Consider the following 72,089-nt stretch of genomic DNA (forward strand, 5'->3'; position numbering starts at 1 on the left):
TTCGTCAGAGTCATACCCGGCCATATATTCGGTCCCACCACCAAGCAACCTAGTTGTATCCTTTGACTGGAACCAACTAGGCAGACCCCGTTTGCCAGCTAGCATACCATTCAGAATTATCGTCCAAATATACAGAATGGTAATGGCTGGCACCATCATTGATGAGGGGGCATCTGTGAGTATCCTTTCCTCTATTGCTTGGAAAGCGCTTGGTTCGCCAGCGCTTTTGCCTGAAATGAGAAATCTGACAGGCTTTGATAAAGGAACCAGTCGACCTTTAAGGATCCTCCCCAATGTGCCTATCACATTGAAAGGGAAGACCGTTCAAATGAACGTGATGGTCATTCAAGGACCCTTGGATTACAACCTACTCCTTGGACGAGACTATATATATTGCATGGGAGCCATCATCTCCTCACTCTTTAGAGTAATGTGTTTTCCGCACGAAGGAAGAGTGGTCAAGCTCGTGGAACAGCTTTCATTTCCCGGATCACGCATCGCAAATAGTCATATACCATCCCTAAATGGTCTCTTCACGCAAGAAATGTCTCAACCCACGGTCCGTCCTTCCGATGAGCGCGAGTGATTCGGAAAGATATGACTGGAACCCAGGGGGCATGCGTCCTGGTCTGCTTCGGCAGGAAAACTTTGGGTATAAGGTAGGTTTCCGCGGGAGAATATGACTAGTCTGTACCCCGCCCATGCTGGAAGAGGGTTATTCTAGAATAAGATTCTTTTGTCAAAGCTACGTGTTTGGCACTGAGGTCATTCACCTTTGTCTATTTCGGTAGATATCGCCGAAGAAATGTTTTGTTTGAAAGATTAACGAGACAATCTTTGGGTAACCTGAAAGAGGTAGGCCTCTCCCGGTAAAACAAATGTTTTATTGGACTAAGAAGGGGTAACCTTGAAATCGTACTTTATGCCTGGGGGCATGCAAACCTTTTGGAGTGCAAGCAAGGGACGGCTATTTATTTTTTAAATTTTTAGGTCCTCCCTTTAAACCTGTAGGTCTAACCCTTTAAACTCGTAGGATTAGTCGTTTCCAAACTTGCATAACGAAAGGATCCGGAGCAAAGCTTTGTAAGATCTAAGCTCCATAAAAAATAGCATCTTCAATGAGACATTCTTATCATATGACTGGATTAATCGAGCAGTTTTAGCACACAGTTCATGCTCGTTAAAAAATAAACGCAAGATCGGAGCAGTTTTAGCACATAGTTCATGCTCGTTAAAAAATAAACATAAGACTGAGCAGTGTTTTTCCACGTTTAAGCTCGTTAAAAAATGAACTATCTTCCAGTAAATAACCATCGTGAATGTAACATTATCAGCCATTAAAGCCTTGGTCGTGTTTGCCCATCACCTCCACTTTTCCATTGCCCGATCGTTCACCTCCATATGATTGTTTACCCATTTTGAGGAACAGCTGCGAAGAGTGATTTCACTAGCCATCCTTGTGACACTGCCGTGATTGGAAAATTCCAACCCGTACCTGGAATCAGCTGCTAATCCATTTTATCACTCGTTCCTCAAAAGACGAGTCTTCTTTAAGCTCTTTTCATCTAACTCGTAAAATATGAAAATATTGCCGAGTTTTGGCCTTCCAGCTCGATAAAGTGACCGGAAGAGCTATCCCTCCTCTAGATTTTAATCTTTTTGGACCTGAGGGATTATTGCACAAAAAGATCGAGCGCTTGTTTTGTTCGGCTCGTTAAAACTATCGAAAACTCATCCCTTCTGTATTGTTTTATACTTTTTCGGACTTAAGGGATTAGATGACGAAAAAGGACTTTCGGAGTTGACTTTATGTACTTTTTCAGACTCTCTAAAAATGAAAAGGACCGAGTTATCTTTGTCGTTAGACTCGTTAAAAGCATTAAATAGCGACAAACTTGTCTTTAGACGAGAACGAGTTTCACTATCACTAGGCTCGTTAAAACATAGCGATGGGCTTGCCCGAAGGGCAAGTTATAGAACAAGCATATGTTATCCTCCTCAAGCTTGACAAAAATAAAGAGGTACTGGTCAGCAATGACTGGGAAAAATTGGGAGAAACTCAAGAAAACTTTGATGGTAGCAAGTTGCTCTTGAACATGACACTTCTCCTCCGTACCACAATCGGGTTGGGTTGTTTCATTCACCGGTCACATCACCATGGTCTCGCCATACCATCCATATTTGGGGTAATGCTACCGATCCATCGCATAAGTGTCGCCATATGTTCAAGAGAAGTCGTTCAGAGAAGTCAACCGTGTCCCATCCACTGCCATACATTATCCTTCATCCTTTCATGACTGCCACCCTGAATCATATGTCATCAGATCGTTTTCACCTCCATCAAAATCATTAGCTCCGTTCCGTGTCACTGATGTGGGATTCATTAAGGCCCTCCTTTGACGGATCACTTCTTGTCGACATCAGCTCATTATCCAAGAAGTTGATCTAGGAACAACCCCTTCAGTACTTTGAAGCTTGCATGCCTCAATGGCAAGTTTCTCACTTCCGGCGACAGGTATACATCAATGACCTTCGACCGAAAGATTTTGCGTGGTGTTCGACGCCAAGTCCTTTATTCACACCACGTGAATTGTACTGCAGTACCTTGAGGGTCATTATCATTATCGGTGATTCCTCTCGCGCTTGTTAACGGTTTACCTCATTGACCGGTAATCAAGCGATGTCTTTCCATGTTCGACTTCAGAACATTTCTCACATGGATCGACTTGTACTTAGAGTGAAGATCGAACGAGTTTGAAGACCCCGGATCTAGTTTCATCCATCCAGGCTGCGATATATATTTAGGAAAGATAAAGACATTGACATGTACATCATTGCAGCAAATAATCATCCTACCCAAAGGATGATAATTCCATCAAAATTATCAGTCTACCATCAGACGATTGTCTGTTCTATGTACAGAAAAATGAATTTATAAAGCTAAGCATGGGAATGCCCGCCTCAGCTAGATCATGAAAGCAGTATGAAAAATAATGTATTGTATTGTATCTTATTACAGGTCTCCTCCCAGCATTGAATGAACTTCGGATCCTCCTAATAAAGCATTTCACCTGATAAATGGCCTCATACTTTAGGGGGCAACTGTTATAGACATTTTTGTGCCTTACAGCTATAAGCATGAAATGTCCATAATCTAAGGGATCCAAAGTCCCTAAACATGTTGTTCCTACCCCTAGAGGAACAAGGCTAACAAACCACAGCAATTCACAGAAGTTCTCCACCAGAAACTGCTCAAAAACAAGTCAATTCAGGATCAATTCAGAGGCTCCACTAGCTGTCTGCGCTGAAATGCAGAGATTACACTGGCTAGGTGCACTGCAACGCAGGTAGAAGCACTACCAGGGTGCGCTGAGCGGGAAGTGACAAATGGCAAGTTCATTCAACGAGATGGAAAGACCCTAGAAGCTTCCAGAATCTTCTCCAATGACACTTGCCTCAATGAATTCGACTAGTGATGAGTAAGAGGCTCTTAGTGTCCAAGTGGAAGCAAGAACTGACAGAGGGAGAGGACACTAGTCAGATCTCAAGCTGACTCATCCTCTCTCCAAACATCTATATATGGATCTCTCCTCCATGAGATCTAGGGGCTGGAATTTTGTTATTGCAAAGAATTGTTGTTGGTTTGAGACTGGAATCATTGGGTGCTTAATGCTTTGAAGGGAGGTGAAGATAGGAATTTCATTTGCTAGGAAGGAGATGCTGGTTTGGAGCCCTCTGGGTTGTATCTCTTCCTGAACCTTGTTATTCATCAATAAAGCTATCTTGGTTTCTCCTATATACTAATGTATCTTTGATGTATGATTGCATTAGTATGTTTAGTTTATCTCTAATCCTGAACTAGTTATGAATATGAATCTATGTCTTTGTGTAGTGTTCTCTTCTTGTGATCTTGCAGGAACCTGTTGAAGCTGGGCGAGCGAGAAGGCAAGTAGCTGGGAACTCCCAAAGAGAAGAGAAACCGGATCGAGGGACAAACGGAAGACACTGGTTAGTCCATCCATCTCTCTTCATTCTTATTTCATAAAGGAAGAATACTAGAATAGCTGTTTCTGTTTGTTGCTAAGGCACTGTCACACCTTAGGTGGATAGGATCGTCCTGCATAGGCATTTTTCCCCACAACAATTATGTGATCTAATAATGGATGGGCTAGATCTCATTGCTAAGACATGTTTTATCCTTTATATGTAATGATCTGGGTATGTGTGATGTCGGGAATTGCAGCTAAGTTATAAGTAAGTATTTGCAGATCTATATGCTGGTTCGATTTGGTGAAGGTACATATACACGCTGGTTTGTCTCTTCCGAGTAACGTATGCAAAATAAAATCTTGATGTTTGGGGATGATTGATCTATTAGATTGGTGTTGCTATTTTGTTGTTGTTTTACTGTTGTTTGTCAATGATGTCTTCTTAGATTTGAAAGTAGAATTGAATGTATATGGAAATTGAGTTTGATTGATTGATGGATTGAGAAAGAAGGGTGATCCTTATTGCTATCTATTTATAACTTTGTAATATGATAATATATCTTCAGAATGTCACTAATTGGTATAGTTTGTGGTTCAGAGGTTTTATGATTTAGTATCTTTAAAGCTATACGCAGGTTGGGCTAAAGGAAGTAGTGTATACACATAGGTTGGCTTCATTGAAGGATCATATACATTCTACACATGACTTGTGAGGTTATAATTGGTTTTGGTTGTTAATGTAGTGTGCTGGATTCAAGTATGAGTACTCGTTACAATGATCTATCTGTTCCAGTTGTTTGGTTGAATTTGATTAAGTTTGAATGAATGGTTGATTTAGTTGTGTCAAAGGTTTAGTGATTGTATGATTCAGTATGTCATAGGTTTAGCAATTGTATGATTCAGTATGTCAGAGGTTTCAGTGATTATTTGACTCAGTATTTCAGAAGTTTTAGTGATTCTAGGATTCATTATGTCAAAGGTTTTAGTGATTGATTAATTCAGTTATGGTTGATTTAGAGATTGATGATTGTGTTTCAGTGATTGATTGATGCAAATGTATTTGATGGATGTATTGCAATGGTGATTGACTTTGAGCTTCATTGTTACTAATGGGTATAGTATGAAAATTTGAAGAAACGATACCTTCATGTGTATTGTTGTGTACCAAGAGCATCCAGTCTGAAAATTTATGAAACGTGGTCCCTAGAGGATACTAAGGGTTGGAGCCTTCAGTGAGGAAGTCGAAACTTCCTGCCAGTAGTGGCTAGTGATTTGATCATGGAGTTGGAGCTCCCTTCTAGAAGCAGCTGGAGAATGAGTGAAGGTTGTAGCATTATGTAGGTCAGAGCCTACATACTAGTAAACATATCAGCTAGTACAAGAACTAGGTGGTTGTAGCTCCCTTGCAGTAGAAGCTTGAGAACGAGAGAAGGTTGTAGCCTTCTGCAGGTGGGTGCCTACATAATGGTATGAGTTTGCACCCATACAAGATTTTAAAAATATTTTCTTATTATTAAAATAAGACAAAGATGACAGAAGCAAGTGATTTTCATCCACATTGGGTTTCCACCTTAAATCTTGGTGTTCATGTATGTTGCTTATGTGTGATGGTTTATTCTGCTATTACTACACATGGTTACTGTTTAATGTTTAATAAAGTGATGCAAGAGCATCCAACGCAAGAAAACTCATTGTATTCTAGTAGACATAGGAGTATTGTGTTTTCAAGGAAGTTGGGTTCCTAAGAGTGAATTAAATATAATTATTAATGTTTTGATGATTTTAATGAGAGAAGCTAGAATAGGGAATTAATTAAATATTTTGAGTCTTTATTGTAAATGTTCTCGAATGTAGGAGAACATGAGAGATTTAGGATAGTTGAGAGATAGAGGGATTGAGAATTGGTTGTAAATCCTAGATTAGGAGTCAGTTCATGATTTCAGGAACAAGAAGGAGATTTTAGGAATTTGGTTGAGGAGTATATGGATCTAAACCAGAAATTGGTTTTAGAGTCCTTATGTATAAATGTAAGCCTAAAAGGCAACCAGAGAGGTTAGAGAGCTGATATTTGGAGTGATTGTAAGCCTACGAGCAGAGTTGGAATAAAGGCCATTGATATTAGAAAATCAGGCGAAAGAGACAGAGATCTCGTTCTGTAATTAATTGTTTGTATATATATATAAAGATATTGATTAAATCTATATAAATGCATGATTGAGTGTTGAATGTTAGATTGAATGCATCAGAGAATTGCATATGTATATTTATGTAGGCGAAGTGTAGTGAATGCAGAGAGACAGAATTCAGCGAATGCACAAAGAAGAAGAGAGTAATACAGAGGGTTGAAATGGGGCATTGAACCATTCAAAGGACCAATTGGAGGCCGAAGAGGACAATGATAAAAGAAATCATGAGTTTAGAGCTTAAGCAGAAGTGAGCTGAAGGCGAAAGGAAAACCTTTAGCAAACCTGGAAACCACAGAAACTCTAAAAAAATGCGCTAAAATCTAAGTAAAGAGGAATGTGGAAGAAATGAAGTATGGGAGAATCGTAGCCATTGGATCTTTAATGATCAACAGTCAGGATTAAATTGCAACGGTGATTGGAGAAATCTCGCCATCGAACGGATATCGGGCACCAAAGTGATCGAAGTTTAATTGAGAAGTTGGACCCGAAATGTATTAGGTTGGGGTTTTATAATTCCATTGGGTCCGAAAGAGGTGTTAAATGTCAGGCTTGTTACCAACCTGAAATGGTTCTGAACCATTGGATCTGTTGAGTGCAGATCAATGGTAGATAACCATCAAAGCAGCTTTGGAGATCAGACGGGTTAATGACCGTTGGATCAAGAAAAGGATCAATGGTGGAGATGTGATCGGATCGTAATGTTTTATAGACTGTGGCTTTAAATACATGCGATACACGATTGTGCAAAGAGATGATAGGAGAAGACCCAATAAGGAGATGAAGTGCAGTTAATAATATTTCAAGTCCGAAAGGTTATATGATCACATATCGGGAAAGCGGAAGGTATATGTATTAAAAAAACCTGCGGAGGATGTGATTGCCGATAGCGATAAAGGTAAACATCGGGAGTCGTGCAAAATCCATACCAAAGGCGGAAAGGTGTGCTTTTAATGTATTTCCTTTGTAAATGGTTATAAAGGGGTTATAACACGAATATATAGTTTTATGTGTTAAATTGTATATAATCAATGCATAAGGAAGGGGGAGTTTATATATATGTGGCCAAGGGCTAATGAGGGCTTAAAAGGGTTGATTAAGTCTCGATTATAAGTGGATGAAGGTTTAGAAGGGTTATAATATCCCAATAGGAAGGAATTAAGAGAAAGACTTTAATAAAGTAATAATTGAAGGTCAAAGGGGCGATTTAAATTCCGATAAGGGGATATTGTCTAGAAGTTAGGCATTGGTGGAATTTTAAAGAATTATTTCGTAGAGTTTGAGGAAGGGGCCTTAAACCTTAGAATTGATGATTTAACTCCTTAGTGAGTTAAAATACCTGGGACAGATCAGATTGTGCATAATCCATGCATACTTTGGGTAAAGCAGGGGTTACCCTGCGTCATTTTGGTATCAGAGCATAATTGTGATTGAAACAATTGATAGTAGAATAAAATAAGGAAATTCTGTAGAAATGGACTTAGAACAGAGTTGTGTTTTAAGATGTTTATGCAGGCAAGGAAGGATTGGATTCTAATCTGATAAAAGGTAGGCATATAGAGATAAAGTGCAGTAGAACTTGTAGATGCAAGAAAAAGAGGACAATCCACTCAAAGTATAGGTAAATGTTGGAACAAGATCATGCAGAGATCTTGGAGGTGAGATGACATGTTTTGTCTAATTTGATTTGAAAATGGAAGAGTTGTGGTTTATATTGATGCACAGTTAACTGCATAAGGAGGTAAGAAGATTGCAGCAATAGCCTAAGAGCAAGGAGTGCTCAAATGATTCCAAAGGAAAGAACCAGAGAGATGCTGAAAGACTGAGCTCAGAGGAGAGAAGCTTAGTGAAGCATATGGAGCAAGGAGGAGACTTGTTACTGCAGAAGTATTGTTGCAGATCATAAAGGTAATTCCACAAAGGATGTGGGTAGAATTGCCAAGGAAATGAAGGAAGCTAGTAAGACTTTCTAATTGAAAGAAGAAGTGGTCAGAACCAAGTATTTCATAGTGATTTAAATACAAGAAGACAGTTGTGTTCTTGAGAAGGTGCAGATGAGTTGAAGCCTAAAGGAGTAGAGAAGAGTGCTCAAAGGGGGTTCCAGAGATAGAGAACCAATTGCTTACCAAAAGACTGAGTGAGGACAGCTTGGTGAGGTAAGTTGCAACAAGGAGGACTTGTTGTTGTAGAGGCTTTAGTGAAGCTCATAGTGAATGAGTGAGGAACTCATAGAAAGAGGAAGATGGCTACTGATAGTCATAGTAGAGGTTCAGAAGAAGACCATAGCAGAATGGAGGTGAAGGAAGAGGATGCCAAGGCAAATGGCAAGCAGATGAGTCAAGAGGAGTTTGACAAATAGATTGTAGAAATGAAAGAACAACTCAATGTATTGATGATGATACTTGAGGAAAACAAGAGACAAGGTTGGGTATTAAAGAAGAAGCCAGTGAAGTGGAATAAATTACAGAGAAGGCAACAGAAGAAGAGAAGTCAGTAGGTGATTATGAAATTAGTAGAAGAGCTGATGAAGCTTGAATAGGTACTGGGTGGTCAATTGAGGTCTGAAGAACTCAGAGAAGCTGAATTGGAAATGGAAGTATCCATTTGCGAACCGGAGCAGAGTGAATTTCTGGGTGAAGATGAAGACTTGAAGACTGAAACTTCAAGTGAGGGTCAAAGGTCTGAAGATTTTAAATCTGATAATTTGGGTATGTTTACAGGTGAAACATGGAGAGAAGGAAAATCTGCTGGTATTGTCATAAAGAGGGAAGAAGACAGGCAGAATCTAAATTATGTTTTAAAAGAGGAAGTAGGAAAGGATATCAAGCAATCAAGCAAAGGACTTGATGAGATTGAGGATAAGACCATTGAAATATTTCTAAGTCATATAAAGGGCTTGGAATAGTAGGAGGAATTAGTGATTGAATCATCAAATGCGGTCATGGTGTCTTGTGGTTTTACAACTGACATGTTGTGTATGAATGCAAGTATTGTAGAAGATAAACCATTTTATGGAAATGACTTGAATGAAGCTAAAAATTTCCAAGTAAAATATGATGATGACTATCTTTCAAATGAAGATCAAGTTGAGTTATTGCAGTAGAAGGAGTTCATAAATTCCATGCTTAATGGAGGAAATATCTTTAGTAGAGATGAGACAGTTATGTCCTATGATAAGAAATTTGTTATTAAAAAAGATAACGAGGAATTGATTTTCTTAAATGATCAAAGGGAGAGTGATGGACAAACATCTAAAACTATCAAAGGGATAGAGGATCAGAATTTTATTCTAACCAAGAATGAATAAATAGTGTCAATAAGTTATGCTTATGACAAAGGAGAAGATAGTGAGGATTATACAAAACTTTTGGGAGAAATTCCAAGTTAGATGGAAAATTTGTGGCAGGAGTTAAGTCTTTTGGAGAAAAGGCTAGAAGACCAAAAAGTAATTGTTCAAGTTGTAAAGACAGAGTTGAATGAGAAGGAAGGAGTTCACTACAGTGGACAAAGGCAGAAAGACATCATTAGAACAAATGGTGTGGAAGAGAGACTAGCTGACAGTCTCATGAATTCTGTTGAGAATTCAAGTCAGCATACTGATGTGCTGATAGAGGAGGAGAAAATAGAGCAGCAAACTGAATTGTTGCCAAAGGGAGATAAGGCATAGAAGCCTTATGATTTTTATTTTAACAAGTGTTTTATGAATGCAGGTTTAGTTACGGATGCTGGAGGAATTTTCACACAAATTAGTAGCCAAATAAAAATGGAAGAAGAAGATTCTATGGAAGAATTTAATCCATGGAACAGAGGTGTTCAAGTGTTGGAAGGAATGCTGGACAGTCATGATTCAATGTAGAAAGAGATAATCATGAAAGAGGGTAAGGATGTAAGGGCGACAGTAAGGAACCAGCGACTACACGGTCGAAGTAACCAACAACAGTTTGAAGAATTAGTGGACAGCAATGACAACCTGAGGCAGAAGGAAACAAATAGCAATAAGTGGCAAAGTATGAACTAGTCCAAGGATTTCCTAGATACAGAAATTGAAGAAATGTGGCAACTAATGATGAAATAGGCCATAGGGAGGAAAATGATAGCAGCTAGAAGGATGATTAATCAGATTATGAACCTGATTGACAAGGAGAGGAAGATAGATCAGAAAACGGTGGACATACAGTAGCAACAAAGGAGAAAATCATTTGGGTAGCTACAAACTAAAGTTTGGGACCCTGGAGGGTTTATATCAACATATGAAGAACATGATTAGGAGATCATGGAAATTTTCTACTTTGGGAGTCTGATGCAGGAGCATCCAGCCCAAGAAAACTCATTGTATTCTAGTAGACATAGGAGTATTGTGTTTTCAAGGAAGTTGGGTTCCTAAGAGTGAATTAAATGTAATTATTAAATGTTTTGAGTGATTTTAATGAGAGAATCTACAATAGGGAATTAAATTAATATTGTGAGGCTTTATTGTAAATGTTCTTGAATGTAGGAGAACATGAGAGATTTAGGATGGTTGAGAGATTGAGGGATTGAGAATTGGTTGTAAATCCTAGATTAGGAGTCAGTTCATGATTTTAGGAACAAGAAGAAGATTTTAGGAATCTGGTTGAGGAGTTTATGGATCTAAAGTAGAAATTGGTTTTAGAGTCCTTATGTATAAATCTAATCCTAAAAGGCAACCAGAGAGGTTAGAGAGGTGAGATATTTGGAGTGATTGTAAGCCTACGAGCAAAGTTGGAATAAAGGCCATTGATATTAGAAAATCAGGCCAGAGAGACAAAGATTTCGTTCTGTAATTAATTGTTTGTATCTATATATATACAGAGATTGATTAAATCTGTATAAATGCGTGATTGAGTGTTGAATGTTAGATTGAATGCATCAGAGAATTGAATATGTATATTTATGCAGGCGAAGTGCAGTGAACGTAGAGAGGTGGAATTCAACGAATGCACAGAGAAGAAGAGAGTAATACAGAGGGTTGAAATGGGCCATTGAACCATTCGAAGGACCAATTGGAGGCAAAAGAGGACAATGATAAAATAAATCACGAGTTTAGAGCTCAAGCGAAAGTGAACTGAAGGAAAAAGGAAAACCTTTAGAAAACCTAGAAACCATAGAAACTCTAAAGAAATGCGCTAAAATCTAAGTAAAGAGGAATGCAGAAGAAATGGAGTATGGGTGAATAGTAGCCGTTGGATCTTTAATGATCAATAGTCAAGATTAAATCGTAGCAGCGATTGGAGAAATATCTCCATCGGACGGATATCGGGTGCCAAATTGATCGAAGTTTAATTGAGAAGTTGGACCCGAAATGTATTTGGTTGGGGTTTTATAATTCCATCGGGTTCGAAAGAGGTGTTAAATGTCAGGCTTGTTACCAACCCAAAATGGTTGTGAACCGTTGGATCTTCTGAGCACAGATCAATGGTAGAGAACTATTGGAGAAGCTTCGAAGATTAGGCGCGTTAATGACCATTGGATCAAGAAAAGGATCAATGGTGAAGATGTGATTGGATCGCAATGTTTTATACACCATGGCTTTAAATACATGTGATATGCGATTGTGCAAAGAGCTGATAGGAGTGGACTTGATATGGAGATGAAGCACAGTTAATAATATTTCAAGTCCGGAAGGTTATATGATCGCATATCGGGAAAGCGGAAGGTATATGTATTAAAAAAACTCGTGGAGGATGTAATTGCTGGTAGCAATAAAAGTAAACCTTGGGAGTCGTGTAGAATCTGTACAAAAGGCAGAAAGGTGTGTTTTTAATCTATCTCCTTTGTAAATGGTTATTAAGGGTTTATAATGCGGTTATACAGTTTTATGTGTTAAATTGTATATAATCAATGCATAAGGAAGGTGGAGTTTATATATATGTGGCCAAGGGCTAATGAGGGCTTAAAAGGGTCGATTAAGTCCCGATTATATGTGGATGAAGGTTTAGAAGGGTTATAATATCCCGATAGGAAGGAACTAAGAGAAAGCCTTTAATAAAGTAATAATTGAAGGTCAAAGGGGCAATTTAAATTCCGATAATGGGATACTGTCTAGGAGTTAGGTATTGATGGAATTTTAATGAATTATTCTGTAGAGTTTGAGGAAGGGGCCTTAAACCTTAGAATTGATGATTTAACTCCTTAGTGAGTTAAAATACCTGGGACATATCAGATTTTGCATAATCCATGCATATTGTGGGTAAAGTAGGGGTTACCTTACATCATAAAGTATTGATGCATTGAATAAGGATCAACATATGATGAATTAACTTAATCATAAGTTCACTGGATATACGTTGGTTACCTTAAGAACAATTGCGTGCATATGCAAGTTCCCTTCACTAAAGTAGCGTATATAAATCTGATTATGGAAATGAAAAAGATATTGATTTTTAAATATTGATTCACCCCCCCCTCTTAGTATTATTTCCAACAATTGGTATCAGAGCAGGTCCTTTGGCAGAAGCTTGATCGCTTGAAGGAGATCCGTAGTAACAATGGGAAATGTTAGAAAATTATATATTACAGAGCAATGGAACGCATAAAATATTGCAGAAATATAAACACGTAAATGCATAAAACAAGAGAGACACAAATATACATGGTTCACCGAGTTTGGGCGACATCCACGGAGAAACAACCAATCCTTCTTTTATTATATTATCCAGCAAACTGAAGAGATACAACCTATAGTAGATCCACTATAACACCCTCTTCGCTCTCAATCTCCTCTCTCTTCCTCACTCAGAATACAGATATGCATAGACGCAATACAATTCCATCATATATAGTGAGGGGTTGCCTTCTAGGGCAAAAAAACCTAAACTAAACATAACTTCTACTGTCAATTCATCCGCCTAATGAACGGCCCAGATTGAATAGAAATTACTAGACTTTTACAAGGCAATTTTACATCTATTTTTAGCTTCGGGAGCGCTGCCCCCGAACCCTCGTTGGGGGACTGCTGGCCCTCAGACCCCCAGCTGGGGGGGATTAGCCCCCCTGCACCCCCCCCCCCCCTCCGTAGAGGGGTGTACACTCTTCCTGAGGTATACATTTGGCTGAAACCTTTGAATACAGAAGATAATTAGGCTCCACACCCAAACAGGAAAGAAGCTAAAGAAGAAAGAATTTCAAAATAAGAAGCCATCTCAAACGAACTGTGACAGTGGGAGAGACGATTGGCCTTTAAGTGGAAGCAACTCTTCAGTTTCAAAAACACCTTAGAATGAAGATGACCAAGCAAAAGAAATATCAATTACGAATTTTTTGTCCTTTGGTGATACATTTCTCTGTTCATTTGAAGATAATGAAAGTGATAACGAAGCAACAGAATTTGCTCTTATGGGTGAAAGAGAAAGAGATCAAATAGAGGAAGAATTTAAAAATCTCATAGACACAATTAGAGATCGAAAAGATCTAATTGATAAAAGGGAATGTTCCTACAAATAAGAAGTTACTAGATTAAAATCTCAGTTGGAGGAAGGAAACAAAGTAAGGAAGCAGTACAAGGAAAAGGAAGATCAATATCAAAGGCTACAGGATGAAGTGACATCATTAAGAAATGAAGTGAATGAAAAGGACACAACAACCAAGGAACTTATAGAAAGAACTAGCTACTACAAAGGTCTTGAAGTTGTGGTCGTTTCTCTAAAAGAAGATCTCAAAAATTCAAATAAGCAGAATGCAGAACTACTCCTAGCATTTTAAGAACATGAAAATGAAGTTCTCGAATTAAAGAAACAAGTGGAAGAAGGAAGAAAAGATGAAGAAATCATGAAGAAGAAGTATCTTGAAAAGGAAGAGCAATATCAGGTTGAGGTAAATATCCTAAAAGGTAAATTAGAAGAAAAGGATAAACTTTTACGATTTCAAGATAGTACTAAGATTTTGGATAATATTCTTAGTAGTCAAAGGTCTCCTATCATCAAATCTGGTCTTGGTTTTCATGAAACTGTTGAAGGTGAATCTAGTTCACAAGATGAGGTAGGGAACTCTAATGAAAAAACTGAAATTCTCATCAAGGAGATAAGAGATCAACCCCATCAACAACTAAGGAAAGAAAGACTTCAAAGAAAATCATTTACTCCTAACTATGGAAGTGATAATCAGTTCTTTCCTCTAATGAATAATGTTGAATGTTTTGTATGTCATAATTTTGGACATGTTGCAGCAAGATGCAGAAGTAGAATGGTTCAAGCTAATAACCGTCACACAAAAAGATCATCAACTTCCAAGTACTTTAAGGGATATTGTTTTTCTTGCAATATGTTTGGTCACAAACCCATTGTTTGATTGAGAAGGAATATGAAACATATAAGATGTTATGCTTGTAACAAGTTTAGGCATATAGCAAAATAATGCACGAGAAAATTTCGGTCAACATACCAAAAGGAACAAACATCATCACACTCCAAGGTAGGGAAGAAGAAGGCATTACAGACAGAGAGATGTGGCATAGCTCAGTATATAGACAGAACAGACTTAGAAGGAACTGAAAGTATGAAATTTCAATGTCCTAATTCTCATACACAGTTATCATGAAGACAAGTCACGTATATATGCAGGTTAGAAGCTACACAATCACGTATATGTTGGTTTGATGAAGAAGTAGTGGGACAGACTCAGAAAAATGATTTGATATGGTTCAGACAATTATCAATTATCTTTTCTATCTTGATGATTGATGACTACAGTATGTGGATGTTATTTAGAAGTGCTTTTGATCCTCATAAGTTGTTGATGACTTGATGTATATCTGATTCATGATGATGCCTTGATATTTCTTACTGATACATGCAATGATCAAACCTGACAGTTAACAGGTGGCACAAGTTCAGGGGAAGAATATGCTATGCTTCTAATAATGCATTGTTGGCATTATGTTTAGAATTCTTTGGTACCTAATGATTCTTATCAATGGTGATGATGCTTATGTGGCTAAAGTTTTTAAATGATACATCATGATATGTTATAGTTATGAGTTTCCCATGATGAAATCTCAGATGATACTTGTATTGCTTGGGGTTACATAGTTGTTATTCAAATCAGATTTATGGATGATTGTGGATGACTTTTTGATGATACATATAGTACATATATGTTTCTTACATGGTGATCTTCATAAGGATAAGGAAAAGTACAAATATTGAGTACACAACTTCATTATTTGATGATGAGCCACTCATTTCTTTTATGTTGGTGTCATCATGCCTTCAAAGATGCATAAAGTTCATATGGTGCAGTTATGATGAAGGATTCCTATAGTTCTTGACTCTCACATGGTTGAGGATTGTTGCTATTGATGGTATCAAGAAAACTTGATAAACGACCATGAGCTCATGGTTTTCTAGATACATAGTTGATGGATACACATTATGATGGATACATGGATGATTACTTAAGTTGCATATTGACAAATATTGTTGGTTGGCCAAGAGAATGGTGTTATTGCAGGTATCATGAAGACATAGCTATTTGAAGACATGGATATTCAGAGACATGGCTTAGTCACATAATGATGATGACTTCTTACCTTATGATGATAGGCTGATACTCGCATATGTTGATTATCGTGGTTGATGCTTATCAGATGTGAGATGTTTACTAGTGATGATACATGGTTGATATATTGAGGGTTCTTTTGGAAAGATCATGTAGTTCTTGTTGATGATGTTATAATCATAGATAATGACTATGGTGTTTTCACATACATATGATATGATGTGAATGATTTTGTGTTACTGCTTGGAGATATGACATATGCTTAGTTGATTCATGGAAGGTTATGATAAGGCTCTTTCTACTAAGGAAACAGAGCAAGTTGATCTTGATGAGGTCAAGAGGATGAGTTGATATCTATATGCAGCATGCTTTGTCACAGGTTGATGATAATTACATTATCATATCTTGGAAACTAATGATGGACATATAACGGGTGCTAGTCTGGATGTTGTTGATAGATGCTTATGGTGCAGATCATACATGGTGTATGATAGTTGTTGATGATTATCATGGTCTCGTTTAGATCTTTGGTATCTATTATAAATGTGATGTATATCATTCGATGTAAAGGTCATATAAAGACCCATGATGTAATAATATGTCTTTTTCTGTAGTAGTCTTTTAATGAGTCCTTTTTGGTCATATAATGTAATCTGTACCCCCACTATGCATGGGAAGGATATGTAATAATTGCTATATTTCAGTCATGTATAAACAATTGGTATATCCCCACTTGGTTGGGTGGATGAGTCAAATTTGGTATATCCCCACTTGGTTACGAGATTGATGTATGTATGAGTCATTGGTAATAGGAAGGTCAAACTCACATAGTTGAGTTATGGAGTCATGTTATTCTTTTGGAAAATATTTTTGCAGACTCTGCATGTGCTCAGGGGGAGCATGGACAGTTTAGTGCATCACAGCATGTACAAAGGGGGAGTTTAATCAGAGAATTCAGCATGTTCCTAGGGGGAGCATGATCAATGTTTATATTCAGTTGTTCAGATATGAAAGTCTTCATTTTGGTTAGTCCTTTGCCCTTGATATCAAAGGGGGAGAATATCTTGGTCCGCCCTTTGCCCTTGATGTCAAAGGGGGAAAGTATTTTGGTGTTGCTTGTTATCTCTAATAGTTTCTACAACTTTCAGTAATCAACACCAACATGGTTTCCATCGAGTCCAAAGGGGGAGATTGTCGGTATTATGATGCATGTGTTGTACTTGATGGCAACCCACTTATAGGAGAACAACTCACTTGTATATGGTAACTAGATGAATCTACATAACTAGATGAATCTACAGGAGAGATATCAAATGTGACAAAATGCATGGTGGTTCAAAGGAATCATTTCAGAAGTAATATGGAAAATTACAATGTAACAGGTCTATTCAGAAGTAACGGGACATTGGTATAGAAGAACAAGAATATGGAACTTGGGTCCACTAATAAGAATAAAGAAAGTAAAGGAAAAGGTTGATTTAAAGTAGTTTAAGAAGTATACACAAATCCACTTAGTCAAAAGAGCGTATACACATTGGTCCATAGAACAAAAAGAGCGTATATGTATACACACACTCCCACAGGAGGAAAAGAGCATACATGTTGGAAAACCAAGGTTTTGGTCCAAGGTATTAACACTAGGTATTTGGTCCAAGGTATTGGTCCTAAGTGGTTTTGGTCCGAGGTATTGACAAAGGATCTAAGTATATAAGGAGGAGAAGATCAAAGGGCTAATGGGACAAGTAATGAATATCTTATGAAGTGTTAGATCAAAAGAAAATATGCATGTTATGGTTTTCTGATGCTTTTCTTGATCTAGACTAAGTATGCACCTGAGTGTTTGATGATGGATGAGATCTAATGATGGATCAGGATCATAATGTCTTATCATTATGTGATCTGATAATGGATGGGCTAGATCTAATTGCTAACACATGTTTTATCCTTTATATGTTATGATCTGGGTATGTGTGAAGTCGGGAATTACAACGAAGTTAAAAGTAAGTATTTGCATATCTATATGTTGGTTTGCTTTGGTGAAGGTGCGTATACACGCTTGTTCATCTCTTCCAAGTAGCGTATGAAAAAGAAAAGTTTGATGTTCAGGCATGATTGATCTATCAGATCAGTGTTGTTATTTTGTTGTCGTTTTACTGTTGTTTGTCAATGATGTCTTGTTAGATCTGAAAGTAGAACTAAATGTATACAAAAATTGAGTCTGATTGATTGATGGATTGAGAAAGAAGGGTGATCCTTGTTGCTATCTGTTTATAACTCTGTAATATGATAGTAAATCTTCAGAATTTCACTGATTGGTACAGTTTGTGGTTCAGAGGTTTTGTGATTTAGTATCTTTAGAGGTATACGCAGGTTGGGCTAAAAGAAGTAGCATATACATGTACGTTGGCTTCATTGAACTAGCTTATGCATTTTGACACATGAATTGTGAGGTTACAGTTGGTTCTGGTTGTTAATGCAATGTTCTGGATTTAGATCTGTGTACTGGTTACAGTGATATGTTTGTTCTAGTTGTTTGGTTGAATTTGATTAAGTTTAAATGAATGGTTGATTTAGTTGTGTCAGAGGTTTAGTGATTGTACGATTCAGTATGTTAGAGGTTTAGTGATTGTATGATTCAGTATGTCAGAGGTTTCAATGATTATTTGATTCTGTATTTCAGAAGTTTCAGTGATTGTATGATTCATTATGTCAAAGGTTTCAGTGATTGATTGATTCAGTTATGGTTGATTCAGAGATTGATGATTGAGTTTCAGTGATCAGTTGATGCAAATGTATTTGATGGATGTATTGTAGTGGTGATTGAATTTGAGCTTCAATGCTACTAACAGGTCTAGTATGAAAATTTGATGAAATGAGACCTTCATGTGTATTGTTGTGTACCAGGAGCATCCAGTCTGAAAATTTATGAAACGTGGTCCCTAGAGCATACTCGGGGTTGGAGCCTTTAGTGAGGAAGTCAAAGCTTCTTGCCAGTAGTGGCTAGTGATTTGATCATGGGGTTCAATCTCCCTTCTAGTAGCAGCTAGAGAACGAGTGAAGGTGTAGCCTTCTCTAGGTTGAAGCCTATGTACTAGTAAACATATTAGCTAGTGTTATTGGGAAATCTAGTGTCTATACAGAGCTGTTAGTCCAACTAAGGTTGGTAGCTACCTTAGAAACAAACAAACTAAAACTAGTTTCATTTTCCTTTATGAGAAATAGATAAGAGGGGAATAGAGGAGACCAACCTCTGTCTTGCACTTGGTTCCTTGCTTGATTCCTCTCCCTTCTGATAGGTCTTTGCTACTCGCTTCCTTGTCTACCCAGCTTCAAAGAGCACCTGTAGAATCAAAGCAGCATAACACTATCCAAGAACATAGATCTATTATCACAAACAATATAGGACCAGATATATATTGACCACACAAATGCATATAACATCAATCATACAAGAATGTGGAGGAAAACTTGAATAGATTTATTGATAATCAAGAAATAGCAAAGAGGATTACAACCAATCGTTCTGACCCAGCATCATCCTCTCAGCAAGAAAGCCCTTCTTCACCTCATGAAAAGCTTAGATCACCCAACACTATGATATTGCACCAAGAAACCAGCAACACTTCCTTACAAGATACAAAATTCCAGCCTCTGGATCTCTGGGATGAGGGATCCATATATAGATGTTTGCAAGGGGGGTGAGTCAGCTTTTGAGATTTGATTAGTGTCCTCTCTCTGATAGTTCTTGATTCCACTTGGAAATTGATAACCTCTTACTCATCCCTGGGCGAATGCAGAGAGGCAAGTGTCACAGGAGAAGTTTCTAGAAGATTCCATGATCCTCCACCTTGCAGATTGACCCTACCATTTGTCCACTCTCGTCCATTGCACCCCATAGAAGGGATTTTCAAGATGCATCACACCTCCTGTGTGTATTTAGGTGGGATGCAGCGCACTTTGACCATGGAGCAGGTGAGATGGTCCAGTTTTGACCAGTTCTGAGCAGTTTTTCATGGAGAACTTCTGGGAGAAGATGTAATCAGTTGACCTTGTTCTTTTAGAGGTTGGAACAACACTTTTAGGGACTTAAGAGCCCTTGTTTTATGGACATTGATGATTGGGGTTGCAGTGCCCAAAAATGTCTATAACAGTTTCCCCCTAAAACATGAGGTCGTTAATCTGTTGATGTCAGGTGAAATGCTTTATCATGAGGATTTGAAGTTCTTTCAAGCTGGAAGGCGATCTGTAATAAGATACAATACAATACATTATCTTCATAATATTTTCATGATCTAACTGAGGCGGGCATTCCCATGCTCTGCTTTATATATTCATTTTCATGTACATAAGACAGACAATCGTCTGAGTGTAGACTGATGATTCTGGTAGAGCCATCATCCCTTAGGTTGGATGATTATCTGTGCAGTAATGATGTACATTTGATGTCTTTATTTTCCTGAATATATATCGCAACCCAGATGGATGAAACTAGATCCGAGGCCTTCAATCTCATTTGATCTTCACTCAAAGTACAAATCGATCCATGTGAGAGATGTTCTAGAGTCGAACATGGAAAGACATCGCCTGATTACCAGCCAATGATGTAAGTTGTTAACAGGCGCGAGAGGAATCACCGATAATGATGATGACCCTCAAGGTACTACAGTACAATTCACGTGGTGTGAATAAGGGACTTGGCATCGAACACCATGCAAAATCTTTCGGTCGAAGGCCATTGATGTAATCCTGTCGTCGGAAGTGAGAAACTTGCCATTGAGGCAAGCAAGCTTCAAAGTACTGAAAGGGTTGTCCCTAGATCGACTTCTTGGATAATGAACTGATGTCGACAAGAAGCGATCCGTCATAGGAGGGCCTTAGTGAATCCCACATCAATGACACAGAACGGAGCAAATGATGTTAATGGAGGTGAAAACAATCTGGTGATATAAGGTTCAGGGTGGCAGTCACGAAAGAATGGAGCGTAAATGTATTGCAGTGGGTGAGACATAGGTGAATTCTCTGAGCAACTTCTCTTGAACATATCGGCGACACTGACATGATGGATCGGTAGCACTAACCCCAAATATGGATGGTGTGATGGAACCATGGTGATGTGACCAGTGAATGGAACAACCTAACCTGACTCGGATGAAGAGTGAAAGTGTCATGTTCAAAAGCGACTTGCTACCGATAAAGTTTCTTCAAGTTTTCTTCCCAATTTTTCCCCAGTCATTGTTGACCAGTACCTCTTTATTTTTGTCAAGCTTGAGGAGGATAACATATGCTTGTTCTATAATTTTCCCTTCACGCAAACCCATCGCTATGTTTTAACGAGCCTAGCGATAGTGAAACTCATTCTTGTCTGTATGGACAAGTTTGTCACTATTCGGTTTTAACAAGTTCAACGACAAGGATAACTCAATCCTTTTCAATTTTAGAGAGTCTAAAAAGGGACGTAAAGAAAACTCCAATAATCCTTTTTCGTCATATAATCCCTTGAGTATGAAAAAGTATAAAACAATGCAAAAGGGATGAATTTTCGGTACTTTTAACGAGCCGAACAAAACAAGCGCTCGATCTTTTTGTGTAATAATCCCTCAAGTCCAAAAAGATTAAAATCCAAAGGAGGGATAGCACTTCCGGCCCCTTTAACGAGCTGGAGAGGCCAATTGCTCGGCAATCTTTTCATATTTTACAAGTCAGTTGAAAATAGCTTAAAGGAGACTCGTTTTTTGAGGAACGAGTGATAAATTCGGGTAGCAGCTGATTCCAGGTAAGGTTTGGAATTTTTCAATCACGGCAGTGTCATAAGGATGGCTAACAGGATCACTCTTCACAGATGTTCCTCAAAAGGGGTAAACAATCAAATGGAGGTGAATGATCGGCCAATACAGAGTGGAGGCGATGATGAGAACACGACCAAGGCTTCAAAGGCTGATGATAATACATTCACGATGGTTATTTACTGGAAATTGGTTCATTTTTTAATGAGCTTAAACTTTGGGGGAACATTTGCTCATTGCTTATGTTTATTTTTTAACGAGCTTGAATTCCGCGTTAAAACTGCTCGATCCAGTCGTATAATAAGGATGTCTCATATAAAAATGGCATTTTTTCAAAGCTTTGCCTCGCATCCTTTCTTTATGCAAGTTAGGAAATGACCAATCCTACGAGTTTAAAGGGTTAGAGGACCTATAAATTTTAAAAATAAATGGTTTCTCTTCGCTTGCATGCCAAAAGGTTTTTATGCCCCTAGGTATAGTGAAGGAGAGTTTCGAGGTTACCCCTCAATTTGCAGACAAAACATTTGTTTTATCAGGAAAGGCCTACCTTTTCTAGGTTACCCTTCAATTTGCAGACAAAACATTTGTTCTATCGGGAAAGGCCTACCTTCTAACGGAGGTATCTTATTCCGGTCGAATCCCATTTTCCAAAATGGACAGGTGTGTCAGCCAGTCATATATCCTTCGTGGAAACCTACCCTATACCCAAGGTTTTGCTGTCGAAACAGGCCAGGGTGCATGCCCCTAGGTTTCAGTCATATCCTCTGAATCACTCGCGCTCATCAGGAGGATGGACTGGGGATTGATGAGACATTCCTTGCGTGAAAAGACCATTCAGGGTTGGTATATGACTATTTTCTATGTGTGAACCGGGGAATGAAAGCTGGTCTACGAGCTGAAACACTCTCCCTTCATGCGGAAAACACATTACTCTAAAGAGTGAGGAGACAATGGCTCCTATGCAATAAATATAGTCTCGTCCAAGGAGTAGATTATAATCCAGGGGTCCTTGGACTACCATTACGTTCATGTGAATGGTTTTCCTTCTCAATGTTATCGGCACATTGGGAAGGATCCCTAACGGTCGACTGGTTCCTTTGTCAAAGCCTGTTAGATTTCTCATCTCAAGCAGAAGCGATGGCGAACCAAGTGCTTTCCAAGCAGTTGAGGAAAGGATAATCACAGAAGCTCCTTCATCTATGATGGTACCAGCCATGACCATTCTGTATATTTGAGCAATGATTCGAAATGGTACACTAGCCAGTAAGCGGGGTTTGTCTAGTAGATTCCAATCGAAGGAAACAACTAGGTTGCTTGGAGGTGGGACCGAATAGACAGTCGGATACGACTCTGACGAACTTCCTTCCTGCGGTAAAGGAACGGGTAGACTGCCCCCATGTTCATCGAAGTCTGTGCTTACGAAGAGAATTTGGACGGTGTCATCCTTGTTCTCTTCGATGACTGTATCATCTGAAGATGGATCCTCTCAAGGAAAGACCGAGTCAACTGCCGCCTTGACCTTTTGACTTTCGTCTGGTATGGATTCAGATGGTTTATCTTCAATGATAGACGCTTCGGCCGACCACAAGGGCGTGTCAACCAGATTTTCAACTAGTGATGGACTCGGCAAGAGCTTCTTATATCTAGGAGGAAGCCGTAACGGTGAAACTGGACAGTCATCCAAAACTCTTTTAGCCTCGTCTAAGAAGGGACAACGGTGGATGGCGTGATCGCCTTCACACAGTTTACAAGGAAATCTACATCTTCCTTTTTGTCCAGGGGCTTCACTTTCACTAGTTGACGATGTACTTTCAACATGACCATCAGAGCTTGATGACACCGGATTGTGAAAATGAGGAGACCAGTCCCTTAAGATCTGAGGGATGCAAGGACAATCTCGATGATAGTGGTCTCCTTTGCAAATAACACATGGCGATTTAGGCCTGGATGGTACAGTGTGTGGATTTTCGCTAGACGATGCCTAGTCGCCCCTTTTCACCTTTGGCTCCTTCTTCTTCTTCTCTTTCTTCTTCTTCTCCTTCTTCTTCTTAGTTACTTGATTTTTGGCTTTACCAGCTTCATCAAGCGAAGAGGAAGGAGGAGAGGAAGAATTGGACGAAGTAGAGGGTTGGGGGGTAACTTTGGTATCGTTTAGTTGTTGACTTGATTGTTCAGGAATCACGGTGTTCTAAACGACAGTGGTTGAGAAGATCCATACGGGCAAGCCGATTGTCAATCCTGGAAGTGACAATGTGGCCATATGGGGTGCACCAACATCTCCCCAAGAGGAGAAAGGACTATGATTTCCTCCAAGGGGAATTCCTTGGTTGGTGGACTCCATTTTTCTCAACCTAAGACCAACGTAGGAAAGGTGATATTTATTCCGTTTAAAATAAATTTTAGACGCTTTGACACAACTTGTTTTTTCAATTTTTAAGATTCGAGAAAAAACAAAAGATGACTCTAGTCACCTTCGATTTTTAATGAGCCTGAAGTGACAAGTGCTCAAATGGACCTTTTCCTTTAAGGAGTCTGAAAAGGAACGAAAGAGACTACTCTGGAAATCTAGACAGAGGGATTACCAAACCAATCGCAAAACTACAGAATACTTTTTACGGTACGACAGTCAATCTTCCCGAATGTTGTGTTCAATGCATTGCGATCGATAAGGCGGCAGACATGGCTTCCTATGGATAAAGGATAAAGCCTATTGTGGTCTCCCAATATATACTCGACGGTACATGGGAGCACAAGTCCGTACTGGCACTTATCATCTCAAAGTGGAGGAATCACCCAACCAACAATGAAAACAACAATTACCAGGCTTTACGACACCGGAATACATATCTAGCCTAGACTTCTAAATGTTGTGCGTTAGGTTCCAAAGCGTTTTTAGATTCATTAAATTTATTTTATAGTTGATCTTGCTTAAGAAATTTGCCTTTCAGGTTCACCGCGTGATGTAGATGTACAATTCCTAAAATGCAATCTAAGATGATAAACAATCATTTAATCTTCTTTTTGCAATGAAAATCCTAGCTACTAAGGAAAGAGAGATGACATTCTTTCAACATAGAGCAGAGAGCACACACTATATGCACTGTCCTAAATCAAACCAACAAATAGTCTAAATGCAAATGCATGCGCATGTATTTGTTTTCAGCCTTCTTAATGTGTGAATGATAAAAAGAAAGCTAAGCGCAAATCTGAATTATTTTTCAAAGCGACATTACTAGCAAGTTCCTTTTCAAGACAAAATGAGGACAATGACGACACTTTGCGATTTGGAATTGAAAACTTGCTTTCGACACTTGAAAAACTACTAATTCAAATCAAATACAAGAGTAATAGTGTAATCAACTATCAAGAACAATCGGATTCTCTTCTATGACTAAAAACGACACTTGTGACACTTTCAAATCAAGAAATGACAGTACAATTACGCTACTTCTTTGTAAAAGAGAACTGAAAATGGCTCAAAATACATAAAAACATTTACAGTTCTTTACACAATGGAGGCGGAATAATGGAAAGGAAGGGGGTTTCAATAGAGGTGTACTGACTACAGGCAGCAAAACTCTTGAATAGAGCTGAAAAGAGTGAACACAGAAACCAAAATCTAGGAGCAGGAAAGGCCTTGTCTGATCAGCGCACCTGTAACACAGTGAAAAAGAGATGCAGCGCACCTACTACACTCGGGAAGTGTGATGCATCCAAAATTCACAGAAGAGACAGTATGCTGGACCAGGGACGAGACTTTAACTGGGTTCTGGGTCACAGTTTGCAACTCAGTTTAGGGATTTAGGCCGAGCAAGTGGTAATCAGTAAATCAATCATAGGGGTAGATCTAAAGAGGTTACTAGAGCCACCACAAGGGCAATTAGAGAGCTTGTAAATCAATTGTTCAGTTCATAAACAAAACCCGGAGATAGACTGAAGCAGCATTGATCTACTTTGCACTTGCATAGCAAATGCAGTTCGAAGGCTAGCTGGCTTGACTTCAGGCTCTGTCTGTAAGTTTATAAAGCAAACAAATGTAAATAAACAAACAATCTATTCTCTCCCCAGTGGAGTTGCCATTTTGTTATCGGGAAATCTAGTGTCTATGCAGAGCTGCTAGTCCCACTAAGTCTGGTAGCTACCTTAGAAACAAACAAACTAAAACTACTTTCGTTTTCCTTTATGAGAAATAGATAAGAGGGGAATAGAGGAGACCAACCTCTGTCTACCCAGCTTCAAAGAGCACCTGTAGAATCAAAGCAGCATAACACTATCCAAGAACATAGATCTATTATCACAAACAATATAGGACCAGATATATATTGACCACACAAATGCATATAACATCAATCATACAAGAATGTGGAGGAAAACTTGAATAGCTTTATTGATAATCAAGAAATAGCAAAGAGGATTACAAACAATCATTCTGACCCAGCATCATCCTCTCAGCAAGAAAGCCCTTCTTCACCTCATGAAAATCTTAGATCACCCAACACTATGATATTGTACCAAGAAATCAGTAGCACTTCCTTACAAGATACAAAATTCCAGCCTATGGATCTCTGGGATGAGGGATCCATATATAGATGTTTGCAATGGGGGTGAGTCAGCTTTTGAGATTTGATTAGTGTCCTCTCTCTGATAGTTCTTGATTCCACTTGGAGATTGATGATCTCTTACTCATCCCTGGACGAATGTAGAGAGGCAAGTGTCACAGGAGAAGTTTCTAGAAGATTCCATGATCCTCCGCCTTGCAGATTGACCCTACCATTTGTCCACTCTCGCCCATCCACCCCATAGAAGGGCTTTTCAAGATGCATCACACCTCCTGTGTGTATTTAGGTGGGATGCAGCACACTTTGACCATGGAGCAGGTGAGATGGTCCAGTTTTGACTAGTTCTGAGTAGTTTTTCATGGAGAACTTCTGGGAGAAGATGTAATCAGTTGACCTTGTTCTTTTAGAGGTTGGAACAACACTTTTAGGGACTTAAGAGCCCTTGTTTTATGGACATTTATGATTGGGGTTGCAGTGCCCAAAAATGTCTATAACAGCTAGTACAAGAACTAGGGGGTTGTATCTCCCTTCTAGTAGAAGATGGAGAACAAGAGAAAGTTGTAGCCTTCTGTAGGTGGGTACCTACGTACTGGTATGATTCTGCACTAGTACAAGATTGTAAACATATTTTCTTATTATTAAAAGAAGACAGAGATGACAGTAGTAGGTGCTTTTCACCCACATTAGGTTTCCACCTTAAATCTTGGTGTTCATGTGTGTTTCTTATGTGTGATGGTTTATTCTGTTATTATTGCACGTGGTTACTGTTTAATGTTTAATAAAGTACTGATGCATTGATTAAAGATCAACATATGATGAATTAACTGAATCATAAGTTCATTGGATATATGATGGTTACCTTAAGAACAGCTGCATGCACACGCAAGTTCCTTTCACTGAAGTAGCGTATATAAATCTGATTATGGAAATGAAAAAGATATTGATTTGTAAATATTGATTCACCCCTGCTCTTAGTGTTATTTCCAACAATTTCTACCATTGATTCAAAGCTTAGCATAATATATTAATTGGAACTAAACCACAAAGTATAGTTAACAATTTAAATTTCCAAAAGTCTTATGACTTAGAAATATGTAATATGTGAAAATTTCAACTAGCAATATTTATAGAATTATTTTCTTAACCTAAATTTCCAAAGGAATGCTTCAATATACAATGTTTAAAGTTAGTAACTGACTAAATCTCCAGCTCATTGATGTAGACAAAACACAATAACTATGCTTCCAGAAATTAATATGGGTTAATATAATAAATAACATAACTATATCCTCGCAAGAATGGAAATAGAACCAACATAGAATTGTATTATAGACTCTTATCTCAAACAGAAAGAGGGAGCTTAATAGACTAGTAGTAAAGAAAAGAGAGGCCTACCTCTGAGTTGCATGAAGGACATTTGTAGCCTATTGGAGAGGTGCATCCTTTTAGAAGTATAAGGACAAATGAGGTATGTAAATAATCTTAACAACATCCCTCCATGATTAGCATTCCACTTTGCTAATAAATTATGAAAAAATGTGTAATGAATGGCAATAAAGTTCAAGGTAAAACGTACGTAAAAAACCAAGTTGAGTGACAGAATCACTTGTGCCACGTAATATTTTCAAGCATAAATTACGTTTTGGCATAAATGTGCAACTTGTATTAGTTATCCACTCCACATAAGTCCTTACCAGTAACCCATCATCATACAAAAAGAACATGTCACCACCCATTATACTCTAGAGCATCCCTAGAAGAAGCCTAAAGGAGCCTATTGCACATAAAGTCATAACTGAACAAAACAAATTACTGGACATTTCAAAAAAACTTCTTTCAGTCTAAGTCAATGCAACAGCGGTAACAGGGAAGAACTTGTTGACAGTGTTGGACCTGTTAGTGTCAGTCAGTTCAGCGTGTCACCAGTGATCAAATATGCTCTTACAAGGTGTTGTTAGGGTTTCAAGTCTATTTTTTGTCATTTCAGTGAGTCTTCAAATAAAAATTTGGTCACTAGTTGTTGTGTCTAGGTCAATGTTGCTCCCTTCACTTACTCATGGTTCTCATCATTCATCATGGTCATTGTCTTATTCAAGGTATCATATCTTCATTTAAGTGTCTTGGGTCATGAAATGGTCAAATTCTTCATTTTAGGTCATGGTCTAGGGTTTCACTTGATGTGTCATCATGATACCATAGGTCAAAACAAAAACATGTCCATCATGTAATTCAGTGGGTAAAGGGAGTTAGCATCTTAGGGAAAGAAAAATAAAGGTAAAGGTAATGTTTTATTTCAAATAAGACAATGTTGCAGCACACTACCTCATCTCATCATTTCTCATAGGGATAGTTTTATTCAAATTATGTTTCTGACCAAATGGAGAATCACTTTATGAAATTGAAAGCACTTTTGGGCAATGATAGGCCAAGGAAAAAAACCTCCTTCAGTTTATGCACAAGTGTTATAACTTGAGAGAAATTCCTAAACTACACTTACTACAGGAGCGTTGCTACACTTTTGGACAGTTTGATTTCAAGGTATTTTTTCAAGGATTTGTAGCAGGTGTTGGCAATGCTTAAGAACTCTACTATGTAACAGACATCCTAAGGTTTCCAATGGTACCTTCATATAGTAATTTGGATTAGTGGAAGGCATCCAAAAGTGCTCTGCAAGTTGGTGATGCGCTTTTGTCAGAGACACCCTCGGTTTTTGGAGTGACCTTGGAAAAATCAATGTTTCTCCTTGATGGAGTGTCCACATTACATACTTGATGCGTCCATCTTGTAGAATACTCCAATAGATTTCCAATGAGCTATCAAGTTCACAATTGGGATTAGTGTAAGGCCTCCAAAAGTGGTTTGCAAGTCAGCGTTGCGCTTCTGGAGACTGCGCTTTTGAAGGTGGTGCTACGTTGTGCTTGTGCTAGAGTAGCTCGAAACTCTTCAAAACTCACCCAAACTCAATTTTGGAGCCTGCCATATAATTTTTTTCTAACCTAATCTTCTCCACAAGTAAGTATAACACTTTTCTTACCTTTTTCCTTTGGCAAGATGAATGTAAATGCAAGTTCTCTTCATCTAAGGTTTAGATGAAATTTTCATGCTGGAAGCTAGTGTAACTGATGGTTTGTCTAGTTTTGATATTGAAAACATGTAAATATTCCACCTCACACCTCTCTACATGTTTAAAATACACTTTTATTCACTAAATAACCTATCAATCATCAGATTGCCTCACCTTTACCTAAACCCTAGTTCATACCTAGCATTTTGGACAGATTTCCTAGCAGCCCTATTTCTCAATTTCTCCTAATCATTACTTCCCCTCATTGCACTCCATTTAAACTTCATAAGTTTCTTGTAGCCCCTATTCACCTCCTCAAATTTTCCTACCATCATTTCTTTTCCCCAACTCCCTCATTTCATCATTTCCTTCCTTAAAAAAGAGAACAGTCAGCTTAAGGTTAAACAACTCATCATGGAGAAAGAGAAATCCAAGGTGATGTAGTAAGGAGGAAAATGAAAAGTAGTATTTGATACCAATGAACCTGAGGAAACTTAAAAAAAAGGCAAGAAAAAGAGACGAAGGACCAAAGGACTTAAGAAGGCATTGAAAGAGGAGAAAAAACACATCTTGCTAGATGAAGAACTAGATATGGAGGACAGAATTGCCTTAGAGATTAATGAGGACATGGAGTATTGATTAGACGAGTTCAATTATCACTTGGATAAGCTTCTTGACAAAGCCAATAGAGATAACCAACTACTAAGGCACATGGCACATCACTACCAAACCAGAAATATGATATGTAACATCAAGCTCAAGCAGTTGGAAAACAAGCTAAAGGAAACCCTAAAGGACAAAAATGAGAGGGATAACGTGGAAATTATTGCTGAAGCATCCATGATGACTTGACATACATAATTTTGCAGCTCATGACCAATTTTGAAGGAATTTTTAACATTTTTTGTTTTTTGGTTATTTTGGTGCCAAATTCAGAAAATTTGCTAGTCATAGCGCTGCGCTTTTTCCTCAGGGCTCCAAATGACAAGTGGCTTACATTTTTGGAAATATGATGACCTCCTATCAAAACCCATTTCATCATATTTTTTAGAGAGGGCCCAAATTTTGAGAAAAAAGGAGAAAAAGGGGTCAAAAATCAACATTTTGCCCCTCTTTTTGACAGGCGCTGCGCTTCTAGAGACACCTTGGGAGCATGAATTTTGGATGGCGCTCCCATTGTCCATTTTCAAAAATTTAAGGTGTTCTGGAAACTAGAATTCAAAATATAGTTTATCAATATTTCCAATCTTAATTTGGACCTAAGGAAGGCACCTTAAAGTGGACTCAAAGTCAGTGTTGCGCTTCTGCAAATTTCTGTGTTTTTCATTTAAATTTCACTGTGTAAATTTCCTAGTTTTCAGTTTGACTTGGTCAAAGTCAAAAATCTTGATGTAATTGAAGTTAGTTCGAGGTTAGATGATGTAATCATGAATAAATAGACATGATAGGTTGTTTTTATGGTTTATTAGGCCTCATTAAGGAAGAAAAATCCAAAACAAAGTCTATAAACAGTGTTTGTACTTGACCTTCCCACTCTCACCTGTTGGTTGAGAGAATCTTGGAAACAGTTCCACCACCTAGGAATTAGACTCTTGAAGGTGGGAAGTGGTTAAATTGAGTCTATATGTATCATTTCTCATTTAGAGAGAGGGGTTGGACTTTTGTGGAGAAGGCTTGTATCTTAGGTTCTCTTTAGCTAATATAGAAGTAGCTGCAGCTATATTTCAAGAACTCTAGTTCAGTGAGTCTATGGTGTTGTTTCCTTTTCCTATCAGTTTCTAATGGATAAATAATCTCTCTTTACATGATTTATCTTCTTCCTATGAAATTCCTTACAGTTACATAGACATAAATATTGAATTTAAGCTTTTTTTTATGTGGAATTCATACTTGTGTTTCTTTTTCTTCTAAAGCTATTGAATTCATGCTTTCACATGCTCATTAGTTTCTTTTAAGTTCAAAAATATATACTACATTGAAAACTACTCCAATTTCACCATAACGCACTGATATATAGCTCCTATTTATACCTGTCTCTACATACTTGAAGCCTAGACCTAATTACCTGCTCTAAACCCTAGTCCAGCAAACCTAAAAAACCTAAATTCAAAAGAACTCAAAACTATCTTATATATCTAGCCTAAAACCTATCTCTTAGCATATATTCATTGACAAGTCCTTCAAGAGATTCCTCTCTAGCTCAGTAGGGCTAGCTACTGAGTTGAAAGTGGTTTGAGGTTACCTCTTTCGATCTCCTCCTCAGCCTAGGAAATTATAGAGGATAACAGGACCCGCTAGCATTCATGGGATCTCCCTGACATGAAGTCCCAACTATACCTCACACCATTTGGAGTTAGAGTCCCAGTAGTGGGTGGTAATGTTATGCCTTAACTGTGTAAACACACAGAGGGAAGTATGATAACTTTTTGGTGAGAGCAAGTGTGTGAACCTATGGAGAGTCAAGTGCGATGCATGAAGGTTTCAACACTCGAAGGGAAAAGGAAGTGCACCCGTGGAAGCCTATAATAGTATACAGATTGAAAGGAACACATGATTAGAATGACAGCACAAGCTAAGATGTAGAATAGTCTACAAGTTAAAGTGATGAATTAACACAACAACACGCATTCAACAAGATTCATACAAATGCAATATAAATAGTTCATAAGCATAATTGTAAGTTAAATAACATACATTGCAAATACAACAAAAATAGTCCTATTATATTCACAACATATGCATGAAAGTGTGTTGGATCTTATTTTATTATTATAAGTGAAATTTCCATCCATACATACACCATTGAGGACCACTAGCCCCATAGTGGAACATTACAGTCAAAAACACCTGCTCCTCCAAAGAAGTATACTCGCTCTACATTATGGAGAAGCCAAGGCTATTCACAATACTCCCAAGCTCTTTCTAAGCCTAAGCCTAGCTAAAATCTTGGCTCCCAAAATCCCGTTACATGAGTTATGATGTTCTAATTATAACAAGAGGGGGTGAATCCTCAACTCCTCTTTATGACCTTTGGACTACCCTCGTGACTCTTCAACTTCCTCACAAAATAACACATTACATTACATGATGACTTTTCATATTCCAATATTGACACTTGGAATTTCACTTACAACATAATTACAAATAATATTTCATTTTACACTTGTACCAATATAAGACAAAATAGGGTAGAGACAACTTCATGGCCTAACAAGACACAACACTATGATGATAGAGTTTGGGATAAGCCTAACTCAACAACCTCCAATGCTACTTTTTGGTCACATATCAGTTCCAAGTTTGGTATTGTGTGATGGTGTCCCCAAACTGCTCAATGGTGTCTTGTTGGAAGAGGACTCTAACCTCCATGGAATCTAGGTACACTATCTTGGAACCTATGTAAAACTCGTTTTGAAGCATGAGAAACATTATTTTGAATTTGACAGGACCACCAATGAACTTTTGTATTTTTTGTGCATTCATCTCCAATTCTTCCCTAGTGGCATTATGTCTTAGCTACTCCAAGTACTCTTCGACCTTCTGTCGAACTTGGTTCTTGGGTTTAGCTTTGGTAAGGGAACTGATTGATGGGATCTTGTGTGTTCTAACCAAGACATCCAAAATATTGTACAACCGCAAATATGAGGCTTGTATGTTCCCAATGAATGAGGCAAGATGCTTGTTGCTATGAATCAACATTCAAACCTTTTCTTTCTCTAGCTTTGCTTGTGGCTTCATTTTCTTCGCTAAGTCAAGCGAGGCCCCTTTGAGCTACATTTTCCACTCCTGTACATAGGCGATGGTAGCTTGTGTTTTTTAGAGTCTTAACAAACTCTTTTCTCTTTTATTATAAGCCATTCAAATGGACAACCGCTCTATGTATAGTGACAAACCTATCATAGAGCTTCTGGATGTTTTCCCCAAGTGTTTATACTTCAAGAAGTAGCACTGCTCTCATCACTCTTGGTGCATGTAGGGATATTTAATTGTATGCTAAATCCCTGTCATTTAATTTGTCAACCCGGGGGTTTCGTAAACTTACAAGAAAACCAAAATATATGGGACCTCAGATGAAACTGTTGTAGAAAGTTTGTTTAGAATGGACATTCATATTACAACTATAACTAAAGAAAACTACAAAAGAAATCACATGCAAGAAAACTGAATTAGATTCTAAGGGTGAAATGAATGAACACCATGGCCTTTCTAAAAACTTATAAACTGATATATGAACAACTATAAGAATAAAATCTATGATAATATAGAAAGAAACAACTAACAACTAGTGAGAAAGAAGTAAATAACTAGTGATTTAGTTGTCGAGCAAGAAAACTAGGATAACTAGTAAGCACATAGTTTTATGATAATCAAATCAAATCTAAGAAATTAAAACATATTTGCAGAAAGTAAATCATATACTTGCAGAAAGAAAATAACAAAAATCAAACTATGTAACAACTGTATGCAGATTTCGGTTGATGGGGATCCTTCCATTTCTCAATGACAACACATGAACAACTATTACACCTTAAGAATCAAACAACACTCATAACTCATAATATTGGAGAAAATGATATTATTCATGCTAAATGAACGATAATAAATTTGATGCTAATGAATAATTGATAACTATTGGCTTCCTTTGAAGGATACACCTCTTATTTATACACGAGTTCGGGTTATCTGCTCAATAAATACAGATCCCTTAAATATCTAATAGATCCATACTTGTCTCAACTTATCCCTAAATATTAGATACAAATCCTATGACTCATAAAGACCTCCATGATATTTCTCCTTGGAATATGGTCCACCTCTTGAGTTGAAATTCGAATTTGTGATTGGGAGGACAAGACAGACCCTTCAAGAACCTCCAAATAAGCCTACACATGTCACAAAACTCATAACACATGTTAATTTCCTAGTTTTAAATCATTAATTCACTTATAATGCATAAAATAAATAACTTTGGAAAATAAGGGTTCTAACCCATATGATCATGAAGATGATTACTTGATGTATGGTTTTAGGCTAGATAGTTATGAAATGAGGGCTAAATGGTTATGAAATGATGGGAATATGGATGAAGATGGAAGACAATTTTGAGACTCAACATAAACCCCAACTGAAGTTGTTGCATGTCCTCATGAAACTATTGCGTTGATTCATTTATCCATAAGTTGATCCTTTTGTAATGCTTTGCTTCTTTATGATCTTTGGCTTGTATGGATTTTCTTCAAAATTTGCATCATCATATTCTCTTTTGCAAAGTGTAATATATTTGATTGCAACATATATTTTTGATGGTTGGTTCTTGTGTGACAACCGAAATTTTTGAGTATTGGTTCTTGTGTAACAATACTTTTATTTTTTTGTTGCATCAAAATACATGAAAACATTGAGAATTTTCTTTTCAAGTCCTCTAGTAACTATCAATGAATTGATAATTTGCAAAGCATATAATCTTTTGGAATCATACTGCAACAATAGTTGATTGGGAAGAATATGTGAGTTGGAATGAAATGAAAATGTATGATGGTGTATGAAATGTAAATGTGAATTGATGTCCCTTCCCCCCAACTAAAGGTGTTTTCAGTTTATGATAATATGAGAAAGGGAGTATAAATGGAGTGATGAATTTTCCAAAATTACAATTTTATCTTTTAAGGAATTGTATGACTAAAAATTAGAAAACAACATACCTTCACTTACCTTCAATGTGGATGAGTTGTGTATACTGAAGAGTGTGGCTATTGATGTTCGATCATGGAGTATGTAAACAAAGGAATTTGATATGCTTCTTTGTTCTTTTTGTGCTAATGACAAGATTGGAATCTTTATTGCTACTGTTACAAATTGATTCCTGTTGCAAACTGATGAAATGATGTAGTCTTCAATCATTACAAAACCTGATGGTATAGTACTAGTCATGCGAATAAATGTGTTGATGTTGAGCATGAAGAGAATTCATTGGATTACCAGCCATTAATGAATGTCGTTAACCAATGCGAGGCAAACTCAACATTATTGTCAATGAGTGCCAAGGTACCTAAGTAGATCTTGCAAAGTGCTAATAGATGGGTTGATGTCGAGCCACTTGCAAAATCCAACGATCAAGGGACATTGATGTATTCCCCTGATTTTCAGCGAGAGAACTTGTCATTAAGGAATACAAGCCTCAAGGTACTAATAAGGACTCTGTTAGGCCCCTATACTACTAGTGTAACCCCTTATTTTTATTAGTACAACCCACTTATTATATTGATGTACCCATGTAGTGCCCATATTGTTACTATTGTGCCACATAGAAGCCCACTATTGTTATTATTGTGCCCTTACATTATTATTGTTATGTCAGCTCTGATTATGTTATGACCCCTTAGACTCCTATATATAGAAAGGAGGTCTTTTCATTTGTATCATCCAAGAATTGCTCATTTATGTAATGTAAAGGAGGTTTCCCCCTCTAAGAGGCTGAATTCTAAGGCGTGGATCTCTCTTTTTTATCTTTTTGTGAGCTGGTTTCATAACATTTGGTATCAGAGCTTTGGATTCTAGGGTTTCGCTGCTCCAAATAGGTCATCATGGAATTTTCGCTATAACTTTTTTTTCTGCGACGTTTCAGAAGCTAAAAAAAAACCCATTTCAGAAGAAAATGTGTGGAATCTCGGGTCTGAATTTCAAAGCTTTTTGCACTATATTTGCGGAGATATGATCTATGGAATTTGGTCTTTTTGTAGACTCCTGAATTACATTCCAAACAGGTGACCTGTGGAAAATCATCATAACTTTCTCTCTGAGCATTGGATTGAAATTTCGTAAGAAGGTACAGAAAGAGGATGGATTGTAGTTTCTTCTATATATTCTTCAGAGCCAAAGGTTGAAACAGTGACACGTGGCACTTCATACAAGTTTGCTCTTCTAGAAAGGTCTATAATCAGGTCATCTTCGGAGATTGTGCATAACTCTTTCTTGGAGAATCCAATTTGGATCAGACTGGTGGCATTGGAAAGAGGATGTAGAGGGCTACTACAGATCATAATTTCAAAACTTAAAGATCCAAAAGTACAGAGTTACAGTCGTTTCAAGATCGAGCTCCTAAAATCAAGAAAAAGAAAGATGAGGAAGTTTGATGGGAAGGATCTGGTAAATTGGATACTTAAGATGGAGCAATATTTTGATCTACATGGTGTACCACTATTAAAAAAGGTATGTATTTCATCTTCATATTTAGAACCGGATCAATTTTTATGGTATGAAGGGCTTTGTTCGCGTAAACAACTTGTTACGTGGTCAATTTTCACAGAGGAAATGATAGCACATTCTAAGGATACAAAGAGCAACACCTTCTTTAGAGCAACACCACAACAATTGGAAAGAGTAAAAGGGCTTTGTGACATAGTGGAAAGAAAAATTGTGGAAACCAGGAAGCAAACCCCTCACAACTATAAAGATGGAAGTGTTGTTTCTCCTAGCCTTCCACAACCTACAAGAGTTACACCACAACAATTGGAAGAAAAAAGAAAAAAAGGGCTTTGTTACAATTGTGATAGCAAATGCACTAAAGGTCATAAGTGTGCTAAGAAGAAATTATTTTACATAGAATATGAAGAGGAGGAAGAAAAGGATCAAGAAACATCAAAAGAAGAAGATATACGCCAGGACCCCACCCCAGAGAAAGAAGAAATGAATCAGATCATATCTTGTAAAGCATTGGCAAGAATTACCACTCCTCAAACTCTCAAGATAGAAGGACATGTCAAGAAGAAAAAGGTGCAAGAAGTGAAAGATCACATCGAGAAAGAAGAAATGAATCCACTATATCTTGTAATTCATTGGTCGAAATTACCACTCCTCAAACTATCAAGATAGAAGGACATATCAAGAAAAAAAATGTTCAAGAAGTGAAAGATCACATTGAGCATCAAGAAATGAATCTGACCATATCTTGTAAAGGATTGGAAGAAATTACCACTCCTCAAACTCTAGAGATAGAAGGACATATCAAGAAGAAAAAGTTTCAAGCAGAGAAAGATCACATCGAGCATCAACAACAAGTTTGCCAACTTTTAAAGGATAATGCCACTTCGGTGCAAAATCAAAAGAAACAACAGGTAGATCAATATCGTAGTGAAAAATGTCTTGATGTAGGTGATTGGGTATTTTTACTGCTACATCTCAAGCAAGCTATTTATGAGAAGGAAATGTTGGCAATACTACATGCACTTAAAAAATGGCAACCTTACCGAATGGGAAGACTCTTCAAGGATGAGGATGTGGAAGCATTGTTTTGTGCTATTTCTATTATCCAACCAGATTGGATAAATGAAGCAAGGGATGAATGGAAGAAGGACAAAGAAGTTATGGCCACTTATTCAAAAGTTGCAAAATATCCCAATTCAAACAATATTGCCAAAAATTGAAGAGGAAGGAAAAATCATATTGGAACCTGGAGCAGTCATAGAAACAAGAACCCGACAGCTACGAAATCAATCAATTTCAGAGTATCTCATCAAGTGGAAGAACTTACCTGCTGAAGATTCCACATGGGAGAACAAGAATTTTATACAAAAGCATCAAGAACTACTCAAGCATTGAGGACAACGCTTTTTGAAGGAGAGGGGCATGTTAGGCCCCTATACTACTAGTGTAACCCCTCATTGTTATTAGTACAACCCACTTATTATATTGATGTACCCATGTAGTGCCCATATTGTTACTATTGTGCCACATAGAAGCCCACTATTGTTATTATTGTGCCCTTACATTATTATTGTTATGTCGACTCTGATTATGTTATGACCCCTTAGGCTCCTGTATATAGAAAGGAGGTCTTTTCATTTGTATCATCCAAGAATTTCTCATTTATGTAATGTAAAGGAGGTTGCCCCCTCGAAGAGGCTGAATTCTAAGGCGTGGATCTCTCTTTTCTATCTTTTTGTGAGCTGGTTTCATAACAGACTCTATCCTTGAGCCTAGATAATGTGTTGATTTCAATATGCCAAGGCTTGTTAGAAGGGAGGCCTTAATGAATCCTCCATCATCTAACGTGAGCATAAAAATTATTTTGAAGGACTATGGATGAAATTTTTTGTAGTGGATCAAGGTTTATTTGACGAAAAAAAAGGAAAATGGAATGGATCAACTTTGTGCGGGAGTTCAATGGTTTTATTGTTGGGTCATAGGCTAGTGAAAGTGAGGCAGGAAAATGACTGTGAAGGAAAATGAGATGAATATTTCATTAACTGAATAAGTAGGAATGCAACCAAAACATTTGAGTGTGGAAGGAGCTCCAACAATTTTTCAAAAAATGGCAAAAGGTTTCGATGCTGGTTCCAGGGTTCTTAAGGTTAGTGTAATAGGTCATGGTCTAGGAAAGGGGTCTCCATGGGGAGTATCCCATTATTTTTCGTGCTTACATGGGGTCTCATGAGGGAGCTGAGAGGCGGTTTTATAGATTAACCCTGAACTGAGACTGGCGGTTGTCTCTTCTCTTTTCAGTTTTAGGAATTGGTTGCGGTTGGTGTGACTCTCATAACATTCTTGGGGTCTCCATGTTTTCCGTGGAAGTTTCAGTCGATTTACCAGAGGTGACGCAGTTGTTTTCTCAAGCTTTCATCAGGGTTTTGTTTGGGTGGGGTTAGATCCAAATATTTTGGAACCTCCAAATGCACTAAATGTCAATCCTGTTTAGTTTGTTTTGTGTATGGAGGAGGATTTAATAGATTATTCCTCGGATAGCTTGAACCCTTCGGACATCTAGGTGGAAGACCGACCCATGTCAAGTGCTGGGAAAAACCGGAGACGCCTCCTTTACCAGATATGTAGATAGATGTTCTTGAGTCAGTAATGGATGACATGGAGGTGACTTTGTAGGGTCTCAATCTTTCTCAACTGGCTGAGTTGGTGTCAGAGGATTTGTTACACTTTCGAGAGGGCTCGAGCTCATCGTTCCTCTCTATTCCGTCGCCTTCATACTTTTAGAATTAGACAAACCTCTAGCAAAGCGTAGAGGAGATGTTGAGAGTTTCGGGGGTTTCGATTGAAGGGTTAAGTTGAATAGCTCAGGGCCTAAAAGACTCAGAAAAAATTCCCTTCAACGGTTCGGAGGATTACCCAAAAAGTCACCCAAACCTGGGTTCAGTGGGAAATCCTCATCCCTCGGGGTTTTTCGATGGAATTGTGAGCAGGGATTCTGAGCCGAAAGAGATAACAGGGTTCGACTCAGATGAGAATCTACTAGGGGAAGGTCCTCAGCAAAGTGCAGCACACAATTCTGGTCCTAGGGTCAACAAGAAGTCAAATAATTCGAGACAAGGGAATGAGGTAGACTACTGGTTTTTGGGGTAGGGATAGGTATGGAGCAAGCTGCACAGACAGGATCACGGTGTCGGTGAACAGGGTTCGTGGTAGGAACTACCCCCAATGGCGGTTGAAAAAATGGACAGTGGAGATTTGGGGTAATGTTATGGAGCAACTTCTAGCTATTTTGATCATGTCTAGGGGATGGTTTTCCCTTATTTTTCTTGTGCTAGAGCCAGTGGAGAGGGTGTTGACGATATATTGGCATATAGAAATGGATCTCATTCTACTAAAGCATTAGTTGCCTCTCTTTGATCCAGAAAAGGAAAATTTACGGGCTGGGCTGATTTAGGTGTGCCTTCCTAGGCTTCTACTACAGTTCTGGCTGGAGTACATCTTCAGATGCATTAGAGATGACTTGGGAGTTTACCTAGACCATGATAGATCGTATCAGGACTCCGGATGCTTGGCAATGGCTAAAATTCTTGTGCTTTTGGATACCCATGAAGGATTAGTGGAGAGCTACCATTTTCAAATGGGTGAGATTATGAGATGGAAGGATTTGGACTATGAAGGTATCCCCTTCAGATGCAGGTGTTGTCATGAAGTTGGCCACCTGTACAAAACTTTCCCATTGATCATTGGTCAGCAACCGAGTCCCCTGAAATACTTCGCTTTGGTGGGCACCCAAACTGTGGAGATGGTGTCTTCCTTGCAAGCAGCCCTTTCGGCTGTGGTTATTCAGGACCAGGGTGTTGCTAGGGAGGAGTTACCTGGGATGGACACCTAGACCTCTGCAGCACCAATCACCAAAGCTCGCTCTAGAGAATCAACCTTATTTTCGGGTACTATTCCTCCCCCTCATCTGTTTTCAAGTGATTCTCAATTTTCTGTTGCTTCTACTTCTGTGTGTTTGTTGGGTCTATTTTATAAGGTTGGCAAGCTGAGCCCCTTATTCTATCCTGTGGCTTCTACTCCTTCACCCTCCCTCTGTACATCTATAGCCTGTGAATAGGATGCTCACTCTCTAAACTCCAAGGATAGCTCAACTTCTGGCACTTCTCACTGGTATAACTTGTGTTCTTTTCCCCCATCCTTGCACTCCTCTTTCGTCCTGGATGAGGACCCTCATCCGTCCTTGCCCTCGAAGCCCCCAGGGGTAGACATTATCACCTCTCAAAAGTTATAAATAGGACTAGCATTGAAGTAGCTTCAGGTATTTAGATTCCCATCGATCAAGTCCTTAGAGGAAAGGGAAACCCTACAAAGGTTTCCCCATGAAGTGTTTATCTTTTAACTATAAGGGCCTGGCTACCCAGACAAAAAATTGGCACTTCAGAGATTATGCATGTCAGAGAGATTGGATGTTATTTTTCTACAAGAAACCCTAGGTGATGGGTTCCTTATCAATCAAGTCCTTAAGAATTTTCTTCCGGATTGGGATTTCTTTTTTCTGGATGTGAGAGGGAGATCGGGTGGTTGTGCAATGGGTTTTAACAAGAGAACGATACGAGTGGAAAATTCTTGGGGTGGTAAAGGTTTTTTGGGGGTGGATATTTCCTCTTCTATTATTGATATCCCTTTGTGGATCATAAATATCTATGGGCCCTGCCATAATAGGGAGTTTTATTGGGAAAATCTGCTCCAAGTCGATTTTATGCAAGCTAAGAATCTTATTATTGGAGGAGATCTTAATTTCTCTCTTGGGCTAGCAGAATCTTGGGGTCACAGAGCCCAGACGAACAGTTTAACAGGTTTTTTTAAAGGTCTATTAGATGATCATAATTTGATTAACATTGAAATGGCACGAATCATGCTAACATGGCGAAATCGCAGGATGGGGGAGGATGCACTAGCTAGAAGGTTGGATCGCTTCATAATCAGAGCTCCCTTGCTAACCCGTTGAGACCAAATTCGGAAATGGGTGGGTTCGGGGGGTTACTCTGATCATTCCCTGATTCTCTTGGAGAATGAGGATTCTAGTCTCAAACCCCACTCGCCCTTAAAATTCAATGCGACCTGGCTAGAGGAGGTCGAATTCCATGAAATTGTCAGGGAAAATTGGAATCACTATAGCCTGGACTTTGATCCCTCGTTGGTTGTCATTATATCAAATAACCTAGCCCGTTTAAAGTTGAAAACTATCAATAGGGCTAGGATAAAACAGAAGAGGGATGAAGAGGAGTTAAAAAGGATTGAAGGGGTTCTCAAATATTTGGAACATTCCAGGTTGTCTAGTTGTGCATCTTGGGATGCAAAGGACCATTTAATTCAAATTGAAAGGGAGAACATCAGGCTATTGCGACTGAAAAAGGAGACTTGGCTAAAGGCAGGAGACGAGAACACAAATTTTTTCTAGCAATATGCCAAAGGAAGAAAATTTATTAATACCATCTGGGAGTTGAGGGATAATATGGGTAGGGAGGCCAACTCTTTCAATCAGCTTGCTGACATGGGTATGCGACACTTCTCAAACATTTACAAGGCTCCGAGGGGGACCTCCATCGTTGAGATTCTCCGTATTGCAGAGGTCATTCCTAGATTTGTTGAGGAGGATGAAGTGGAGGCTTTAAACATGTTGGTTTCAATGGGGGAATTGGAAGCTACTATGAAATGCTTCAACAAGGATAAGATCCCAGGGTTGGATGGTTGGCCCATGGAATTCTACATTTTCTTTTTTGACCTCATAGGGTAGGATCTTCTGTTGGCCATTGAGGAGTGCAGAATTTCTGGCAGGATGTTTGAAGGTTTCAACTCAACTTTCCTGGCCCTCATCCCAAAGGTTGGCAAGCCCCTCTCCTTTGATGATTTCCAGCCCATATCCCTCTGCAATTGTATTTACAAGACCACTTCAAAAATCATAGCTCTTCGTATTAAGCTGTTGGGCATGGAATCCCCCCACAGCAAGTTTTGAGGCTCAAAGCCCAAGTTTTGAGGCTCAAAGCCCAAGTTTTGGACAAAGATGTTGTAAAACTCCATGAATTGCGGGCGCGGAGCATGAAGTGTACAATTGATTCATAGGGTTGTCTGTTGATCCGAATTGGATCCATGAAGAATAATTAAAGTATCATGACTATATCATATCGGGGTAAAACTTCGAATTCTAAGAGCATAGAGCAATCAGAAACACATCTGAATAGTGGCAGTTGGAAGCCAGCGTGGAACGAGGAGGACCTCGGTCAAAGCGCACTGACCGAGGCCCATGGAGACTGTGCAGGAGGCAAAACTAGCCCCTGGGAAGCACGGATCGAAAAAAAGGAGGTAGTTTTTTATGCACGATTAGCGTGCATCACTGGGCAAAACCCCTTGAGAAGGAGAGGCCCCGAGCGCTTGATCGCATGGGAGCCGGGAAAACCTTGGGGAAAAAGGCTAAAGGCAAAGTCGGGACCCGTGCTCCAAAACCCGACGGTATTTATCGGGGGCACCCTTGGGCGGTAAGCAGATTTAGTGAAAACGGAGTAATTCCACTCAGCACCCGACGCGTGGCAAGTGAAGGAGAGAGAAAACTGCCACTTATCGCGCACTAACAGTCAAACAAGTCAACCACACGAAATGAGCGAATGGCGTTGGATCTGGGGGATCCAGATCTAACGGCTAAGATCGCGCCTGATGGCGAAGATGGATTTGACAGGGGATTGAGTCGTGATCTATAAGAATTTGACGTCAAATTTGACCATGGAGGTGGTAGATGACTCATTCCATGACATAACAGAAGAATCAAACCAATGAGGAAAAAGCTGGCGCAGTTTGCAAGAGGAAAAGTGGCCACTCCCTGTGAGCCTGATGATGACACCGAGACATGGAACTCTAAGCGAAGCTGCAGCAGGCGATCTGACGGAGGTGGAAGGGGAATCAAATAGCCATGAGATCGAATGACTTTAAAGCCATGAATAGACAAAGCAAAATACACTGAAGACCGAAGATGGAGAAGAGAAGAAAAGGAAGAAGACAAAGAAAATGAAGGAGAGACAATGAAACAAAAAGTAGAAAGAAGACAGAGGGCCGAGCTTACCAAAGGTAGCATCGAGCACCAAAGAGCTTGAGAGATTCAAGCCATCCTTGAGAGGATCTGTCAGGACTGAGCACCACATTGGGTTCCTTCCATTAAAGACCGAAGAGGTCAAGAGCTAGTAAGGAAAAGAGTCTGTGCACTCTAGTGGCTTGGGGGATCCAAGAACAACCCTACCAAGAAATTATGTTTCAGGAGACTCATATTGAGCTCCTTCATTGTAATTCTCTACTTTAAGACACAATAAAAGAAGGCCACCACTGAAAGCTGGATCGGAGATGTAGCCCTAGAGGATAGGGTGAACTCCTTATTAATTGTTGTGTTCTTGTATTTGCTTACTGTATTTCTCTATTGTTTTCCATTTCAAGTGTCTATGTATCTGCAATCTGATCAATCCATTGCCTAAATAACATAGACACACACTAGCACATGAGTTTGTAACACCTTCATCTAATAAATCTTTAACTGAGATCACTCATAGGGTGATTATCAAATCAAGTGGTATTAAAGCTTTAGGCTGTTAAGGTTAGACAAGATTGTGTTGGTTTAGTTGTTGAATGCTCACTAGATCAAAGCTCAAATTAGGAGAAGGAGAGTTGGTCGAAACTAATCCTAAAATTGGGAGAGTCTATCCTCAGAAGACAATGTCAGAGGAAGGTTTTGTGGGGCCAGACCCTCAATTCATAGAAAGTTTCCTAGCTATAAAGTCCATGGTAGAAGAAATTTATAGAGACTTTAGAAAGCATAAGGATGAAGATTCATCAGGTGCTAAACAAGACAAAGAATAAGATGAGTCTCACTTCCATGACCACTCCAAAGGAAAAGGGAAAGAGGAAAGCTTTCTCACACCTCCTAATAGCCCTATGCATATCAAGAAAGCATATTTGATCAGACTAGATGTTAAATTTGATTTGCCTATATATGATGGAGAGCTAAATGCAGGAAAGTTGGACAATTGGATTAGACAAATTGATGTTTATTGCAGAGTACAAAACATCGACTCAGACAAGAGCAAGATTTAGCTGGCAAGCCTATGCCTAGGAGGCACTGCCTTGGTTTGGTGGGAAGGCTGAACCCAAGCTGACATGAAAATACATGGTAAGACTATCTCTGTCTGGAGTGAATTTGTGTTTGCAATTAAAAAGAAGTTCTATCCATTGGCCTACATGCAACAAGCCATGATGAGTTGGAAAACCCTTCAGTAGCTGAAAGGGAAAAGTGTGTAAGGGTACACTCAAGAATTTAGAAAGAGAGCATTGATTGTAGGAATCTCATTAGACTCACCAGAGACTCTTTTGAAGTACATTGGTGGTCTACACAGCTACATGAGGCATACCATCCTCATGTTTAATCCCACTAGTATAGATGAGGTATCTGTTCAAGCTACTCATCTAGAAGCTAGATGAAAGAATGGAAATCCAAAAGTTGAGGGGCCATCCCAACCCACTGCAAGTAAGCGCAAGGAGAAAAGAAAGTAGAAGTGGAAAGCAAGTAAGGCTAACACTGCACAGAAAATAAAAGCTTCATGCACTCACTGTAAAAAGGATGGGCATGATGATGAGCATTGTTGGATCCTGCATCCAGAGATGAGACCTAAGAAATTCGAAGGCAAGAAGAAGAAGATTGTTGCAGCTATTCAGAAAGATTTGGGGTCAGACTCGGGAGATGAAACAACCATTGCAGCCACAGGTATAAAAGGTAAGAATTTTGAAGCATCTACTAGTAATCCTACTCAATCTATTATTGATGAAGAAAATGAGAGAAAAAGACATGAGCTTTTCCATATTCGAGTTGTTTCCAAATATCAAAAGATTGATACTTTGTTTGATAGTGGCTCACAAGTAAATTTAATTTCTGAAGAAATTGTAAAGAAGTTGGGATTAGCAACTACACCTCACTAGAAACCATACCCATTAGGATGGTTGAATGATAAAGCACAACTACAAGTGACTGGACAGTGCAAACTCAAGTTTTCTTTTGGGTCAGCATTTGTAGATGAGGTTGAGTTAGACATAATTCCTTTGGATATATGTGGAATTGTTTTGGGAAGACCTTACTTGTATGATAGAAAAGCTATTTTCTATAGAGCTGAGAACAAGTATCTACTTGTTAAAGATGGAATCAAATACTTTGTAAGAGCTCATAAGCTCAATAATAATTATACTCTCATAAACTCAGGGCAGATGAAAAGAATGATAAATTCATGCAAACAATTCTTACTGATGGTTGTAAAGGAATGTATTTGAGGGATGTAATGCTAAACAACAAGTTGATATAGAAAAGGTCGTTTCAAAGTATGATGTCTTGTTTCAAGAACCTAAAGGTCTACCACCCAAAAAGAAAATAGTACATGATATTATTTTGTAGCAAGATGCTCCATTTCCTAACATTGGAATGTATAGGTTGTTTGCTTTAGAGAATGCTGAAATCAAGAAGCAGGTGCAGGAGTTGCTCGAGAATGGGTTCATCAGGCCTAGCACATCACCATGTGGGTCACCAAACATTTTGGTGAGAAAGAAAGATGGCTCATGGAGAATGTGCATTGACTACCGAGCACTGAATAAGATAACAATCAAGAATCGTTATCCCCTTCCTCACATAGATGATCTTTTGGATCAATTGAAGGAAGTTGTTTATTTCACCAAGCTAGACTTGCACAGTGGATACCATCAGGTCAGAGTGGTAGAACAAGATGCATGGAAGACTACTTTCAAAACAAAGTAGGGATTGTATGAGTGGCTAGTTATGCCCTTTGGCTTAACTAATGCTCCTGCTATTTTCATGAGATTAATGAATGATGTACTCAGACCTTTTCTTGATGATTTTGTTATTGTGTATCTGGATGACATTCTGATTTTTAGTAAACAATGGGAAGAACACTTAAAGCATGTTAAGCAGACATTAGATGTTTTGAAAAGAGAAAAAATTCATCTTAAACTCTCAAAATGTGAATTTGGCAAAACATCTCTAAATTATTTGGGTCATATAGTAGGAGGTGGTGAATTGAAAATAGATCCCTCTAAAGTGACAATCATTGTAAACTGGCCTAACCCAAGTCTGTTACAGAAGTGATAAGCTTCTTAGGAGAAACACAATATTGGAGGAAGTTCATTTCCAACTTATCCTCAATTGCAACTCCTTTACACGCTTTAACAGGACTGAACAAGGTGTTTCAGTGGGGAGGCAAACATCAGAAAGCCTTCGACACCTTGGAAGAAAAGATTAGTACAGCACTTGTACTAGCATTGCCTGATCTATAAAGACCATTTGAGATCCAAAGAGATGCCAGTGACTATGCCATGGGAGTAGTGTTCACATAGCACGGTAAACCCATATGTTATCATTCTGAGACTTTTAATCCTGCAGTAGTTATCTATCCTACGTATGATAAATAATTGTATGCATTAGTTTAGAGTGTGAAAAAGTGGAAACATTACTTAATGGGCAAGGAGACAGTAATACATACTAATCATCAACCACTTCAATATCTACACTCCCAAAATAAGTTGCAACAATCAAGACACTACAGATGGATGGGTTTTCTACAATAGTTTCATTTAGTCATCAGATATAAAAAGGGAATACATAACAAAGTTGTAGACATGTTATCTAGACCCATTATAAATGCATCTATTATACTGAAGCATAATTATGTGTTACATGAGAGTTACATTGAACAATATGCTCAAGATATAGATTTCAAAGATGTATATGCAACTTTAAGTCAGGGAAAACGAGTAGAAGAATTGGATTATCATGTAAAGGACTGACTCATATACCATTGTGGGAAACTGTGCATTCCACAAACTGAGAGAGTAAAGATAATTAAGATGCACACACTTCTCTGATATCAGGTCACTTTGGGGTAAGTAAAACAGTTGCACAACTACAAAGATTTTGTTATTGGCCAAAAATGAATGAGACAATTTCTAGATATGTAAGAGGGTGTACTATGTGTGCTAAAAGCAAGCCCAGCAATAGAAAACTAGGCTTGTACACTCCATTGCCAGTTCCTTCTCACCCTTGGGAAAGTGTTTCCATGGATTTTGTTGGAGGACTGCCTAAATCTAGGAAAGGTCATGATTATCTGTATGTTGTTGTGGATAGGTTCAGCAAAATGTGTATATTGATATCTTGTAATAAGCATATTACAGCTGAACAGACTGCAAAACTGTTCTTTGAAAATGTATGGGTTCATTTTGGATTACCCACTTCCATTGTATCTAATCAAGACACCCGATTTGTGGGGAAGTTTTGGTCAAGTCTATGGGAACTGATGGACATCAAACTGAAGAAAAGCACAGCTTTTCATCCACAGTTAACGGGACAGTGATTCAGTTACTTAGAGGATATTGCAACAAAAATCCTAAACTTTGGGATGAACACTTGTGTTATGTGCAGCATTCTTACAACAGAGCAAAACATTCTTCTACACAAAGATCTCCTTTTGAGACCTATTTTGGTTTCATAAGAAGGTCTCCTTTGAATTTTGTCTTTGGTAAAGACACCACAATTGATGGACACAGTGATGTGGACAAGGCAACTAGGTTCATTGAACAAATCCAGGAGATCCACCAAGCAGTACAGGAACAGCGGGAAAAGAGCCAAGCCAAATACAAGGCTAGGCATGACAAGCATCAGATGGAGCATAGTTTCCAAGTTGGTGACTAGGTCTGGCTGTATATCAGCAAGGATAGGATGCAAGGTGAAGGTGAAAAACTAAAGCCTATCAGGTATGGACCCTTCAAGATACTTGAGAAGATTGGTGAGAATGCTTTTCGCCTTGATCTACCAGCTTACATGCACATCTACTCAGTCGTAAATGCAGATTGCTTGAGATTGTTTGAACCTTCACTAATTGAGGATCGCGAAGAGAAGAGTCAATTGCCTTCTATTGATCACCTGCTACCTGAATATCTTAATGAATTGCAGGAAGACACAATGTTGGATAGGAAGGCGAGGACGACGTGCAAAGGAGATGTTGAGTACCTTAGAGTAGGGCTCATAGGTTCAAAGCCAAGCAGTGCAAAGTGGGTTGAGATTGGACAAGTGAGACAACAGTACCCTCACTTAGTCGATGCTTGAAAACCAAATTTTGGTGGTCCAAAAGCTTTTTCAGTGGGAGGGCCATGATCTGAAATGGATCCATGAAGAATAATTAAAGTATCATGACTATATCAAATCGAGGTAAAACTTCGAATTCTAGGAGCATAGAGCGATCAGAAACACCTCTAAACAGTGGCAGTTGGCAGCCAACGTGGAACAATGAGGACCTCGGTCAAAGCGCACTGACCGAGGCCCATGGAGACTGATGAGCCCCAATTTTGGTACAATTTGGGCTCATTTTGGCCTATTCTACTTGCTCAAACCATTCATTTTTTATTGCTTATGCATGCATTTCTTAGTTTATTCATGTTGTTTGTAGGAAGAAGAGTAGGCACTCTATCTACGTGACTAATGCATTATGATTCCAGGTTTTGGCATTAAAAGGGAGAAAAAGACAACGAAAAAGGAGACAAGGAGACAATGAGGTGGCACTGCTGGTTTTTAGGAGAGGATGTCCACGGTCTTGGGACATTCCTCGTGATTCCCACCAAGAACTCCGAGCTCCAATCCATCTCCCCTCCGAGCTTAGAAGCAGCCAGCTGTTCTACAGGAACAACAATTACAAATGATCTACAGGAACATCAATTATGACTGTCCTACAGGATCAGCAGTTAAACTCTAGTTGGACAGCCGAGCTCCTAAAATCAAGGACACTTGTTAGATCATTGTTTTGCATAAGTATAGAGGCCGTAGCCTTTGATAGGTTGTTGAAACTTTCGCATTACTATTGTAATTTTGGAGCACAGCTCGGTGTTAGTTCTTGTCGTAAGCCAGTTTTGGCATAACATCAGATTATGAATAAAGAAGGCAGATTTTGATCTAGCTCTGAGTTTTCTTAAGGAGACTATAGCTCTTAGGTTAGGGCCCAACCTGAGAGCCATAGATCCCCTCTGCTGTAGTGTTGTTTGCATTTCGTTTCAGCACTCTGAGTTTTCATTTTCACATGCAATTTGAATTATAGGTTGTTGAATTAGTCTTTTTCATGAGCATAGATAAGACTAGTTTATGGTTGAATTGCTTTCGGTTGTTTGGTTAGATTAGCAGGTTGATAATACATTGGAGCTCCAGCAAAAAAGGTTGAGGAAGTCTCCACTGCCATCTCCGTTTGGATATTGGAGTGCAGCCTATACCAGCCACAAAAACACGCAGTTCTTCACTTCCTACATGCTGCAACATAGTCTCGTTATGATAGATCTTTCCACATGATTCACACCTGCACACACGCCTTCATCACAGCTTCATGGACATTCTCCTTCGCGTTTTGGATTGTTGTTCATTGAATTTATACGTACAGGTAGTTTAGGTTGATGCATTTTCAGTTTGGTGACAGTCATAAGCATTTGTTTCACTTACACTGCTCTCTCTCGTTCCATGACCTCATTCTCCATCTTGATCCCGCATGCAAACACATCTTTGACCCCTGCTCCGCTCTGTTATCTCCCAAAGTCTTTCACTCCTCACATAGTTTCATTCTCTAGCCCTTTCGTTGACCTAGTCCTCTATCTTCCAACCTACTCCCTACACTCACTCCCTATCCTATTCTTCCACTTCTGAGCCATCACCAGCCTTATCCCTACCTTACACATCTCCCCCTACCATTCCATCACTCCTCCATCACTTCAAACACTCACGGTAGGTCATCCTGTAGCAATTTGTAGACATCCTGTAGAAATCTCTGCGTATCCTGTAGGATCCCCTGCAGACATCCTGTAGGAGGCCACTCACTCGGTTGCTGAGCATCTGAATGCGAGGAACCTCTGTGGATGGATGCTAAGGATCCCTAGGGACCTCTCCTAGCCTCCCCAGCCTATCCCACGCTTTCCTTCCTTCTCCATCCCATCTGCACAACCAAACCCTAGTTAGCACAAAATCACAATCATTCCATCCACTTAAAGGAAAAATACAAACACATGTATTTTATGATGCAAGTAGCTTAGATCCATGCATTTCCACTTATTAGAGGTAACAACAGCATTGGTAGAGGTTTCATTCACATTCTTTGCATTGTAGAGGTTAGACTAGTTAAATTAGGGTTTCCTAGGTTTACATGCTTTGATTTGCTTTCAGTCCATTTTGTCAAGTAGAGTAGTTTCCCTTTGAGAATAGCTTTCATCCATCAATTAGCAAGCTTCTTCTGAGAGCCTATAGAAGTTGGCTTGAGCCCTAGCGGACTTGTGCCAGCTGACCAAGTGACAGCTGCGACAAGAGCTAGTACTTGTGCATATAGCACCGTCGCTTCCAAGTTTGTACGAACTACCGGGTTGATAAAATGAGAGACAGGAAGCCCCAGGAGTTGTAGCATTATTGCTACAATACTGGAGCTCACCATCTTTTTGGCGCCGTTGCCGGGGAAGCGTCAGAGTATTAGTAATTGTTGCTCTTCTTCTACTTTCGTACTATTACTTCTGCTCAGTAGTTTATTTCATTTCCATTCTGCAAAAGTAGCTTAGTATTTCTTGCTTTCCTAGCTTAGTATTTCCTGCTTTCCTAGATTAATATTTCCTGCTTTCGTAGATTAATATTTCTTGCTTTCCTAGATTAATATTTCCTGCTTTCCTAGATTAATATTTCTTGCTTTCCTAGATTAATATTTCTTGCTTTCCTAGATTAGCTTTCCAATTCCGCAAATTTCATTTGAGCAATACAGTTAGTTGTAGATCACTCTGTTTCAGTTTTGCAGGTACCAAAGAAAAAGCAAAAGCACTCAAAGAAAAAAAAAAAGAAAAGTCCTTTCCATTTCATGCCTCGTAGGAACCGAGATAGATCAGGCAAATTCCTACCAAACACCCCCACCACATCTCTGAGTCACCCTTCTCTCTTCTTTGGTGACAGTGACCCAGAGGAACCTATAGGTGAACATCCTGAGATATACCAAGACCCTATAGAAGAAGAAGAGTTAGAGACCACTCCATCTGAAGCCATGGCTGATAATAGAAGAGAAGATGAGAGAATAGAAGGAGCTTTCCCCATCCGAGAGACCAATGGAGAGATGAAAATGAAGAACATTAGCCCCTCCGCCTTGCCTCACTTCCATGGACTGACCACTGAGGATCCTGATACCTTCTTGTTTGAGTTTGCTGTCCTTTGTAGAACCTATGACTATACTGAAGATGAGCAAAAGCTTAAGCTTTTCCCTTCCACTCTTAAGGATGCAGCACTATGCTCGTTCATGGGATTACCTGGGAATAGCATTGCTACTTGGGCTCAGATGCAGCAAGCCTTCAATACCAAGTATCGGGATTACTGTAGGTCTAAGGAAACCAAGGGAGAGATCTTTCGGATGACCATGGGGAGTGATGAGTCTTTAGAGGATTATGAGGAGAGGTTCCAACTTAGCTATAAGTGGGCCAGGTGCACACTTGACCCTGAATCCCTCAAGTTGGTTCTACTCTGAGGAGTCCCTGAAGATCTCTTAGACACCCTTCACATGTTAGCTGGGGGGGACATTTACCAACTGCCTTATGAGGACATCAAGACTGTGTTTAGAAATCATTCCAGGGCAGCTAGGAAACGAGGTAGAGGAAATCTCCTCTCCACTGGTGTCCCTTTCTCCAAACATGAGTTTACAAACCAATTAGAAGATCTTAAGAGCAAGGTGAGACAGACCATTGCCATGCAGCTGGACACATTCAGGATCCAGCAGAAGAAAGAAGAAGCTGAGAGAGCCTTGGCTGTCTTCTGTCCTAGGTGCACCAGAAGACACCCTAAGAACGAATGCCCATTGCATTCGGTTGAAGTGTGTTTCGTTTGTGAGGAGGACCACCCAACAAATCAGTGTCCAACCTTACCTAGGTTTAAATCCATGTACCAAGGGACCGAAGCTCCCACAGAGCCTCTCTATTACCTCAACCAAAGGAGGCCTCAAGGATCTAGACCTTATCAGCAGGGGATGCAAGGGGCATCTCAAGCTTATTACAACCCCAACCAGTCAACTCCTATGCCTTCCTGGGGTTCCCCTGCTCATCCTTCATGGTCCATGCCTCCTCCATGGTCTTATCCACCTCAGTACCCCACTCAACCTACTTCTCATCCATATCACTCGCATACCCAGCCACAGCCTCAATGGAATGCACCTCAGTCGGGGTGGAGGCCTCAGTACAACACTCCACCCGCCATTCTGCCTCCACCTCCAGTTCAACCCCAACCATTACCTCCTGCTCCTCCAAGGCAACCTCAAATGCCTACTCAACCGAACCCGAACCCCAACAATAGATAGGCCCAGCAGGTATACACTGGGGAAACCTCATGCCCTACCTATGATGTGGAGATCCAGGAGATCAATCTTAGATCTGGAAAGACTCTTCCAGATCGCCAACCTCCTCCCCCAGAGGATGAGGAAGACCATCAGGAGAGTGAACCAAAGCCTATTCCACCCTTTCCTAAGAGACTAACAGCCACCACACAACCTAACCCAGAAGAAGATGAGCTTTTGGGTGAGCTCAAGCAGTTGTGTGTAAAAATCCCACTTCTCCAAGCCATCAAGGATGTGCCAATATATAACAAGCTGGTTAAGGAGAAGTGTTTCAAACACCCAGGCAGACGGAAGAAAGATGCCTCAACTATCAATGTCATAGGACAACTGTCTGACCTTATGCTAGGACAAGTCATCTGCCCAAAGTACCTAGATCTTGGAAGTCCTGTAGTAGATGTTCACATCAATGGCACCATTATCCCCCACACCTTGATTGATCTGGGGGCGGCCATCAATGTGATGACCAGGGATACCATGCTTAAACTCAATCTTCAAGGTTCCTTGAGAAAGACCTCGACAGTACTGCAATTAGCAGATCGCTCCACCGTGACTCCCGAAGGGATTGTGGAGAATGTCATGGTCTCCATTGATTCTTGGGAATACCCTGCAGACTTCCTGGTTCTGCAACCAAAGGCCAAGCTTACTGGATATCCTCTCATTTTGGGAAGGCCTTGGTTAGCTACTGCAGATGCTTACATAAGTTGTAGGGCAGGAAACATGACCATCAAAAATGGTCCCATGTCCAAGCAGCTAGTCCTATACCCTCCTGCCCAACCTTCTTTAGAGCATGATTTACCACTCTGGTTGGAGGAAGGAGAAGAAGACGAGGTGTATTCAGCACCTCTGTGTACCCTAGATACCACTAAAAGAAACCCCCAACCGAGGATGACTTGATTGAGACTCTGATCCAGAATCCACCTTCCAGTACACTACCCTTAGAGGAATTGGTGGAGAATGCCCAAGCTAGCACCTTAGTGGATCTTTGTACAACCAACCCTATCACTCCCAGAGTTAAGAATGTGGAGTTCGGCCCTGAGAAAGCATTGAAGATCAGCTCCTCTTTATCTCCTTCCCAGGAAAAGGAGCTGTGTAGTCTGTTGGCCAACCACCTAGATGCTTTTGCTTGGAGCTATAAGGAAATGAAAGGGGTCCATCCTTCGGTCTGTACCCATCATATATACATCAAAGAGGATTGTAAACCGGTTAGGCAACCTCAGAGGAGAATGAATCCAGCTCTTAAGGACATTGTCAAGGAAGAATTGCAGAAACTGTTGGATGTCGGATTCATCTACCCCATCTCAGATAGTGAATGGGTGTCCCCTCTAGTGTTGGTTCCCAAGAAGAATGGGAAGTGGAGAATCTGTGTGGATTACCGGGAGCTGAACAAAGCTACCAAGAAAGACCATTTCCCTCTACCTTTCATAGATCAAGTGTTGGATGGACTGGTAGGAAAGAAGTTCTTCTCTTTCCTGGATGGGTTTAGCAGGTACAATCAAATCCAAATCAGCCCGGAAGACCAAGATAAGACCACCTTCACTTGTCCTTGGGGTACCTTTGCCTACCGAGTCCTTCCCTTTGGGCTATGCAATGCTCCTGCTACTTTTCAGAGAGCTGTCTTGAGCATCTTCTCGGAGTTGGTCCATGATGCAGTGGAAATATACATGGATGACTTTACTCCTTATGGGGCCAACTTCCAGGAAGCATTGTCCAACCTTGGGAAAGTCCTAACCAAATGCACCGAGATGAACCTGTCCCTCAGTCCTGAAAAATGTGAATTCCTGATGACTGAAGGGACCGTGCTAGGCCATACCATTTCTTCCCAAGGATTGCAGGTGGATCCTAACAAAATTGCTCTCATCAAGAGGGTTCCACCTCCTCAAAAAGTAAGGGATGTCCGGAGTTTCTTGGGATTAGCAGGATACTACCGGAGATTCATTAAAGATTTCAGCAAGTTAGCCTCACCATTGTTTGGTCTGTTGGCAAAAGATGTGGAGTTTAAGTGGACTGACGATTGTCAGAAGAGTTTGAATGAGTTAAAGGACAAGTTGGTGTCAGCACCAATCTTGAGAGGTCCAAACTGGGCCCTACCTTTCCACATCCACACTGATGCCTCGAACAAAGCCACAGGTGCAGCCTTAGGACAAGTTGAGCAAAAGCTTCCATATGCCATTTACTTTGTTAGCAAAAACTTGTCCAAAGCTGAGCTGAATTACACTGTAACCGAGAAGGAATTCTTGGCTGTGGTCCATGCGTTAAACAAGTTCCGACATTATATTACTGGTTACCAGACCTTTGTACATACTGACCATGCTGCTATTAGATATTTGATGAATAAACCAGATGTGAATGCTCGTATTATTAGATGGTTACTTTTATTGCAGCAGTTTGATTTAACCATTGTTGATAAACCAGGTAGAGAAAATGTTGTTGCTGACTTTTTATCTAGATTGGATTTGTCTGCAGATGAAGATGGGACGGTGGATGACCAGATGCCTGATGAGCATCTGTTTGCTATCTCAGTACTCTCTCCATGGTTTGCTGATATAGCAAACTACTTTGTTTCAGCGCAGTTCCCTCCGCACCTCTCTTCAAAAGAGAAGAGCATAATCATCAGAAAAAGTGCCTCATTTACTTGGATCGGGGGCAACCTGTTCAATCTTGGCCCCGATCAGATCTTAAGGCGTTGTGTAAGGGAAGAGGAAGTCTTTAACATCCTCCTCACCTGTCATGATGGGCCTTGTGGAGGACATTTTGCAGCAAAGAGAACTGCCTTCAAGATCCTGCAGGCAGGCTACTATTGGCCCACACTTCATCAAGATGTCAGAAGATATGTCAGCCAGTGTGACCAATGCCAAAGAATGGGGAAACCGACCCAAAGGGATGAGATGCCTCTCCAACCTCAAGTGACTCTTGAGCCATTTGAGAAGTGGGGCATGGACTTTGTGGGTCCAATCAATCCCTCTTCGAGGCAGAGATCCTACATCATTGTGTGTACTAACTACTTGACAAAGCGGGCAGAGACTAAAGCAATCAAAGCAGCAACAGAAGAGAAGGTGGTCGAGTTCTTAAGAGAGAACATCTTCTATAAGTTTGGCTATCCAAGGGAGCTGGTCACCGATCAAGGGAGCCAGTTCACCTCCAACATGGTCGAAGATCTACTAGCTCATCACAAGATCAAGCATAGGACTTCCACCCCCTATCATCCTCAAGCAAATGGGCAGGTGGAAGTCACCAATAGAGCATTAGAAGGGATCTTGACCAAAGTGGTGAGCAGCAGCAGAAAGGATTGGGCAGATCACCTGGTTGATGCCACATGGGCTTACAACACCACTTGGAAGACCACCACCGGCTTCACACCTTATGAGCTGGTCTATGGGAAGAAAGCTTTGCTGTCCATTGAGTTTGAGTATAACACTTTGAGGATGGCAGCTCAGCTGGATCTAGATCTCAGCCATGCACAACAAGAAAGGCTATTGCAGCTGAATGGACTGGATGAGCACTGCATGCAGGCCCTCCTTCACTCAGAAGTGGTTCAACTTCAGAGGAAGGTGTGGCATGACCAACATCTCCATGACAAGCAATTTCAGCCGGGAGATTGGGCTTTGTTGTATGATTCCAGATACAAAGATTTCAAGGGGAAGTTGAGAACCAGATGGCTGGGACCATATTCAGTGGAAAAGTGTCATGACAATGGATCTGTCCTCATTCGAACCATTGATGAGGAAGCCATTCCCATGCTTGTCAATAGGCATCGATTGAAGATCTACAGGAAGCCTCCCTCAAGACAAGAGTTCATCAAAACAATGGAGAAGGCAGTATTGGTCATAGAGAAGGGTCCTGTCCCTGCTTTGGGCACACCCTGAAGAATCTAAAAAAAAATAATAATAAATAAATAATAAAGATCCTTGGGTGAAAACCTTTCTGAGGCGCCCAAGGCAGGTGGTAGGGGTGAAAACCTCATTGAGGCGCCCCTGCTATCTTTCAAAAAAAAAAGAAAAAAGAAAAAAGAGATAAAGATCCTTGAGTGAAAACCTCTCTGAGGCGCTTAAGGCAGGTGGTAGGGGTGAAAACCTCATTGAGGTGCCCCTGCTATCTTTCAAAAAAAAAAAAAAAACATAAAGAAAAAACAAGATCCATAAGTTATTTGTATGCAGATTGCAGGTGTTCTATGGAGGAGAGGAAGCCTCTCAACTCAAGGTCAAAGGTCCTTATCATGCAGCCAGGACACCTCACCAGCACCTCCTCCAAGAGTGCTTATGTTCTTCAAGGTATGTGCACTTTCAATTATAAATTGAGTCTCCTACAGGAAGACACAGATTTTCTACAGGAAGGTGCCAGTTTCTACAGGAAGGTGCAAATTTCTACAGGAAGAGCTGCCTGTCTATAGGAAGCTCTGTATTTCTACAGGAAACTTCCTGTAGAAGCTCAGAACGGCCCAGAATGCGTTTCATGAACAGATCTGATGACCACGGGTTGGTGTGGACGCATGCAAGCCTCTTTTGGGCCCATGCACGACGTTGTTACCTTGCTCCACCACCCGTGTCGACATGCGGCCAAGTCCCTGCACCAACAAAGGAAACCGATGAGTTCTCGCGGGAAAGCCATTTCCAAAGGTAACAAATGATGAGATCTCATACCATATGCATCAAGAGCGCTGGGATCGTGATCAAGAAGCCAGAACCGCCATCGTGCAGCATGCACCCAAGGAGAAAGGACTATGACGAGACCCCTCGCGGGGATCCTGTAACAGTTCAACCTGCTCGAGTGAATACCGTCCACAGCACCGCCATCCGAGATGAAACGCGGGCGCATGCAAGCAAAACCATCCACTCCAGCATTGGCAGCCTGTATCCCCGAGCTTTCGGGTCTGTGTAAGCCGCGTGCAGCAGGTAGATCCGTCGTCCAAAAACTGAAAATCGTGTGCAGACGCGCGCAGGTAAGTGTCTCAACCTTCCTTCCATCAAATCGCATGAGTATTACTTTGATTTGTTTGCATGGCGTAGAAATGAATGGTTGAGCAGCCGTAAGGCCAGTTGACTGGCCACGTCGGCTAGTTATGGTATAGTTGGATGATCGGGTGGCAGCCACGACACAGAAAACACGCAGCACGCACGTGAAGATAGTTCTGTCAACCGAGAACCGAGTTTAACCGAAAAGGGCGGCGGCAGATCTGTGGGAATGAATGCGGCAGCGAGTGAATATGCAGGCAAATGATGGGTGACGTCGCCCAACGGTCCGGCGGGGACAGCTCACCCCCCGTGCCACGAGCTGCGCCGATTCAAAATCTAATCGGCTAGATTATGCGCATGTATTCATCAACCTCCACTTCAAAACTCGAGTGGCTCTTCTGATTTCCTCGACACGTTGATACGCCAAGCTTTCGGTTACCAGAACATCGGTGAAGTGCACCTCAACCGCAGTCCAATTGCAGTCCTCCCCGAAGTTTGCACACTGGTCCTACAGGAACAGTTTCTACAGGAACGCAGTCTTCTACAGGAACGCGGGTGTTCACGTAAAAAAAAGGTGGCCGAGTAACGAGGTAACCCTGGACTCCTCATGCAATTGATCATTTAAGGTGGTAGGATTGTCAGTTACTGTCTGGGTAAATGAGGAAGTAGACAAATTGCTGTCTGTGTGCCCATACTGCAATTCTACAGGATTGTTGAGCGGTTAGACTGTGTTGTAAAATTTTTGTGGGTTATACGCATTGTTCTGCACTGTGTCACCAAAACTAAACTCTCTTCCACCATCACCACCTCCGGTTAAGAAAATTGTGCCATCATGCCGGGTGGATTTATCAGGCGAGAGCCCACTGATTCAACCACACTGAGGAGAAATCAGGGAGTGGTAGAGCTCTTTACACAAGCACAGTGGATGTCTTTTTGTGAAAAGTTGCAGGGGTACGATGAGGAAGTGGCCGAGGAATTCTTGCAGGCCCTGAGGCCAAAATCCAAGGTGCTGGCCACAGTCAATTTCAGAGGCCTAAGCTTCAAGATCACCTCGGAGTCTATCAACAGAATCACTGAGCTTCCTATGGGTCTCCCGTGGGATAAAGAAGAACGAAAACTAAGCCAGCAAGCCAAGAAAGAGTTCTTCCCACCTGAAGAATCATTCACAGAGGACAAAAATGGGGTGAGAAGGACAAGCCTGTTGCCACCATGGAACGAAGTCAGTTTGAAAATCATGAAATATATTACCTGTGAGGGTCGTTACAGCATTGTGTATGCATATCACTTCCGGCTGCTCAGTGAACTAAGACACCGGATTGATCTTCCTGCAGAACAGAGATTGAGCATTCCTTACTTTCTACTACAGTCCTTGACGGAGTGCGCTACAAAGCTCAAGGATGGCATTCCGGATCAGGTAGCCCACCATGGGCTAATCAAGCTTCTTGTGGAGGATGCTCTCCACTCATATAAGGTCCCCCTCGCATGGGAATCATTTAGGAATTTAACAAGAGAAGGGGACATAAAAATGTTGCTTGAAGAAACGGGGTCCTCTAGCGGTGCGGAAGAAGAGCCAGTAGCCAAGAATAAGAAAGGGAAAAGCCAAAAGATCCCGACTCCAACACAGAAGAAAGAACGAAAGGAGAAGGAGGAGGGAAAGGATGACAGAGCAAAAGAGGACACCCCCATCCTGTCAGCAAGGGAAAAGAGGTTGAAAAGTAGGGCAGTCAAAACCGAGGTGGTCCCTGCCAGCCCAAGCACCTCGTCAGCTCCTGCAGTCAAAGCCAAAAGCAAAATCCATGCAGCCAAGCAAGAAAAGGTGGTGAGAGTTGCATCTACAGGAACGCAAAAACAGGCTTCTACAGGAAGCCCAGAAGCAACACCTACAGGAAAACAAAAGAAGGCTTCTACAGGAAGCCCAAGAACTACGCCTACAGGAAAGCAGACGAAGGCTTCTACAGGAAGCCCAAAAACAGAGAAGGGGTCTTCTACAGGAAGCCCACAGCTCGTAAAGAAAGGGTCTTCTACAGGAGGGCCGAAAGTGGATAAAGAGGGGTCTTCTACAGGAAGCCTAAAAATAGAAAGGGAAGGGCCTTCCACAAGGAGCACCGGGAAAGTAAAAAGCAAGGGAAAGAAAGCTGATCCTCTCGAGAAGGAGGCGGCAGCTACGCTGGCCGCCCTCAGTACACCGGCGAAACCAACAAAAAAGAGGGAGAGGGAGATCCCTCTACCTTCCGAAACCAGGAGAAGTCAGAGGATGAAAACAGACATGTCGCAGCCTCCTCCTAGCAGCCAAACCACTTTAGGGAGTGGTCCTACTTCACCCAGTAAGAAAACTCCCTCTAAGACACCGGCCACCCACGAGAAAGGAAGCCCGAAGGTCACCTCCTGGACACGAAAGATAGGCCAATCGCCTTCCGAAGCCCGGCTCAAAGAATCAGGAAAGAGGGAAGAAGTTCCACCCTCGTCACCACCAGGGGCAGAGAAGGCAGGGCCATCAAAAGCGGAAAAGAAAGAGCCTGTTCCGGTCCCGAGTCCTCGGCCAAGGACAAGGAGCAGGAGCAAGGTTGCTCAAGGATGAGCAAATGGTTCAGCTGGGGGGTGATGATGAGCCCCAATTTTGGTACAATTTGGGCTCATTTTGGCCTATTCTACTTGCTCAAACCATTCATTTTTTATTGCTTATGCATGCATTTCTTAGTTTATTCATGTTGTTTGTAGGAAGAAGGGTAGGCACTCTATCTACGTGACTAATGCATTATGATTCCAGGTTTTGGCATTAAAAGGGAGCAAAGGACAACGAAAAAGGAGACAAGGAGACAATGAGGTGGCACTGCTGGTTTTTAGGAGAGGATGTCCATAGTCTTGGGACATTCCTCGTGATTCCCACCAAGAACTCCGAGCTCCAATCCATCTCCCCTCCGAGCTTAGAAGCAGCTAGCTATTCTACAGGAACAGCAGTTACAACTGATCTACAGGAATAGCAATTATGACTGTCCTACAGGATCAGCAGTTAAACTCTAGTTGGACAGCCGAGCTCCTAAAATCAAGGACACTTGTTGGATCATTGTTTTGCATAAGTATAGAGGCCATAGCCTTTGATAGGTTGTTGAAACTTTCGCATTACTATTGTAATTTTGGAGCACAGCTCGGTGTTAGTTCTTGTCGTAAGCCAGTTTTGGCATAACATCAGATTATGAATAAAGAAGGCAGATTTTGATCTAGCTTTGAGTTTTCTTAAGGAGACTATAGCTCTCAGGTTAGGGCCCAACCTGAGAGCCATAGATCCCCTCTGTTGTAGTGTTGTTTGCATTTCGTTTCAGCACTCTGATTTTTCATTTCACATGCAATTTGAATTATAGGTTGTTGAATTAGTCTTTTTCATGAGCATAGATAGGACTAGTTTATGGTTGAATTGCTTTCGGTTGTTTGGTTAGATTAGCAGGTTGATAATACATTGGAGCTCCAGCAAAAAAGGTTGAGGAAGTCTCCACTGCCATCTCCGTTTGGAGATTGGAGTGCAGCCTATACCAGCCACAAAAACACGTAGTTCTTCACTTCCTACATGCTGCAACATAGTCTCGTTATGATAGATCTTTCCACATGATTCACACCTGCACACACGCCTTCATCACAGCTTCATGCACATTCTCCTTCGCGTTTTGGATTGCTGTTCATTGAATTTATACGTACAGGTAGTTTAGGTTGATGCATTTTCGGTTTGGTGACAGTCATAAGCATTTGTTTCACTTACACTGCTCTCTCTCGTTCCATGACCTCATTCTCCATCTTGATCCCGCATGCAAACACATCGTTGACCCCTGCTCCGCTCTGTTATCTCCCAAAGTCTTTCACTCCTCACATAGTTTCATTCTCTAGCCCTTTTGTTGACCTAGTCCTCTATCTTCCAACCTACTCCCTACACTAACTCCCTATCCTATTCTTCCACTTCTGAGCCATCACTAGCCTTATCCCTACCTTACACATCTCCCCCTACCATTCCATCACTCCTCCATCACTTCAAACACTCACGGTAGGTCATCCTGTAGCAATTTGTAGACATCCTGTAGAAATCTCTGCGTATCCTGTAGGATCCCCTGCAGACATCCTGTAGGAGGCCACTCACTCGGTTGCTGAGCATCTGAATGTGAGGAACCTCTGTGGATGGATGCTAAGGATCCCTAGGGACCTCTCCTAGCCTCCCCAACCTGTCCCACGCTTTCCTTCCTTCTCCATCCCATCTGCACAACCAAACCCTAGTTAGCACAAAATCACAATCATTCCATCCACTTAAAGGAAAAATACAAACACATGTCTTTTATGATGCAAGTAGCTTAGATCCATGCATTTCCACTTATTAGAGGTAACAGCAGCATTGGTAGAGGTTTCATTCACATTCTTTGCATTGTAGAGGTTAGACTAGTTAAATTAGGGTTTCCTAGGTTTACATGCTTTGATTTGCTTTCAGTCCATTTTGTCAAGTAGAGTAGTTTCCCTTTGAGAATAGCTTTCGTCCATCAATTAGCAAGCTTCTTCTGAGAGCCTATAGAAGTTGGCTTGAGCCCTAGCGGACTTGTGCCAGCTGACCAAGTGACAGCTGCGACAAGAGCTAGTACTTGTGCATATAGCACCGTCGCTTCCAAGTTTGTACGAACTACCGGGTTGATAAAATGAGAGACAGGAAGCCCCAGGAGTTGTAGCATTATTGCTACAATACTAGAGCTCACCAGAGACTACGTGTAGAAATTTCACCTGTAGAACAAACCCATATATGCAATGTCCTAAAGCATAATACTTATTCTACTTCTACAAAACATTAAGCAGAAGCATAATCGAATTCATGAGCAACAACAAGTAGAAACATGCATAACTGATCAAGAGAAATAATCACACATAACATAAGATATATCCAGGGGAAAGCACCAACATAAAACCCCAACCATGTATTATCAATCATGTGGAAATCCTCTTCACAATACAAAAAGAATTAGCTCTCAAGCTATTCAGTTCTCAATGAACTATGAAGATATGAAGATATGTCTCATGAACCAACCAAGCCCTGTTTATATAGGCTTTACCTATGGTCCTTGCATAGTTTTCTTAGGAAATAATAGCAAAAGCATATGCTATTAATTCCAAACATACCAAAATAATCAATGGTCCAACTACGCAGTCCTTGAGGATGCTAGTTCCTCAACCACGCAAAAACTACTTACTAGAAATAGTCAAGCATCTAATAGTACACTGTCCCACATCTGATCTCAACTGGGTCTCTGACAGAACTGACATGCAACAGTTATCCATGAGTGAATCCTCAGTTATCTAAAATAATAGTTGTCACATGCATGCAAGCATTAACAAACTATATTTTATTATTTTAACAACTTGTTAAAATAATCTAACTGGGCTTGACTAGTTAGAACTAAGTCAACTGATTCTCTCATTATAGAGCTGAACCTTATCTCCTTTAATTAAGGAATAAATTCCTAAATCAAGAGAGAAAGTAATTGCATGATCTCACAAAGACTTCAAGTTTAATTTTCCATAACTAATTAACTCATGGAGATTAATTAATCAATATTTTAAACTGCTGGTAAGACCAATTTCGTTTTTACTTCCTATAGTTAGACCAGGGACTGCTAAAAATAGGAAGGGACCCAGAAATGCTATTTTTAGAACTTTCTATTTTTAGCAGTTTCACCTCTCACCCAAGGTGGCCAATGACCTCCTTGGCCAAACTGCTATTTTTAAACATGCTATTTTTAAATATGCTATTTTTAGTGGGTCTATTTTTAGCACATTCTAAATTTTGCATTTCTTGTTGCACACTTTTCAACACTGTGCAGAAGGCAAAACTAGCCCCTAGGAAGCACGGATCAGGAAAAGGAGGTAGTTTTTGATGCATGATTCGCTGGGAAAAACCCCTCAAGAATGAGAGGCCCCGAGCACTCAGTTGCATGGAAGCTGGGAAAACCGTGGGGAAAAAGGCTAAAGGCAAAGACGGGACCCACGCTCCAAAAACCAGTGGTATTTATTAGGGGTACCCTTGGGCGGTAAGTACATTTGTTGAAAACGGAGAGATTCCACTCAGTGCCAGACACGTGGCAAGTGAAGGAGAGAGAAAACCATCGCCCATCGCGTGCTAACAGTCGAGCAAGTCAACCGCGCGAAATGAGCGAATGGCGTTAGATCTGGGGGATCAAGATCTAACAGCTGAGATCGCACTCGATGGAGAAGATGGATTTGACAGGGGATTGAGCCATGATCTATATGAATTTGACATCTGATTTGACCGCGGAGGTGGCATATGACTTATTCCATGACGTAATTGAAGAATCAAATCGACGAGGAAAATGCTGGCGTAGTTCACAGTAGGACAAGTGGTGACTCCCTGTGAGCCTGATGATGATGCCAAAACAGGGAACTCCAAGCGAAGCTGCAGCAGACGATCCGATAGAGGTGGAAGGGGAATCGAACAGCCATGAGATAGAATGACTTTAAAGCCATGAATAGACAAAGCAGAAGACACCGAAGACCGAAGACGGAGAAGAGAAGAAAAGGAAGAAGACAGAGAAAACAAAGAAGAGACAGTGAAGAAAAAAGTAGAAAGAAGACAGAGAGTCGAGCTTACCAAAGGCAGCGTCGACCACCAGAGAGCTTGAGAGCTTCAAGCCATCCCTAAGAGGATCTGTCGAGACTAAGCACCACATTGGGCTCCTTCCATTAAAGACCAGAGAGGTCAAGAGCTGGTAACGAAAAGATTTTGTGCACTCTAGTGGCTTGGGGGATCCAAGAACCACCCTGCCAAGCAATTCTGTTCCTAGAGACTCATATTGAGCTCCTTCATTGTAATTCTCTACTTTAAGACACAATAAAGTAAGGCCACCACTAAAAGATGGACCGGAGACGTAGCCCTGGAGGATAGGGTGAACTCCTTATTAATTGTTGTGTTCTTGTATTTGCTTACTATATTTCTCTGTTGTTTTCCATTTCAAGTGTCTGTGTATCTGAAAATTGATCGATCCGTTGCCTAAATAACATAGATACACACCAACACATGAGTCTGTAATACCTTCATCTAATAAATCTTTAACTGAGATCACTCATAGGGTGATTATCAGATCATCCGCCCTAAACATTGTATTGTAAATTAGTGTAAATTCGGCCTACCCATGGTCTGTGGACCATGGGATTGTATAAATAGAGCGAGGCTCTAAGTTATAAAGATAGTGATTAAGAGAGAAGAGAAAAGGAATGGTTTGAGCTTAGAGTATAGTTCTAAGTGTCTTGGGTTGTAGTGGTAGGAAGAGGCTCTACAGCTGAGTGTGCAGAGGCCTAGTAGAGTCTGCAGCTAAGTGCACGAACCTCTGCAGTGGAGTGCACAGGGCGGAGTCGAGTCACGTAATTGGGACAGAAAGCTAATAAAGAGAAGTTTATCTTAATTTTGTGTAATTGTTGTGCACTATCTTCTTTATGTTTATATTCGCTTATGTATTGCGCGCACTGATATGATTGTTGATTATGCTATAGTAACCATAAATCTTACACACACAAGTTAAGTAACTAATTAATTAGCAAGGATCTTGGGTATTATACGGGTCACGCCCTGAGTAAGGCTGTGCGGAAGCCTCACCACAAGTTACGAAGGGAACACAAGTGCGCGCAGCGACTGGTCAGACCACGAACCTCTAGAAGTCCATCAGACATCCCAAGAGTGTGGAAACCTGGTTCTAGCAACCTCCCATACTACTTTGGGTGAGACCTCAATCCGTGCTCCATAGATTGTTTTCAAAAGGGCCAGTAGTACCGGGATTTTCTTGGCTAAATCACCTCTGAACTTGGGTCAGGCCCCACTAAGCCAATAAATGGTTTCGTTGCCGGGACCGGGATCTGCATAAAGGATGACTGATGTCATGCCACTGGAACCCTACAAAGAAGTAAATTGAAGAGTGGTTGGAGAAGAAGATTCACGAGTTTGCGGCACAGGAAAACAGAAATCTGCGAGTATCTAAGGAGCAGTGGTTGGATTGCTACTTGTACACTAAAATCCATGAAATTTTCTTTGCATCTTTTCCATCTGAGTTGTATGAGTGGATCGCAAAGTTAGTAGATAGCCAAGGAAGGTGTAAGATCGACAAACCAATAGTGTGGACTCCGGAACTAGTGCACAGACTAGAAGCCTCGGAAGAGAAGATAGCGCGAGATGTGGACCACTAGCTCGACCGAATAATAGGAGGATTTATCACTCAGTTCATGGTATACATGATCGTCAGCTACAGCAAGGGAGAGCAATGTTTTCTCAAGGGACCGTGAGGTAAGTAGGTTAAATATTTAAACACTTGGATTAAGATGCTATTGTGTGAAAAGTGGGTTATGAGAATAAATTAATGTCTGGGACTATGCAGAGCGGAAAGATCTACAAAAGTTGAAGTAGTGAAAAATTAGAAAACAATCCCTTAATTTCACCCTCGCGGGAGAGTGAGGACGAGCTCGCGAAGGTTTCTCCGAGAAGCGCGGTCAGTTTGATAAGGGAGAAAATTCTGTGTTTACCACCTCCACCCACACCGCCACCCACTTCACCCCCCTCACCTCCATCTCCACCCACTCCACCTCTGCCACCTCCACAGTTCAGTATGGCAAGTGCGATCAAACTACCAGTATTCAGAGGAGTAGGGAATGAAGATCCAAACCAATTCTGGTTCGTAGTAAGAGCAGTATGGGAAGCACAGGACATCGTGGATGATAATATCAAAAAGGCTACGCTGGTGAGCATGCTGCAGGATTGCGCATTAATGTGGTATATCAAGCATTCTAATGACCACCTAAACACAGGAATTGCAGAGATCCAGAATGTTTGAACAGGGAATTTAGTAGGCAAAAATTAGAGATGCAGTCAATCATCGGTTTTAAAGAGATCGCGATGCTTCCGGGCGAGACCCCTGGGATCTTGACCAAAGGCTGAAGAGTATGATCCACGAAGCCAATATGACGTTAATGGATGCACAACATTGCGCATGGTTTGTGGCCTCACTTACACCACACTTAAGGATGGCACTATCATAGCAAAAAATTTACACCTATGCCAAAGCATTGGAGATGGAAATGAGGTTGCATGAGACCCCTATACAAGACCTTGGATTAGGATTCCAATAGATCCACGCACAGCCATAGAATCTGTGTCTGGAAATACAGAGTTTGAAACAGGATAGGACACCTCGGCCAGAGGCGCGCGAAGAAGTATAGTGTATAAAATGTAGAGTCTAGGGCCACGACAAAGATCAGTATTCGGTGTTCGCGAACTACTTGGTAGGAGGAGGGCCAATGCCATTAAGACCAGAGGAACAGGTGGGGCTGAGCATGGCATCTACGTTATGGTGCGCGATCTGCCAGATAGAATGAAAACATACCATGGATAATTGTCATTTATTGCAAAAGTATATGCAGACATCCCAGTAGTTGTTTTGTAATTTCTGCAGGTCGATAGGCCATGATGAATGCACCTCCCGAAGCTATGAACTAATGATGGATTGGACTCCTGCCTACAGGGTGCAGGCCAAAATGTGAGCCCTCGACCCAAATGCAAGGATGGTTCATGCGAGGTTTCATGGGCAATGTCAGGGTGGAGGTGGAATGGGACCAAGCAGGGATCACGGACAGATAATCTGTTACAATTGCGAAGGTCCAAGGCATTATGCCTGTGATTGTACGAACTTGACTAGGATATCATGTTGGTACTATACTCAGTTTGATCATGAGGCAAAAGATTTCCCTTTGCTGATAGCAAAGATGTGCAAAAAAGGGGTACTCCAGCCCCCACCACGCGAAGAAGACCCAAATGTACACATTATGCTCAGGAGTGGTATGACGATGAGAGATGATAAAGGGAAGTAGCCAGAAGAAAGTATGTGGGTTCGCAAGGATCCTACAAAGGAACCCGAGTTTGATTTAGAATGCGCGAAGGACACATTCATGGAAGCTAAGAAAGAGTTTCACAGAGGCCTCCACTTCAGGTACTAAGGATCAACTAGAACTAGGGATGGGTCCTTCCATGCTCACTACCTTTCTGGAGACATGCATGAAACTACTGCGTGACAACAAGGTAGTCAAAGGGTTATAGGAACTTATTAGTAGGTACGAGGGGTAAGGAGAACTGCACGTGGTCCGAAAATGGGGAAAGCATGCATTACGCACAGGAAGGGAGATGAGGTTGACTACGCAAATAGGTGAGTACGAAATGGATCAGGGTATCTTGGATCTGGGTTCAGACATGAATATACTACCAAGAAAACATGGGATTGCATGGGAAGACCCACGTTGCAATGGTCCCCTATTCAATTACGAATGGTGAACCAACAAAATATTTTTCCCATGGGAAGATTGCACGGGGTGATAGTTGATATTGAAGGCACGAACGCACAGGCAGATTTTGAAGTGATAGAGCTTGTCGATGATAGCAATCCCTATCCCATGCTACTAGGAATAGACTGGGCTACTGATATGAACAGAGTCATAAATCTGAAGAAGCACAAAATGACCTTTGAGAAAAAGTCACTACACGTAGTAGTACCACTGGACCCAGCCGAGGGAACGCGATACACTAAACTGGTGTGTGACGACGATAGTGATGATGATCTCAAATGTATCTATAAGATAACTGCACAAGGAGAGGATTGGGTGAATCTGACTGCAGATGGAAGGATTTTGTAGGACCGTGAAAGCTCCTGCACTTTGGATTCAGATGAAGAGATAGAGCGATGGCAGAATCGGCTGCACGAAGTAACAATGCTAAACTGCAACATGATGATCAATTCATTGCATTGCATAAAAATAGAGGCAAGGGAGCTTCTGACATATGATGGATTGTCAATAGTGGATGAATTTCTGAGAAAATTCGAAAATGCAATACCAGAGCAGGAGCGGTTTGATGCGTTGAAGTGGGCACTGTGCGCAACACCTGCATGATGGTGGGGTACGCATCAAGGAACTTTTGAAGACTGGCATGGAAGCAGAAGGATGATGCACCTACATTTTGGAAAACCCCAACTTTGAATGAAAGCCAATCAACTGCGGCGGAACAACTTGCATTCCCACCTTTCTCGATGGGTACAGGCATATGTTGTACAATCTGCACAAGTGCACAGCCTAGAGAATTGGAGCAAACCATAGCTGCAGGAAGTGCGACACGCGTTACCAATTTTCCATGACAAGGCATTCGATAGGGAGCACAGGGTACTGAACAAGGTTTACCAAATGAGATGAACTGATTGGGACTTGTGTGTGCAAGTGGTTCAATGGGCTTATAGGACTATGTGCACAAACCTAAGCATGGAGATGACTCCAAAGGTGCGAAACAGAGTAGAACCTGAGATTTATGAAGGGAATACCAAAAGGAATCCACATGTAATAGCTCCTATAGTTACAACAGCGTGTGAAGACCAGGACGAAGGAATCACATAGCTACACGAGGATGACCATATAAGGATTCGGGAAGCCATTCAACAAGGGAACCTTAGACTTGGCGAACTCAAAGAAGATCAGTTACGATTAAGGAAGAAAAGCATGTTGATGGATGAGATTGGAAAACAAGGTCACGCAAACATGCCTCGTCAATAAACCAAGAATGACAAGGCAAGATATGGATGGTCATACCACTACATTAAAATATTGTCACTGATAATTTATGACTCTGCTACCATGGCTGAGACCACACCTTACCGAATGCAATAACAAGGATAGTGCACCACATAAGGTAGAACACATGGTGCCAGCTATCACGAGGGCAAGTAAGGAGTGTCCACGGGCTATGCTGGAAAGCAAGTAGAAATCTCGTACAAGTGGGGTGACCACCTGACTATCCATAGAGAACACAGTCTCAGTGCTCTGGACAGCTGAAATGGAGTGCAGGACTCTAAAAGAGTCTGTTTGGGAACTGCGCGGTGAGGGAGGTGCACGCAGAATTAGCATGGTACAAGGTTCGCGCCCGTGGACGAGGAGCTGCACTGCCACATGGGTAGGCTGGGAAGTAACTGTTGACGTCACTATTCATGACGATATGTCCAATTTAAGGCAAAAGGGAGCAAGCCGTGAGAAATTAAGATACGAATTAAGAGCTAGATTTGGGACGATCTACCACCAAGGATGCATTAATGATTCAGAAGTGGGGCGAATTATCGAATTCCAATTCAAAATATGCTATAAAACTTCCAAGTCTAGCCACAAGACAACACTTGGTTATTTGAGAGTTGAGCAGTTACAGAGTATTGAGCGCTGAGCGACCTTACCATATTTGACTACACGACAGAACATATCTCGTTCAAAAAAGATGACTGATACCAAGCCAGGTGTGAAATTTGCTGAAGGTACCACTGAGGAGCTCGAAGATGTGGCAGTTGTGCCAGAAGTTCCAAAATCACCATAGACACTACGGCCGAAGAATGATAAACAAACTATGGGACTAGTCTGTGTGTCCCCAAGAAACCCGCGGTTTGAGAAGATATCAATGGAAGAAAAAGGCAAGGCCGTCACCATTGAATCAGACGAAGAGGGGGAGGACTTACAGGCTCTAATTGATCAAATAGAGGAGCAAGAAGACATGGAGGAGGATGTCCCACCAATTCCTTCTGTAGCGAATTAACCCATGTATGTCCCTCCGTGGAAAGGGAAATTTAGGGCACCCAAAGACCTGGAGGCCACAAAGAGTGCGCTCCAGACCCCGCTCCTCCTGACGGAGTTACTTCTGAAGGTCCGCCCCTAGGCCAAGTGCCTACCCTGAAATTCAAAGATTGGGACCTCGCAGATAGCAAGAAGTTCTTGCACCTAGCGACGGAGAGCTTGATGAAGAAAAATTCGTAGGGGCCAATAATCACGCTGGAGCTGTGAAAATGGTCGCACGGTGTGGAGAAGGCCAGGTTACTTCATCTACGATGGATACCCCACTTTCACCGTGCACCCATCACCATTTTCGTCATCAAGCAACTGTTGTGCCTGGTGCATGATGGGTATCTATGGCTGGAGGAGCCTATTCCCATCACAGTGGAGCTTATTCACCAGATTTCTCGACTTCCCTGTAAGGGAAAGGACCCTGCGATGACAGCAAGCAAGAGAAACAATTTGGCTCTCGTAGAAGCCATGAAAACTAAATACAAGCTGGAAAAGAAGAAGCGAGGCTATGCAATTGCAAGTATCAAGGACAAAGGCATGCGTGTAGCCACCCAGCTCCTCTCCAAAAAATTAATGCAAAAGTGTCGTGCCAATGAAGTACCAGCGCCTGTGGTTATGTTGGCCGAACAGTGCGCGGAGTGGGTCCAGTTCAACTGGGCTGCGTTCCTCTGTGAGGAATTTTTGACAAACTAGAAGGAGGCCCAAGAGTAGGGTAAGACTTTCCACTACACGTGGTTGCTCTTATCCATTTTATTGGTATCGGGCGAACTACTGGAAGATAGCCAGTTCCAGAATATTGACTAGGACCTACCTGAGGCCACGACGTATGTTTCACTCTGGGCCACTAAGGACGTGAAGCGGATTTTCCCAACCAAGCTTTTTTGGGTGCTGATGGAGGTGAGCATCTGAATGTGGATAAATAGAAGACCACGGTTGTCTCCCATAGTATATGCCACTTTGTAGAGCTTTGCAGAGTTTAAAGCGGAAATGCATAACATTTATGTCCTGGCGTGGAAGGATCCAACAAAGGAATGGACGAAGCTCCCATTCATTGTGACTGACGATGCCATCTTCACAGCATTGGAAACATGGCCTCCGGAATGGCATGCCCTGGACCTAGTAGGAATGGAAAGGGTCGTAGCTCAACAAATGAAAAAAGAGCTGGCCGAAAAGAGGTGCCAAGAAAAAGCAGTAGCAGAGGTAGCCGCACAGTAGAAGATGGTCGATGCAACAGTACTAGTGCAAACAGCAGAAACAACAACAGCGCCAACAGAAGGGACCGAGGTGGGCCATGAGATGTCCATAAAGCAAGGGGCTGAGGACATAGACCTGGCCAAAGAACGCACAAAAACCACCTACCGATAGTTGAAACGGTCGCACGTCCCTGAGAGACTAATCCCCAAAAAGAAGGCTAAGGCATCGAAGACGTCCACTGACCTGATCACGCTTACAGAAGGTGATCTTTCTGACATCAACGAAACAGTTCACGATGTCACTAAGGACATGCTCCAAGAGGTGATGATGGAGTATAACATTGTGTTGGGGGCGCTAAGAGTGCAGTTACAAGAACTATAGGTGCAACCCCCAAAAACAGGAACGATGGCCCCATATGTCGCAGTAGGTACATCAGAGGCAGAACAGATGTTGCGCACCCGAATGACCAACACTTTCATGTTCCCCGAGGGCGCGTTAGCTGCAGCAAATGAAGTTGACCGAGCTGTGG

The sequence above is a fragment of the Pinus tabuliformis genome, chromosome 6 (assembly GCF_031772625.1).
Source record: "Pinus tabuliformis cultivar Carrire ecotype Pingquan chromosome 6, CPIR1, whole genome shotgun sequence".
NCBI lineage: Eukaryota > Viridiplantae > Streptophyta > Pinopsida > Pinales > Pinaceae > Pinus > Pinus tabuliformis.